This window comes from Dermacentor andersoni, chromosome 6 (genome assembly GCF_023375885.2).
Source record: "Dermacentor andersoni chromosome 6, qqDerAnde1_hic_scaffold, whole genome shotgun sequence".
NCBI lineage: Eukaryota > Metazoa > Arthropoda > Arachnida > Ixodida > Ixodidae > Dermacentor > Dermacentor andersoni.
The window spans coordinates 59,593,024-59,665,112 of NC_092819.1; the positions used below are offsets into that span (position 1 = coordinate 59,593,024).

A 72,089-nucleotide genomic window follows, 5' to 3' on the forward strand; every position below is an offset into this window, starting at 1 on the left:
AGTAAGGTGTCAGTCTTTCAGTGTGCCTATTTCGTGTTGACCTGGACGTTATCGGTTTAAGATACAATTCAGGAGCCATTGACAATTTCTTATGTTGTAGTAGAAAGAGGAATTCTAACCTTAGTATTCTGCGCTAAGCTTCTCAAGACTTTATGTTATGTTAGAGCATTAGAGTAAAGTCTGTGGAATGGTATTTGGAAAATATATGCCGAACAGCTTTGCACTGAACTCTTTCAGGCGCATTAAGATTAATTTTTGTGTGAGGATCTCATACAGTGCAAGCATACTGAAATTTTGGGCTAATCATGGTGTTATATGCCAACTGTTTAATGTTAGAAGGAGCTTGTTTTAACTTATGTCGAAGAAAACAGAGATTACGAAAATAAGAGCATGGGGTTTCAATATGTTTATTCCAGCTAAGGTTATTGATTAGTGTTACTCCAAGGTGCTTATATTCTTTGACGACTGAAAGATGACGAATGAAAAAGGAATGACTGTTTCCTTTGTTAGTGATCCGCACAAATACTGTCTCGTCAGCATTTAGTTTCATCCCCCCTTTAGCACACCATTCACTAATATTATGTAGGTTAGAATTGAGTAGAATCTGGTCACCTGGAACATTAATTTCACGATACAAAACCCAATCGTCGGCAAACAACGGAAATTGAACTGGATGAGTGATGACGTCTTTAATATCATTAATGTAGATAAGAAACTGCAGTGGTCCAAGGACACTGCCTTGCGGGGACACAGAAGGGATGGAAGTTTGCTAGAACACTGACCATCGATATTGACATACTGAAATCTATTAAATTGATAAGCAGGAACTCAGTTAACAATGAAGGGAGGAAGACCAATAGTTTCAAGTTTTTGCAGAAGTTTGCTGTGTGAAACTAAATCAAATGCTTTGTGAAGATCTAGAAATACGACATCCACTTGGCCGGAATTGTCAAGAACCTGAGCGAAAGTGTGACTTACTGATGTGGGCTGGGTCACCGTAGAAAAGCCTTTCCGAAATCCATGCTGGAAATCCGATAATTTGTTGTTGTCATCAAGGAATGTTTTAATGTAGTTGGCTATAATATGTTCAAGAAGTTTGCAGCATGATGAGGTCAACGATATGGGGCGGTAATTATAAAAGAAAAATGCGGCATCACCTTTCTTGTGCATGGGAACGACACGGGCCACCGTCCAGTCGGGTGGCAGAATTGAAGACAAAAGAGAAGCACGAGAAATGATGCCAACAAAGTGCGAAACCATTTCAGCATAACGATGTAAGAATGCATTAGGTATTTCGTCAGGCCCAGGAGTTGCTTTTGTTGGAAGATTCAATAGCGTCGCAAAAATACCAGCATGGGATACAAGGTCATCTACAGGCTGGGAACAAGAATCACGGGTTGTAAAATTATTTGTAGGTATGGAAAACATACTGTGAAAATACGAATTGAACTCATCAGCGACATCTTTTTTGTTGGTGAGCAACATGCCCTCATGCATCAATGCAGGCAGAGATTTTTTTGTTTGCTTAAGAAATTCCAAAATGTCTGAGGGGCGTTTCGAATGAAGCTCCGCAAAACATCTTGAAAGTAATCACGCTTAGCAGCCGCAACTGCTTTGTTCAAACAAGCCTGCTTCGTATTGATGATGCTGCGAGGGACACGTGCTCTTCTTAAGCGTTTAAGTTTTCTTTTGAGGTACAAGATTTCTCGCGTAATCAAGGGATTAGGTTTGCCAGTTCTTTTGGGTCTTGTAAGAATGATATGGCTGATACAATATACAATATTAAATTTAAACCAAAAAGCGGACGTGTCACTTTCGTAAAAACTGTTGAGGCACAGATGCAAGTCATCTAATACACTCTCATCCCTGGCACTCGAGAAATCTTTTACAAGCAGAGTTCTGGCCTGTGCGGCACGTTTATAAGCGACAAATTCACAAGTGAATTACACCAACTCATAATCAGATAGTCCTTGATGGATCGAAACAGAAAATATTTCCTGAAAAAGGCTCACAAAAACCAGGTCAAGAACGGAGTTAGATAAACCATGAATACGCGTAGCTTGTCCTACTACCTGTTTCAAATTGTGACAGAGCATTATGTCAAATAAATGTTCAGTGTTAGCGCAATGTCGCAAATTAGATGAAGCCGGATCCCAATTAGAGCCGGGTAAGTTAAAATCGCCGACAAGAAATATGTTATCGTTTTGGAATAATGACATGTGTTCAGACAAACTGTGAATAGGATGATGGAACGGTCCCTAAAACATAGCTTAAGAGAGATGCTTTCTTGGTTATCGATCTGAGGAATTAAAGTAGCTTGGATATTGTATTTAACCGAAACCGCCACTCCACCACCACTTAATAATCTGTCGCGTCGATAGAATTGATAACAGTGAGGAAAGATGTCTTTATTATCTATTTCATCGCGAACCCATGTCTCCGTTATGACGACGACATGTGGATTGTAGCCAAAAAGAATAGGCTCAAGCTGCCCGTTTTTATTCATTGTGCTCCTGGCATTTAAGTTTATTAGTCTGAATTCCTTGTAACCTGCTCATTACGTCAGTCATCCTTTCGTATGCGCTGCGATTGCAGTTTCACCCTTGTGCAAGTGGTATCATCTCATGAAAACATTTGGGCAGCAATGAGCAACTTATCATTCACTAACTTCACCTTCATTTTGCTGTCCCTTTCCGCTTTAGAACTCTCCCGTAAAAATTTTCGTTTCCTGAGGGTTTCTTTCAAGTAGTCGTGTAGAGTCGATATATGTTTTCCTTTCAGCTTGTGTGCGTTTTTAAGGACATTTCGTTTGTCATTGTAATCTAGGAAAATAGTATCACAGGCCTGTTTTGACCGTATATATATATATATACATATATATATATATATATATATATATATATATATATATATATATATATATATATATATATATATATATATATATATATATATATATGTATCAGCACAAGCACCAAAAAGTAAAGCAATAAGTTTTGCGCGCATTCCTAATCACTGCATTCTCGCGCAAGAAACTTCCACAAGAACATGCCAGTCTTCAACATTGTGTATCTATCCCGATGATGTTCCGAGTATAGACCTGGTTCTCTTTTTTTCCTGCCAGTCAAATTGAAGAGATGCTCTATGACATTGAGGAAGACAAACACTTTTTTTGGGATATTGCGAGGCCTTACAAAGCGAACATTGGTGTTGTCACTTTCAATCAGGACGATATCGATGCGGCAACTTTAAAGATGGTGCTGGAAAAGATGCAGGTGAGCAAACACATTCATGTATCTTTGTTATTAGCTTGCCCACATGCTTTTTTTTTTTTTTGCACTGAGGGAAATGTGGTTGTGAAGCAGATGTGGGTTGTTAACATTGATATTACTATGCTTGTTGTACTCATGATCTTGTGAGGTAAGCCCAGTCTGATTTACATGTTGTACCTATTTATTTATTTACTTGAAAATATTTTACACGGCTAAAGTGCACCGAGGAGGGGGGTTTAGTGCTGTGAAAGCACCGGCAAACTCGTGAGGAACAGGTTACAAAGCAAGTGAAAAAAAAAAATAAACGAAACACAATGAAGTAAATTGCAAAATCGAGAAGATGGTTCCAATGCAAGTTAATAAAACGGAACCCAACAAAATAGGTTCGCGAAATAAGCCCGAAAAGGGCGTTTGACTGCAAGTGAAGGCAACAACGCAAGACGTCGCAAAGGTAACAGAGCAAACACTTAAACGACGAAATCATGTTGCGCTACTTAAAAAAATGTACTTCGAGCTTCTAGCGAAACGTATTCAGGTTATTATCAGAGTCGATATCATCAGGAAGATAATTCCACATGCGGATGGTTTGTGGAAGTGCGGATGAGTTAAAAGTTTTCGTCTTACCAAGGATGCGCGTGAAGCTGAGGTGATAAGGTACCCTGCGTAACGTGTAAAGGGGTGTCGAGATGCACCAAGGATATCTTATTGCTGTAGACACACTTGTGAAACAGACATATGACAGACATGTGACGGCGACTGGCTGATGGTTGAAAGGAATGATGAAATTTAAGCTGTCAGACTTGAATGATTTTCATAGTTGCTTGAAATGTAACGGGTGGCTCTGTTCTGAACTTCAAGCGTCGCCGTACGTTTGAGGGCGACGGCGGCAACATCGGGCGACGTGTCCGGTAGTGCAGCAGGAATAACAGATGGGACGATTGTCAGGCGTCCTCCAAGGATTAGCTCTCGGTGCGGTCCAAGATGCAGCATGGGCTTCCGGTAGCACTGGTTGGGACTGGGTCGAGAAAGGCGACGGCGGAGGCCTGCGTATTGCCTGCGCATAAGTAAGAGGCGTGGCCACAGACAGGATTTTATGCGCATAGGGGAGAGGCGCGGAGACAGGCTGCACTACCAGCGCAGAGATGAGATTCGCGGCTGCAGGCGGTTGCTCAGAAGGAATAACTTGAGCGACCTCTTCGGAAATGAGGGTGCGGAGCGTGTTTGGAAGACGGGAGTTGGGCTCCTGAGTGACGGCCAGTTGGCGGGCAGATTCCTCACCGACAAAGTCCATGACCTTCTGAAAGAATGAGGATGGGTTGTACATGCTGTCAAGGCTCGCCAACAAGCCATCGCTTCGCGGAGGACGCCGAGTCGAAGCGCATTGCTTCCTTAACTCATCATAACTTTGGCATATATGACGACTTCTGTCGTCAAGTCTCTCAGGACAAACAAAAGCAACGCTACGACCTCCGTCACCGTGATGTCAATTTTGTGCCCGGCACCCTCGAGTTGTTTTGGTCACCATCGCGTAAAGTTGGCCTTTGTGAAAAACTGTTTTCCTGCTACACGGGCTCATATCGCGTGCTTCGCCAAGTGACCGATGTCAGCTACGAAATCGCTCTAGCCACGCCCACTACGTCCTCTGATGTGACAACCAGTGACATTTTCCACCGTCGCCCGACTCAAACCCTACAACTCTCCACGCCCCTTGGATATTTAACAGCACCGTGACGGTGCTTTTGCCGCCGGGGGGTAGTATTACGATATCATCGAGCGATGCTCAAGGGACGAGCCGCCGCGAGAACCACGACGAAGTGGGTCGGTGCCCTTGGCGCGAGAGAATGTCGGCCTGGTGCTCTGGCTCCAGTCCAGTGTAAATAGCCTGTAAATAGCCTCTTTCGTTTGTGTCTTTCTACACGTAACAATATAAATCAGTACCATTATACAATGTGTTAATTTATGGTATGGTGAACAATTAAACATTAACAACTGCTGCTCATGCTAGCAACAGTGTGTTCCCTTTTATTAGAAGTTCATATATGACGCATTATTGTACTTATCCCAAATTATCTCTATATTTATTGCTGAAACGTTACCCAGTTGGACTGTCTGTACACTTTTTTGGCTGGTAGTTAAATATTCCCGTACACAGGGATATGCTTAGCAGACGTGACTGGAGTATTCACAGGATCATGCGAAAGATTGTAATTTATATTACTTAACATACATTTAAATGTCTTTCTCATACACTTAAATGAATGGGTCATTGGCCATAACTTCAACAGAAGGCAGATGGATTGATTGTATTGATATGGTCACTTAGTTTCTTACAGGTAATGAGGCCTCTTGGGCATGCTAACAGATTTCCAAGTGAGGCATACCGCATGAGCACCCGAAATACCACGTGAGCACTTTGTGTAATGGGACGACAGACATGCACCTTCTAGGAAACAAAACTGATACTATAGTTCGAATGAATGCTATCACAGTAAGTTATTTAAGGTTCTCTCAAAGAGTAAAAAAAATTGTAGGGTTTCGAGGTTCAGGACTTTTAGTTAACACAAAAAAAACAAACAAATTGAGTAAGAAATGTCATGTCAGTATGCTTGACTATCATTCTTTTTTTTTCAATAAATGGGACCAATATATCCCAAATTTTTATGAGGTGAAACATGTTACAAATATATTTAAGAGAGATATTCTGGAAATTTTGTATGACATATAACAAGACAGCATACCTATGTGGTCATTTTAAAATTCCCCGATCTTTTGCTGTATTCATGAAAATTTTCTGGCAATCTATTACATCCGCATCTTAAGTGCAACAAAAATATATTGTGGTTTATTGCTTGCCGAGTACTGCCAGTCCATAATATTTAGATAAAACGAAGAACACTTCAGTCACTTGACATACAGTATTATATTCAACTGAATTGATAGGCACACGAGTACAGCACGGAAGACAAGGACACAGGCACACACGTAAAGCAAATGCAATAGTGTGAGGGAAATCTATTCAATGAGTTATATTTAGGGTTTACTAGTAGTGTTCTATATAATTTGCTCTCATCACTTATGCCTCTAGTCAACTTTGTTTACCTCTGACTATAGACTACATGGCAATATGAATCAGTGCCATTATGATGTTTCGTTATGTTACAGTATGATTAGCATTTAGACAACCGTAATGGTCGCCGGTGCCAGCAACGATACGTTTCGTTTCACGACAGGTTCATGTGACACATAGTGTACTTATAAAAATAAAAGAAATGCGAGAATCAGAATCCCAGACGATTCCTATAATAATAATTGCTGAAACAAAGATACCCGGCTGGACTGTGCACATTTTTCAGGTGTTAATGCAATATGCCCGTGCCGAAGGAACATGCTCTGCATAGTGGCTGCAGTTTTGAACAATCACGTTAAGAATTGCAATTTATTTCCGCTTTGAACAGTCTGCAATGTATCTTTTCTCATACTTCGAGATGAATACATTTGCCACACTTTCAGTAGAATACACATAAATGGCGGAGTATTGATAAGGTTACTTATCAACTAAAACATGTTACAATCTCTTGGTTGTGTTGATAAGGGTAGAACAAGTGTATTGCCCAATAAATTATTTGAATAATCTGCGCGTTATCTGCTAAGAAAAGGCCACCAAATGAATAATCTGGCTCTCTCTTTTTTTTTTTGTACAGCGCATATAATATACCGTCTGTCCAAGACGACAGCACTAAATGCAACAGTAATGAAAGCCGGAACACTTAGTACGCACGGCAAGGGCTTCATACCATGTACGATTGGCACAATGCGAATCTGCGCCAGCAGCTGCCTAGTGATTAAAAGCACGTAAACTGCATAACGCCGAAGCATCAAAGGGGCTTAATGCTTTTCAAATAGCCCGAAAGATAAGTTCTGCTGCTGAACTGTTTATAAAAGAGAGCAAAAAAAAATAAAAAAATCTTCCAACTACCGTCAAACGCAATGCCTTCAGTTTGAAACGTTAAAGGGGCTTCCCAGAGCGAGTAATTTATTGTTCTCTAATTTTTTTCGCGTAAGTTGCGAAACTGCGAGCGACTGAGCCTATCGCAAGTTTCATGCTCCAAAAGCGTTTGTGGTTGCACATATTTAGATCAAGTGAATCTAGGTATTTCTTGAAGTCCCGTGTTTTGCTTGCGGTAAATTCCCAAAATTATTTAGATTGGTTGGCAGGAATCTAAAAAATACTGCTATTTTTAAACTATACGAAAACGGCAGCGCACACACTGCTGAAGCATGCCCCGAAAACATGGCCTTTCATCCGAGTACGCTAGCAGTTATTGAACTACACGTCTCTGTTTGAAAATTGTTCACGCTAACACAATTTCGAGATATATACGGAAAGCGTGTTATGAGAATTTCACTGCACATGCGACGCAGTATTCATCGCGGCCGGATCGAGCGCCATGAAATGAGATCTACCACACTGGCTGCTCAACACACACAATCCGCTTAGTGGCAGCTCAGTATCAAGTTAAAACATGGTGTACTTCCTTTGTTAAGCACATCAATTATGATGCTAAAATCAACAAGCGTGAGCGATCGCTTGCGTAAAACATTCCGTATAGTAGAAGGGTGAACAAGAGCGCGTTATCAAATCATGAAAACGACAAACCGATGCTATGCCCGAGTCGCCTGCGCTACATGCAGCTGGTTCACGCTATGAAATGCGCTTACCTAATCATGAGCTATTGACGCAAAACATCTTTGCTAAAGCTTACCGTTCAGTGTAGTTGACGTGTGATGCCACAAAGAAGACACGCATACACAGAAACCAATGTTCAGGCAGACACTGCAAACCGCTACAAGCGTTTACGTGCCCGGCGCACTCGTTGAGAATTCAAATTGACGCGGACAGATGGCGCTCATTTCGCAGGCGCCGGGGCTCCGCGCGCTCCGAGAAGTCTGTGCGCCTTTTTCTTTTTTTTTTGTCTCTTTATTTCTTTCTCTGCGCGCCATGCGCTCCGGAACGTATTGCTTTTCTTTTCCATTTTGATCCTTTTTACATGAACGAAGAAAATGCAATGGCAGCTTGTATTACATATGCTGTGGACTATCGTATGAGACTGGAACGCACACATGGATGAATGCGATGTTTGTTAAAGCCGTAACAGGGCCCTTCAGGCGCTTGTATTATCGCCAGCGACGATGAGTAATACGGCGCATTTGTAGCATATCTTCCAGTATACCGCCAAATGTGATGCCCGCACGTATATTAGTGCAAATTTTCCGTTCCAATTATAGGTAAAAGCAATCCCGACAGCAATGAGGTACTCATATACGTGGCCGCGCAGGCGTACCGCCTGCGAAATACTGGGTGGGCTCACAGAATTTGGCAGATATCTTAAGTGAATGCGACACTTTGATGAGTTTATAGTGCAGGATATCAGTCAACGAAAAACCGCCCGATGTTAGTGATGCAGCCGAGATATAAAGACAATGTGAAAAGTGTCTGAGAATCGGACGACACGCAACGCGCACGCCATATGCGCGACATCGGTTCATCGCAAACTCACAAATTCCGCGTTGTCAGCTACAAACATTACGAGTCTCTGTGCTGTTAGCTTGAGGCCTGTTTGGAATCTACTTGCAGCTAAAGTTGGCGTTCATAACATCTATTATTGTAATTGGATCGGCGTTTTCGTTTCTTTATTCTACTGCCGCAAAAGTCATGCTGTGACAACTATGAAGACTGTCTTGGGATTGCCGAGAGCGACTACGTAGATCATATCATGTGGAAACAAATACACCATGTGTATACTAAAGTCTACAAATAGGCTCTACAGCAATCTCAGCAGTACGCAACTTCAGTGGCTTATATCAAACGCAGCTCCCTATTATCCACCGGTACCTGAGCTTGGTTACAGCGTACAGCACATATTAAAGATTTTTGTCTATTGCCAATCTATAGACGGCATGTAAACCTGAAGAAATAACAATTTTACAGTATGGGCTGTTTTCTACTTGATCTCACGCCTTACCACAATCGGTATACGGGCTGTTCGTACAAGTTAACATGACCTTCGGTGACGTCCCACCCTGTAGCCTTCACCGGCGGTGATACAGGAAACCGTGGAAAAAAATTCGAATTGCAAAGGAGTACACGGGGTGTTTAACTTAATTTGAGCCAGACTTTAACATATGCAAATGCTACGTAGCTGGAGAGAACCAAGGTAATGTTGTTTGTCGTCGCTTGAAGATGCTCAGATTATTTTTTTCCATTCCCCTGATTAGATAAATAGTGTTCATTTTTTCTCAATTATTTTAATTAGATGAAACTTCTCCATGATAAAATTGTAGAGCAAAAGTAGAAACTCCCGATACAGTTTTCTGTTACTCAACACGTGCTCCATAGAGCTGTTTTTCGGAGCGTGAAGAAGCCCGCGATTACACGCAATGTGACTCGAGCTGCCGGTCGCGCAGCACTGTATATGTATATATATAAACAAGAAGGAAGGGGGTTAACTGAGGGGTTCGATTTTTATTAGTCATATTATAAGAAGCCAACAAACAGACACCAAGTACAACAAAGGGGAAATTACTTGTGTTTAATAAATGAAATAAAGAAACGATAAATTAATGGAAATTAAAGTGGATGAAAAAACAACCTGCCGCAGGCGGGAAGCGAACCCACAACCTTCGCACAACCCACAACCTTCGAGCGAAGGTTGTGGGTTCGGTTCCCGCCTGCGGCAGGTTGTTTTTTCATCCACTTTAATTTCCATTAATCTATCGATTTACCCTATGTTGTCCTTGGTGTCCGTTGGCTTCTTGTAATATGACTATATATATATATATATATATATATATATATATATATATATATATATATATATATATGTTTCCGTGCGTGTGTGTGAACGTGAATGTGTGCATGTGCGTGTTTGTGAAGAACTACGTGGCGTGGGAATAGGCATGACGAAATATAGACAAATATACACCTTATCGACTCTCGTCTATAGACAGTCTAAAGACGAAGACTGAACAACAATAAATAGCGACTGTATCGACTTTCGTCTATAGACTGCAGATAGACAAAAATAAATAGAAATCTTATCGACTTTCGTCTATCAGAAGTCTATAGACAAACACTAGACAAAAATAAATAGAGACTGTATCGACTTTCGTCTATAGGTGTCTGTTGTGGGGAAGTAGACCAAAATGAAACAAACACCATATCGACTTTTTCTATAGACCGTCTATAAACTGTTAATTCACAAAAAGAAATAGAAGTCTTATCGACCTTCTTCTATAGAAAGCCTACAGACAAATATAAATAGAGGCTCTATCGACTTTTGTCTATAGGTAGTCTATAGAGGGGAAGTAGACAAAAAAGAAACAAACGCCATATCGACATTTTTCTATAGACCGTCTATAGACTGCAAATAGACAAAAAAGAATACCCGCCGTGGTTGCTCAGTGGCTATGGTGTTAGGCTGCTGAGCACGAGGTCGCGGGATCGAATCCCGGCCACGGCGGCCGCATTTCGATGGGGGCGAAATGCGAAAACACCCGTGTGCTTAGGTTTAGGTGCACGTTAAAGAACCCCAGGTGGTCGAAATTTCCGGAGTCTCCCACTACGGCGTGCCTCATAATCAGAAAGTGGTTTTGGCACGTAAAACCCCATAATTTAATTTTTTTAGACAAAAAAAGAAATGAAAATCTTATCGACTTTCGTCTACAGAAAGTCTATAGACAAATAATAGACAAAAATAGAGTCTGTATCAACTTTCGTCTGTAGGTGTCTGTTGTGGGGAAGTAGACAAAAAGAAACGCACACCTTATCGACTTTTTTCTGTGGACCTTCTATAAACGGCGAATAGGCAAAAACAAATAGAAACTTTATCGAATTTCATCTACAGACCCTCTATAGACTTTGTATCAACAAAAGTCCAAATCTATAGAAAGGCAATGTCTAAAGACAGTCTAAAGACATTTTTGCAAGGGAGTCGAGGGCTGTTCGAGCTGCTCCTGCGCGGAACACGAAATGCGAATGATATCACGTGACGCAAATGAACGATATATTTTTGTTTCGGTTATTTCCGTCGTTTCGGTTCAGCATTGGCGGTTCGAAGCGAAATCTACGCATTGGAAGGTAAAAAATCTGGTCACGTGATAAACGTTCGCCTTTGAACGTGCTCTCGGACAGCGTAGAACGTTTTAATGGAGGAGCAAGCAGTCGTACTCTCTCTGCGTCACGGCTCTCGTGCTCTCTATTATTTGCCTCCGCTTCTGCTCCGTCGAAGAAATGTGACATTATTTTCGGCTGCTGGTAGCGTCTCAGCATATTGATTTGGAGTCAGGGTATTGGAAATGATCACTGAAATGTAGCCGCAGAGCACCTCGTCAACCATTCGAGCATAATCGGCCCTTTGGCAGCACTTTACAGCGCTCGAAAACAATTATTTGAAGATGCTATATATATGTAAAACTCGCCATTTGTATCTCAAGCAATGTCTGTCTCTTCTGCTAATCTATCTGAACCTGCTGAATTGCATTGTCACAGCTGATTTGATCAGTCTGAAAAAAGTGAGAGAAACTTGGTGATTTATAATGCCACCTCCATGTGAGGAAATGTGCTTCAGATAATTCCACGTTTAGAAAAAATATAACGCTGCTAACGTGAGATGAAAAGTCGATATCTGCCCTGTGTACGTTATAAATGCCATATGCCAACTAGCCGCATCGCAACCTGTACAACTTAATACATTTTCTCACGTTTTTATTTCCAGCAGCTGAAGGACACGATAGACGCGTACGTGGACGATATGATGGGCATTACAGCCATTGCGCTTGCCGGAAACGCTAACAAACTTTGTCCTTTTGCACGGGATCTTCTCAGGTGAGATTATCTTATTACGATAAGAATTAAATGGACACTACAGGCGCATTTCGTCGTCGCCGTCACCGTGAGGTTCCGTATTAGGTCAAAGGGCGATCAACCCGTTGCCACGCGCCATGTGCTGTACGTGCGAGTGAAAGTGTGCGAGTGTAAGCTGGCGATCGGGGCTCAATCTCGCGCATGCGAGCGAGGTATGCGAGGGTGAAGCGCGCCGTCTTTCATCGCGCGCAGGGATTCAGGGGTAGGGGAGGGGCGCGTTGTACTCCGGGCGGACCGGGCGAGCGCGCGCGTCGGCCCGGGTCGCTGTATCATGAAAGACATCTGCGATGGGGACACAGTACGCGGGCGCTGTGCTGTCTCGGCTTAGTTCACGATGATGCGAGACGCAGCACGAAGGTCACTTCGCTCGCTGCGGCTGCCGCGCTTCCTTACTCCAGCGCTTTAGCGCTTTGAGTTTCCGCGGTCGTCGAGTGAGATGGGCTCATGTTTGCTTGTGCTCGCGTGATACCGTGCTTATTAATTTATTCAGTAGGTGGAAGTTTACAACTTCATACGGCCGATAAAACTACTATCCTTGGTTCGTATGGCTATCTGTTCACTAGTTTGCTATCACAACCGATGCTACGCCTTTTGGGCAAAACATTTATTTTCTTTTTTTAGAAAACACACTTTAAAAGCAGGACAAGAGAGTTTGCAAATGTTAGATTGCGGTTGGAACACGAGCAAGGGCAGGTTGTCAGTGGTGAGTGCATTCATTGTTGGAGTGCTGAACCAAACTTTTTTATGTTCGCGTTCAGCGTATATGGTTCTTTGCCTTTGAATAGTGCATCTAACGCGGACAAAATTCATGTCACACATGAACTTAAAAAAATTAAGCAATATGGAAATAAAGCTTTTCCAAAACAGTTGTACACAACGTAGAAAATTCACGTAAGATATAAATGGACATACCGTATTTGTCCGCTTTGAATGATTTAATCGATGTCGTTTACAGAACCGCGATATCTGTTCTTGATGCAGAATTATTTATTAACTTCGTGCGTCTTCTTTTTTTCGAGCATGCGGATCCTTTCAAATTATTTTAACAACATGCAGACCGTAAATCGAAATTTCGCTTTGAACCGTCACCATAATTTAAATGTATCTCTCAAATGCAACAAATTTCATTAAAATCGGTCCAGGAGTTATCTCAGAAAAGCGTTGTTGTGTTTTACATGTATTCGAATAGGCCGCATTGGATTTGGGCCCGAGCTAAAGCAATGTCTTAAGCGCCCCTAAACCAACCTGAACTCGAATAGAAACTTTTTAAAAGGCTCAGTGGCGCAAAATATGGGAACACTACTCTATTGTCGAACACCATCGGTTTTTGGCATGTTTGTACTGTCGGCCCTCGACGACCGACCAATCGACAGGTTTTACGCTTGGCAACGTCACTTGTATCATCCTGTTGAGCCCCCTGGAGTCACCTCTAACGCCAGTGGAAGAGCTCGAGAATTTTTGAATTTCTGACACTTCCGTGGCGTTTAGTAATGCCGCATTCTCCATAGATCATGACCATGGTATTACTTCTGTACGCGATGCGTACGCTTGTTTGAAATGCGTAAAAAAAATGTCATATGTTTTTTATGGGCTCTTTCAGATTAGAATAGTGCCAAAAGCCAATGACGTGAGAAATAGGTGCCATATTGCGCCGTTTCATTCTTCAGCCTTGATTCGTCTAAACGCGCCCAGCTGTCGCTATTGCAGCTTGCTTCGTTTTGTCCCAACAGGAGTATATTCGTACCTGATATACTAGCTACATATGCATATCAACCACATTTGGATGACAAATCTTCCAGCTGCAGAGTAGTAGTTCCGCACTTTCCAATGGACCCATGGAAACTATTTCCAAATCTTCCTTTCGGCAACTCAGTAGTAAGTAATATTTTTGGTTACACAGAGTCGCTAAACACATATCGAAACTTTCTCTTCATAATTCGCATTTCGCGCTGCGTCTCTGTAAAGGGTTAAATTCTTGCACAAATATCTTGTGACGAGCGCACACCATACTTCTAGAACACATAGCCAGCCAGCCAGCTACAATGTGAGGAGAGCTACTGCATCAAGCACTTCAAAATTGAGCCACCAGCACTGAAGTAACTTAAAAGGAGGCTTTAGCTTTGGCCTCTTTGCCTCATGCGGCCCGTGTCCATCACGGCATAAAGCTATGCGCTTGCTGTGATAACCTCTACCGAAGCTTAAAGATACTTTGAGAACTCATTGCGAACTCAATGCAACAAGTGATGCCGTTGTGGCAGCACGAAGGCTATAATTGATAGACTGATAAATATCTATAGCTTGGTTGATTAGCTCACTCAGGCTAGGTGATTATTTGTCACTGTCCCATTCAATAAATTCATCATCAGCAGCAGCAGACACAATCGGAGCTAAGTTTAGCCTCGTGTGCTTCGTTCAGAAAAGAGTTCTCGGCCGTACGTTTGACCACCCGAGCAGGAATGATCGAGTTTGAGAGAGCGCATAATGCTCGAGCTAGGCCACTAAATTGGTGCCTGAGGAAGCCAATCTGCAGGAGGCAGACAGCAAGTTACTGCATATGTGGGAAGCCCTGGCCAGCCTGCAACGCAGATACAAACACAACAAGCTCAACCGAACGCTCAGGAAACAGATTAGTACTCTCACCCTTCACATCGAAGACTATGCACAACAACTTACTCGTCAAAATTGGCACAGCACATGCGACAGCATGGAGCGGAAACCAAACCTGCCCAAAACGTGGAATATCTTCCGTTGCCTCCTCGACCCGGCCAACAGCAAGAACACACGGCAGCACAACTTGAAAAAAATTTTTCACACCCATCCGGGCACGGACGCACAAGTTCTTCAAGAGCTGATAGACCGATACATAGGACCTCAACCTACTACACCCGCTCCAGCATAAATAGGCGCCGCTAACGACCACCTGGACGCGCCCCGTGAAGCCATCCTCGCACTCCGCCCTAACTCGGCCCCGGGACCTGATGGCATTACTAATAAAATGCTTCGCAACCTAGATGAGGATTCTATACTAGCCCTCAATGCTTATTTTAACGCATACTGGGAAACTGGAAACCCCCCTCACAATGGAAAGAAGCCAAAATTATTATGATTCCCAAACCCGGAAACCGCCTCCTACTTGAAAACCTCCGCCCTATCTCCCTCACTTCATGTGTCGGAAAGGTCCTCGAACACGTCATCCTCACACGCTTACACAGACATATCAACGACAACGACCTCTTCCCCAATACCATGGTTGGCTTCCGCCCGAAATTTCCTGCTCAAGATATCATGATTCAGCTCAAGCACCAAATTATCGATGGCGACAAAAGCTCCAGGCTGGACACCAGAGCCATCTTGGACCTAGACCTAACCAAGGCCTTCGATAACGTCACGCATGAGGCCATACTGAACCAATTGGCACAACTCCAGGTTGGACATCGAACATATAACTACGTGAAGAATTTTCTTACAGGTCGCACGGCCACCATTACCATCGGAGGGTTGCAGTCGCCAATTATTCACTTCGGCAGCAAAGGCACGCCGCAAAGATCGGTTCCATCCCCTTTTCTGTTTAACGTGGCCTTGTTCGGACTACCGCCTACATTAGCTAGCATCCCCAACCTCAAGCATAGCCTCTACGCAGACGATATCACCCTGTGGGTAACCGGGGGCAGCGACGGGGACATCCAAGACACGCTGCAGCATGCCATCAACGAGGTCGTTACATACGTAGAACCGCGCGGCCTGGCGTGCTCCCCACAGAAATCGGAGCTCCTTCTGTACAAGCCTAATTGGGGAGGTCGACGTCCAGACCCTCACCTGCCCGAGAAAGAACTCCACGTGCACCAGCAACGCATACCTACTGTACCTAGCATTCGTATCCTTTGCTTACGCATCCAACAAAACGGCAGAAACACGGAGATACTCAAGCAATTAGATAATCATGTACACCAAACCACTCGCTTCATTGCACACATCGGAAATCGACATCACGGCATGAAAGAAAGCAACCTTATACGCCTGGTAACCGCCTATGCCCTGAGCAGAATCACCTATGTCGCCCCGTACCTCATCCTCAATGCAACTGACAAGCTCAAACTCAATACCATGATCAAGAGGGCCTATAAACAAGCGCTACATCATCCCATCACCACCTCTAACGAGAAACTGGACGCCCTCAGCATTCATAAAACCATAGACGAGCTTATTGAAGCGCAGTGTATTAGCCCATACGAACGACTCGCCAATTCCACCACGGGAAGGCACATTCTAGGCACCCTAGGCATAACCTACACCACCCAATTCGGACCAAAAGTACCCATCTCTCCAAACATTCGTGCTCAGCTAGTTATCCCGCCCATACCTCGCAATATGCACCCTGAACAAAATCCGGAGCGACGTGCAGAAAGAGCTAAACAAGTACAAAAGCGCTACGACGAGACCGCTTACTTAACCTACGTGGACGCAGCATAATACCCCAACCAAACTGCCAAGGCGGTCATCGCAGTCGCCCGTTCGCAGTACCGCCTCACCGCGGCCGCAATATTCACCACGCAACCCGAAGTAGGAGAAGAAACGGCCATCGCTTTGGCCTACGCGGCTACTAATGCACACTGCATCATCAGCGATTCAAAAACGGCCATTCGTAACTACACAAGAGGACTGATAGCACCGGAAGCGCAGACGATTCTCTCTGGCACTCCTCCCTCAAGGCAACGCCGCGTGCAGGTCATCTGGGCCCCTGGTCACTTGGGTCTGGCTGGAAACGAAGCCGCCCACGATGCCGCCCGAGCTCTCGCACACCGGGCGCATCATCCTTCTGCGTCTTCCGATCCCGACCAGTCCTCTGTTCTGCATCGCGGTCACGCGCGGGACCGAATGATCACGTTCAGAGAAATTCTCCTGCACTACCGCAGAGAGCTGTTAAGCTACCCCCCAACGCACAAAACACTGAATAAGTCTCAATCCACGACTTGGCGACTCCTTCAGACACGAACTTTTTCGAACCCCGTGCTTTACAACCGCATGTACCCCGATGCATACTCCCCACGATGCAAAGCGTGCGAGGCCCGCGCTGACCTCGATCTTATCTGGCAATGCCCCAAAGCCTCACCCACCAACACCTCCCGCACTAACACGCGCATCATAACTACGGACGAGCATTGGGAGACATTGCTGCTCAGCTTGGACCCAGAGGAGCAGCTCTGGGCCGTCCGGATGGCCGAAGACGTCGCCAGAAAGGAAGGACTGGCCGCCGTCTGCGGAAGGGGGGGAGCGGGAGTTAGTCTCCCGACCCCCGCCACCCCTGAACCCCATCAAGGACATAAAGTTTTATCTCTCTCTCTCGAAGTCGAAATGGTGCAAATCAAGAGGTGTAAAGGCATACAAGTGGGGAGAATCCTTTGCAAAAATGTTATGCTTACTCGGCTATGCCACCCAGCGTTCGAGACGTACTGTCCAGAAGTGGCATGAAGAGACTGGGGCAGGCCTTTGACCACAGCAGAACTTGACAGGACGTGTCAGCCCCAACCAGTCACAAGGGCGGCGGGCTGGAGCGCCGCAGGGCCATTACGGGGCCAGCGGGTAGGGAGGCCATTTCTACATAGTGCTCAAACACCCTCTTCAAAGCAAACGGAGCCGCTACGAATAGGGAGCGATCACGATTGCAACATCATTCCGTAACAGCTCCATGAATTACCTGTATTGTAAGTTAGACTTGTAAGCTTTCTAATCCGTGAAACATACATCTTCAGCATTTGGTGAAGTCATGTTTGTACCTTAGTGCCCATATGCCATCTGCAGGACGCACAAGTCTTTCCATGTACTTCAGTGCGGCGGCGTCTTTGATATTGTTTACTCAATCCTTTTTTACCATCCCGACAATCCACCGGATTGCATGCCACATCGCTATTCTTAGTGGTGCCTGCTTATGTCCACTAAGCTACATGGTACAGTGATCTGCTCCGCATGTTACTTATATTACGCCAGCACTGTGCAATAGAAAAGTGCCGCGTTGATTCATCATTGTTACGTGTCTTTTTGGCGGGTTCCAATTTGTGCCTTGGCGGCACACACGAAATGAATGGAATAAAAAAATATTTTGCTGTGACTGACTTTTGCTGAACTTGCCGCGGACCAGCCCATTGCACCACAAGCCTAAAATTATGAGTACGCTGTTATTCCGAAGCGATGCAATATAGCGTAACAGTGTAGCAGTGAGTTGTATTACTTGGGCTAACAATAAATGCAATATTTGTATTTGTTTCAGGAATGATTTATGTGGAATTATTTTTTTTTCAGCCAGAGGCAGGGGAACTTCTCAAATGTGCTTCTGACGGAATACCACCCACGAAACTATCCGTGCTAATAAATTTTGCGGGAAGACGTTATGTCTTGAACAATGACACGAAATACCAGGTGTTCGAGGAGTGCAATCAAGTGGAGTTTAGTGACATTCTGCATATGGCGCCTGACGCGGTAGGTTGCTTTTCTTCTAAACACCATGGGTTCAAAATGCAGCGATAGTTCCGTGCGCCATCTTACCTCTACTGCCTGGTGAATATTTCTTGCTACCTCTCTCATTCAATCTTTCATAAGTTGCTTCTGCCTAAAACTGAACTTGAAGGAATTTTAGTTTTCTGGAATCTCAAGCCCGACTCAGGTGTTCCTTTAGTGGAAGCAGCCGCGACATACCTCTGCGGCTTCCATTGTGGCGGCTTGGCACGTGAACAACACCTGCCGCCGACCTTATTTCCGGCAGATTAATCTTAATGATGTCCAATAATCTCGCATTTCAAAAGGAAGTTTCTTTACAAGCAGCTAGAAATTAGTCGCCTTTTTATACAGGGTGTTTCAGCGAACACTTTCAAAATTTTTTTAAAGCTTGTCTGTGGCGGATAGCTCAATTCTAGTTTATTAGCCGGTCTACTCGAAGCGGTGGACTCTACTTGCAAAAAAAATTGAAATATAATATTGTCTAATTAACACGAGTTCACTAATTAACATTTTAGCTATATATCTTATTACCCATATTGTAAATTACAATTTCTAGCAGCGGACTTCACAAGGCGGATCCACATAGAACGAATTCTCAGGATGACACCGGTTTCGAGATATAAATTCCTGCACTTTGCGAAGAAACGCATTGTCGTTTAAGTTACTTGTGTGCTTCAGTGCATTGAACGACGTTTCGTTAACAAACTGGAAAGCCTATGCATTTCACCGCAAAGTTGGGGAATTTATATCTCGAAACTGGTGTCATATTGAAAATTCGTTCAAATTGGATCCGCCTTGCGAACTCCACGGCTATAATTTGTAAATTCCAATATGGGTCATAACGTAGTTATCTAGATCATTAATTAGTGAATTTGTAATAATTAGTCGATTTGCATCTACTTTTTTAGTGCAAGTATTGTCCGCCGATTCGAGTAGACCAGCTCATGAACTAGAATTGTAATATCTGCGACAGGCAACTTTTAAAGATTTTTGAAAGTGTTCGCTGAAACACCTTATATAAAGCGGGGAAGTATTCATGCCAGCACGCTGTCGAGCGTAAGGATTATGGTAAATTATTTCAGCTTAGTGATAAAGCCTAGATATGTGTGAAATTCAACATTGTTATATACCCGCCGTGGTTGCTCAGTGGCTATGGTGCTGGGCTGCTGAGCACGAGGTCGCGGGACCGAATCCCGGCCACGGAGGCCGCATTTGGATGGGGGCGAAATGCGAAAACACCCGTGTACTTAGATTTAGGTGCACGTTAAAGATCCCCAGGTGGTCGAAATTTCCGGAGTCCTCCACTACGGCGTGCCTCATAATCAGAAAGTGGTTTTGGCACGTTAAACCCCATAATTTAGTTTTTTTTAACATTGTTATAAAAATAATTGTTCATTTATTTAATTGCCCTAACTGTGTTACACGTCGAAAAGATTGCCTCAGTGGTAGCAGCGTTTAATGCGTTCGAGGCATGACAATCAGCACATAATTAAATATACTTTGGATACGCTTGGGCAGCCCTCTTAAGGTGTGATGCGGGGCTAAAATAAAAATTTCGGTGCAAAAACGTGTTTTTTTTATTTTGAGTTGTTTTGAATTGCTTTGTTTAATAAAGAATCTTCTCACCGAGTTTGGTAGTTATCTGAGCAGTAGAAAGGAAGAAAATGAATTCTTTTCACAAGTTGGTGGCGCGCATTTCTTTCATTGTACTAATGTTCCCTCCCCCCTTACACAATCCCTTCTCGAAGGCCTGTAAGGTACATGTAAATAAATAAATAAATAAGTAAATAAATAAACTGAAAATATAGCTCTAATGGCAGGCGACCAAAACAAATTTCTCGTTTTTGAAAGCAAAAATACGACACTTCTGTTTTTCACTAATATGGCGGCAGATTATTTTTAATCCGATGGAGGTGTTTGCTCGTTACAAAGATGGTGCTAAACCCTATAAACCGTAGCTGAACCACCATGTCTTTAATGTATGGCCTTCTATGGAGCCTTTGCTATTTTGGTACGTTGTTGAAAATGATGACTTCGCAAAGTCCAGAAGCCGTAGGAAGCCAGAAGAACCAGGTTTAGGCAAATCAATTTATCAACCATTATTGTCATGCTGGCTGAACCACCTTCCTTGCAGCTTGTGTAGATGCTTGTGCCACAGTTCCCACAGTAATTATTGTATCAAATTCTATGCTTGAAACCATCGTCGCTCTGTTGGTTGTGTCAACTATGTAGCGGCAAGGCAAAACGTGGAAAACCCGTGTATTGGCCGTGTTCAGCGTGTTTTACAGCAGTCTGATGGTAGCACGAATGCATACGTCGCTGTTCTCTGTTTTTAATATTTCGCCCGCTTTCTACTTGAAGCGAAAGAAAAACACGATGGCATATACGTTTTCATATAAACAATGCGTGATCTCACCCGCCTTGGTAGCCTTTAGTGGGTGTGGCGTTCGGCTTCTGAGCTCTACAACGCGCGTTCAATCCCGGTGGCGGTGGCCACATCTGAATGCGGGCCGAGTGTAAAAAAAGCGTGCATGTCGTGCACCGCGTAGCAATGTGTGTCATTGCGCACTTCATTGTGCGCCATAGTTAATCGTGAGTCCCCCTCGAGGGCGCGCATCATATTGTTACGTAGGAAGACGCAGACGAAAAGCTATGTACAAATATATTTACAAGGAAAATACGCTGCGCTTGGCCAAGAGGCAACAGCCCGCGCTAGCTTCTAATCGTCGTCGTCGTCTTCACACTGCTGGCCTTTCGTGATCGCGCATATTGTGCCGTAGCACTACCCCCGGCTGCAAAAGCGCCGTCCCGGAGCGACTAAAGATCGGACTCGGAAGCAGTGTAGTAGGCCTTGAGCCTACTGACGTGTACGACATCACTAGATGCCACAGGAGAGGACGAGGTTGAGGCCACAGGAGCAATTTCGTAAGTCACAGGCGTCACCTGGCGCAGCACGCGGTAGGGCCCTGTGTATCGCGAAAGGAGCTTCTCTGAAAGTCCGACGTGACGAGAGGGCGACCACAGGAGCACGAGCGCACCAGGTGAAAACTGTACGTCACGATGGCGGGCGTTGTACTGACACTGCTGAGTGGTCTGTGAGGCCGTCAGTCGAGCACGGGCAAGCTGGCGTGCATGGTCAGCGAGGGCGATGGCGTCGCGCGCATACTCGCTTGTTGAGACCGCAGCAGGAGGAAGTGCCGTGTCTAGGGGCAAGGTAGGTTCGCGACCGTACAGTAGATAAAAGGGAGAAAATCCGGCGGTGTCGTGCCGGGAAGAATTGTACGCAAATGTTACGTAAGGAAGGGCAATGTCCCAGTCGTGGTGGTCCTTGGAAACGTACTTGGCCAGCATATCGGTAAGAGTACGGTTTAACCGCTCTGTCAGGCCATTGGTTTGAGGATGGTATGAAGTAGTCAGTTTGTGTTGAATGGAGCAGGAACGCACAATGTCAGCGATAACTTTCGAGAGGAAGTTTCGACCACGGTCAGTAAGCAGCTGTCGCGGGGCGCCATGAAGCAAGATAATGTCACGCAAGAGAAAGTCCGCGACGTCAGTGGCGCAGCTGGTAGGGAGAGCCCGAGTGATAGCGTATCGGGTGGCGTAATCAGTCGCGACGGCTACCCATTTGTTCCCAGAAGATGACGTGGGAAAGGGACCGAGCAGGTCTAATCCAACACGAAAGAACGGTTCCACAGGGACGGTGATCGGCTGGAGATGACCGGCAGGTAGCACCTGAGGTGTCTTCCGACGCTGGCAGGGATCACAGGCAGCAACATAGCGTCGAACGGAGCGAGCGAGACCAGGCCAATAAAAGCGGCGGCGGACGCGGTCGTACGTGCGGGTTACCCCAAGATGTCCTGAAGTGGGTGCGTCATGCATCTCAAAGAGCACAGTCTGTCGTAGCTGTTTTGGCACGACAAGAAGAAGGTCAGAGCCGTCAGGGAGGAAGTTCCTTCGATACAGAATGCCACCCTGGAGGACATATCGGCGAACGGATGCGTCGGTAGGTGTAGAGCGCAGACGCTCGATAAGTGCTCGCAGCGATAGGTCTCGGTACTGCTCATCGGCGATGTTACCGAAGGCAGAGACAGAGAAAATGCCGTTGGCGCTACTACTGTCGGCGTCGTCAGGCTCGTCGACCGGGTAGCGAGACAGGCAGTCAGCGTCCTTGTGTAGTCGGCCAGATTTATAGGTGACAGTATACGAATATTCTTGGAGGCGTAAGGCCCAGCGACCAAGTCTTCCTGTAGGATCTTTCAGTGAGCATAACCAGCAAAGCGCGTGATGGTCTGTGACAACGGAAAAGGATCGGCCATATAAGTATGGGCGGAATTTCGCAACCGCCCAAACTAGGGCCAGACACTCACGCTCAGTGATGGAATAGTTGCGCTCCGCGGGTGAGAGGAGCCTGCTGGCGTAAGCGATAACACGGTCGTGGCCACGCTGGCGTTGTGCCAGTACTGCTCCAATTCCGTGACCGCTGGCATCAGTACGGACTTCGGTAGGCGCAGAAGGATCGAAATGGGCCAAAACGGGAGGCGTTGTGAGAATGTCGATTAGATGAGAGAATGCAGAGGCCTCGTTATCGCCCCACTGGAAAGGAGCGTCTTTTTTCAAAAGGTCGGTTAGTGGTCGTGCTATGGCGGCGAAATTTCTCACGAAACGGCGGAAGTACGAACAAAGGCCGATGAAGCTGCGCACATCCTTGACACACTTCGGAACAGGGAAGTGCGTAACAGCATGGATCTTGCCTGGGTCCGGTTGCACTCCGTTCGCGTCAACGAGATGTCCAAGGACGGTAATCTGGCGGCGGCCGAATTGGCACTTCGATGCGTTGAGTTGCAGACCGGCTCGCCGAAAAACGTCCAGGACTGCTGAGAGGCGCTCGAGGTGCGTAGCGAACGTTGGGGAGAATACGATAACGTCGTCCAAGTAGCACAGGCACGTGGACCATTTGAAACCGTGAAGAAGGGAGTCCATCATGCGTTCAAAAGTGGCAGGGGCGTTACATAGACCGAACGGCATCACTTTGAATTGATAAAGACCGTCGGGTGTGACAAAAGCAGTCTTCTCGCTGTCGAGATCGTCCACGGCAATCTGCCAGTAGCCGGAGCGAAGGTCAATAGAAGAGAAATAGCGAGCACCGTGGAGGCAGTAAAGGGCGTCATCAATCCGAGGTAGGGGATACACGTCCTTTTTGGTAACCCTGTTAAGGTGCCGATAATCCACGCAAAAGCGCCATGAGCCATCCTTCTTTTTGACCAGTACTACAGGTGACGCCCATGGACTATATGATGGTTCAATAATGTTCTTGGCAAGCATTTTGCGAACTTCTGCGTGAATAACTTGACGCTCAGCTGGTGACACTCGATACGGGCGGCGATGAATAGGAGGGGCATCGCCGGTATTAATGCGATGTTTGACAGCTGTAGTTTGGGCTAAAGGACGATCGTTAAAGTCAAAAATATCGTGGTAGGAAAACAGAACGCGGTAGAGTTCACGAGCGTGCTCGGAGGGCAAGTCGGGGGCAATCATTTTCCGTAAGTCAGCGATGGTACAATTTGCCGACTGCGATGGTAGAGGAGTATCGGATGAAGTGTCGTCTACTGCAATGGATGCTACTGAGTGATCCTCGAATGAACAAAGCTGGGCCAAAGACATCCCACGTGGCAGCACTTGTGTCGTCAAGCCAAAGTTGACCACTGGCAGGCAGACGCAATTCGCCGTAATAGATAAAACTGTATGGGGTACTGTGATCCCATGTGTAAGGAGGACGTCTTGCATAGGAGCCGCGATGTAGTGACCGTCGGGGACTGGTGGGGATGACACTAGGTCAACGTAGGTCAGTGCCGAAGGTGGCAAGCGAACGAAGTCGGCGGAACTGAGGCGACTGGGGTGTGGTTCAGCAGGATCCAGAACAGGCAGGTCAAGGCGGAGAGTACTGGCGGAACAATCGATGAGAGCAGAATGTGCGGAAAGGAAGTCTAAGCCGAGGATGATGTCGTGGGGACAGTGGGCGATGACTGTGAATAGCACGATTGTTGAGCGATCGGCGAAGGAGACGCGGGCGGTACACATACCAATTACGGGGGCTGTTCCGCCATCGGCGACACGGACAACAGGCGTCGTGGCGGGCGTGATAATTTTCTTGAGCCGGTTACGAAGGTCAGCGCTCATTACGGACAAATGCGCCCCAGTGTCTATGAGAGCAGACACAGAAACACCGTCGACTTGCACGTCAAGAAGGTTCAGATGAGTGGGCAAAGTCTGTAGAGGATTTGGCGGCGTAGGGAGCAATGCAGCGTCACCTCGAGGCGCTGCATCGTCTAGTTTTCCGGCTGGGAGCGGCGTCCGAAGGGAGTCGGCGAATAGGAGCGACGGGGCTGGGGAGAGCGAGATTGTCGTCGTTGGGGCGAAGGCGAACGAGAATAGGGGCGGTTCGTTGCAGGAGAATCAGTGGCGGCATTATCGGAGCGTGCGGCATAGGGACGAGAAGGGCCACCTGAGGGGCGAGAGTAGGCAGTATAAGTAGGCCGGCTCGGGGAACTCCAGCGACTACGACAGTGCCGAGAAATGTGCCCGATTCGATGGCAGTGGAAACAAATAGGCTTGTCGTCAGCAGTGCGCCATTCAGATGGGTTGCGGAAACGTGGTGGGTAAGAAGATGCGGGACGGGGCGAAATCGAAGAAGCCGGGCGGGTATTAGGGCGATGGGCCGAGCAGATGGTGTGAAGACCCATGTTTTCAAACTCCTGGCGGACAACTGCCTGGATCAGTGAGACCGTGACTGCAGATGTGTTGGTGGGACTGGAGTCGAAGGCAGCCGGATAGGCGGCCTCGATCTCACGCCGGACGATCCTGGTAACATCGGCAGTGTTGTTGGGACGAGGAGCGTCGGCACAGGAAGATGTCGCTGGGGTGTTGGGCAGACGGGCAAACTGCTGGTCAATACGTCGGCTTTTGGCGAGTTCCAGGCGGCGGCACTCTCTTATAACAGCATCCACCGTCGCTACGTTGTTGTAAACGAGCAAGTTGAAGGCGTCATCGGCAATGGCTTTGAGGATGTGGGAAACCTTGTCTGACTCAGTCATGTGGGTGTCAACTTTGCGGCACAGAGCCAAGACGTCCTGAATGTACGTGACATAGGGCTCTGTTGACGTCTGCACACGGCCGGAAAGCGCCTTCTGCGCGGCAAGTTGTTGACCGTAGGGGTTGCCGAACAAGTCTCGAAGCTGTGTCTTAAGTGAATCCCAACTGGTGAGCTCATCTTCGTGCGTGCGATACCAAACTCGAGGTGTGCCACCGAGGTAAAAGACTACGTTGGCGAGCATAATAGTAGGGTCCCACCGGTTATTGCGGCTGACATGTTCATACAGGCTGATCCAGTCATCGACGTCTTCCCCATCTTGGCCCGAGAATACGCCAGGATCACGGGGAGCGGGGAGAGTGATGTAGGTCGTCGAAGTGGCAGCAGGTGTCGGAGCCGGCGGAGTCGGGTTGTCGTCGCCGGGAGCCATGAAGGAAGGCTCGACGTACCGTCCACTGCGAAGCTCCGTGACGAGGTACAGGGAACGTCCACCTCCACCAGATATGTTACGTAGGAAGACGCAGACGAAAAGCTATGTACAAATATATTTACAAGGAAAATACGCTGCGCTTGGCCAAGAGGCAACAGCCCGCGCTAGCTTCTAATCGTCGTCGTCGTCTTCACACTGCTGGCCTTTCGTGATCGCGCATATTGTGCCGTAGCAATATTGCAAGTAGTCTTGGCACGTCAAACTATCCTTCTAATGGTCGAATCTGACCACTTGCTGTTATGCTCTACTTTCTCAATTCAAGATTTTTACAACATTTAGGATTGACGGAGCTGATTATTTAATCTTGGCCAACTATATATATATATATATATATATATATATTATGACGAAGAAGATCGGCAGGCTCAACAGCCCCGTTGCCATGGCGTGGCTCGTACCCAGTTCGTTCGCTGGCTGCGCCCTACCTGCTAGTGCTGAATTTGTCGCTGCTGCTCTACGAGGCGAATAAACCCCCCTTTACAATTGGTGGAGGTGCTGGGTACAACCAGAATTCTCGAACTTCGTAATCGGACACTGCACCCCGTCTTCATAATGCCGGAAGAAGGACCACCCCAACCACAACCCGCTGCCCCGGTGACTACCGTGGTCTGCCCCGGCCCGTTGCGTCAACGCGGCCCACCCATCTTCAGTGGTACCGAAGACTATGACGTAGAAGACTGGCTCGCTGACTACGGCCGGGTGAGCATCCACAACCACTGGGATGCCACCAAAAAAATTCATTACGTGTCGTTTTATTTGAGCGGTGTCACCAGCGTGTGGCACCGCAACCATGAACGTTATCTGACGACGCGGACGGCCTTCAAGACTAACGTGACAGAGGTATTTGGGCGCCCCGCGGTTCGCAAGCTTCGCGCCGAGCAACGTTTGCGTGGCCGTTTACATTTACCAGCTATATAGAAGATGTTGTCGACCTCTGCAGCCGCGTTGACGTCGCAATGGCTGATGCCGAGAAGATCCGCCATATCTTAAAAGACATTGAAGACGACGCCTTCCAGATGCTGTTGGCGAAAAATCCCTGGACAGGCTCTGAACTCGTCAGTCTGTGTCAAAGCTTCGACGAACTGCGCAAACGCGTAGCCACCCGCCAATCTACACCTCAGGCCACTTCAATGTCGAGCTTGACTGCTGCCCCGGATAACACTTCGCTGCTGCTACAGAACAAGGAGTTCGTCCGGGAAGAGGTGGCTCGTCAGCTTTCCTTGATTCCACTTGCACACGGCCAGCCGAGTACTCCGTTGGCGCCCGCTCTCCAATCTGTCATCAAGTAGCAGGTAGCCGACCTCATTTCGCCTTCTCTTCAGCAGGCTCCGACGGCCGCTCCCCTGACGTACGCCGAAGTCGCGATGAGGCCTGCGCCACAGACCTACGGCCCCCTTCGCCCACCCTTGCGCCCACCCGTATCCCCTCGAGTCCGTCCACTGGTGCACTATGCACGACCTCAAGACCATTGGCGCAAAGACAACCGTCTGATTTGTTTTTATTGTGGTCGTGCTGGACACGTGCCACGTCACTGTCGCCTGCTTACACCGAACGTCGCGAACAATGTGCGTCCGTATGCGCCACGTTTCCAGCAACGCCGCAACTATTCGGACGCCTTTGAATCTCCTTCTGCCGTCGACACCCCATTCTCCGCCGCTCGCCGTTCACCTTCTCCTCGCGACCGCTCGCTTTCCCCCTCGCACCGGCGTCGGAACATATGCTCGTCGTCTCTTTTCTGCGTGTGTATATATATATATATATATATATATATATATATATATATGCGCAGCAAAGAGACGACGAACCTTTGGAAGACTTCTTTACTTAACGTTTTCGGCTGGTGGACCAGCCTTCGTCAGAGCACAGTAACGCATGTACGACACATACGCAGCTTTAAAGGCACCGTATGACGAGCAGAGGGCGCGCTATCTGCGCTGACTAGACCATACACTGCGCATCATAAATCATTATCATTGCGCATTATAAATGATTATCAATGTCACGCATTTTGGAATAGAAAAATACAAAAAATGAAATGAAATACAAAACACTTCAAATTTAATCATTCTCATTATGTACAAATCAGTGGAACATCGATGGGAACGTAAATAGGCCCTAACTATGCAAACGTCATGGGAGTGCTCGAAGACGCGTTCCTTATAGTGTAAGACTAAAACCCATCTACTTTAAACGCTACATCGACGATATATCTTTTATTTGGACGCATAGCGGAACAGAACTCTTAAACTTCATTGCGGCATTCAACCAGGCACGCCCCGCTATCAAATTCACATATCATTACTCACCGTCGTCGGTAGACTTCCTTGACGTCACGATTACTATTGCCGATGGACGCCTAATCACAAAACTCCACAAAAAGCCAACTGATAATCACGAATTTCTTCATTTTGAAAGCAGCCACGTGCGTCACTGGAAGACTGCGATCCCATATAGCCAGGCATAGCACTTTAAGCGCATATGTTCCGAAAAAGACGATTTTAATTCTTGTTGCCAGGAACTCAAAAAGAAACTTCTCAACCGTAAATATCCAGAAAAGATGATCGATGAGGCGATACACCGAGCGGCAGGATATGACCGGATGCACTTTCTTAAAGGCAGAAACAAGCCCAGTGGCTCCCAGTCGGCTAATTTGATACTCACACATTCCGCATCTAACGCTAAGGTCTCAGGCATACTCCAAACACTATAACATTCTCAACCAAAGCGACAGGCTAAAAGCCATTTTTCCTGAGCCACCTCATGTCGTGTATAGACGTTCGAAAAACATAGGTGACATACTAATGTCTTCAAAAATCGCCACTTCTAACCCTACCGGTTGCAGCCGCTGCAATAAACCACGTCGCAAAGCCTGCGCTCATATAAAGCCTACATTGACTGCAACCAGCACAGCCAACCAATTCATGTCCATTATTAAAGGCAGTTTCAACTGTGATTGATATAACGTAGTGTACTTGCTCGAGTGCGGCACTTGCCACATGCAATACATAGGCCAGACTGAAACACCTTTCAGGATCCGTTTTAACAACCGCAGGTCGCATGCCAAATCCCAACCAAATCTACCACTCTCGAAACATGTTAAAATGCCGGGCCACTCATTTAACTATCTCAAAGTAACAATACTCGAATATGGATTCCGCACCAATCATGACCGCGAGCTTCGCGAATTTTACCTGATTCACAAATTTAACACTGTCTCGTCCGGAATAAATGGGAACAAAGGAAAACTAACCTGTCTAACTTTAGATTGAGCACAAGTATACACTTCCCACACAGTGTACATATATGATTTCAACACTTTTTTCTCTTTTATTTCTCTCTTTCTTTTTTACATGTGGCTTTTTTGACCTATGTCGCTGTGGCTCGAAGTTGTACGCTTAACACGTCAATATAAATAATTCGAGGTTGCACTTACAGATGGCATGTGCTAAACATCACGCTTTTGTATCTGCATGTGTACGTCATTTTGTTTTCACTACACATAATCATGGTAACCGCTGGCACTTACCTGAGAGTCATGTTTGTATATATTGTATCCGGAACACATCTGAATTTCATTTTTTGTATATTGTATTCCGAGATGCGTGTCATTGATAGTCATTTATAATGCGCAATGATAATGATTTATGATGCGCAATGTATGGTGTAGTCAGTGCAGATAGCGCGCCCTTTGCTCGTGATACGGTGCCTTTAAAGCTGTGTATGTGCTGTACATGCGTTATGTACTCTGACGAAGGCTGGTCCACCAGCCGAAATCGTTAAGTAAAGAAGTCTTCCAAAAAGCTTGTCGTCTCTTTCCTGCGTGTATATATGTATATATATATATATATAGATAGATAGATAGATAGATAGATATATATATATATATCGTGAGAGAGAGAGAGAGTGTTTCGTAAACCTAAACCCTTAAGGGTTCAGGGTTATGAAATGACGACCATGAATTTCATATAGCATGGAGCAGGATGCATATTGCTTGCTTCTATTACTCATAAAATTATCAAATGCTTTGGAATAATTAGTGTTATAAGTAGATACACTCGGCGCACTCCTTATATTGTAAACTATCACGACTTGTTCCCACTGCAGATGTTTTTCACCTTCTACTGCATGGTAGATATTGCAAAATATGTGACGTCAAACATACATATGTAGATCACACGATTGCCATTGACACATGTTTGGAAGCAGTTGGGTTTTATAAACTGCATCATAACTCGCCTTTTTTTTTCCTTTCTTGGGCAGATTTGTGCAACCAAAGCATACGTAAATGAAACCTACGATGCCCGCTTCGATACATACTCTCTTAGGGCTCCCGCTCACCATGACATGTTTCTCTACGACGGCTCTGACACAATTCAGCGAAAGGTAAGGAAATACTGCTACAACAGGCATGAATGCCATCGTGATATGGTTTACTTACATTCCAGCTAGTAATCATTCGGCGCATATTAAGTGGCAATAATATTTCAAGTTTTTTTAAGCGCGGTAAGCTTTCTGCCTTTCACTTTATGTGAGCGATACACCTGGGCTTTATTTTTTCCGACTTTCCTTCAACCTAAATTGCTACCCGTCTGTTCCATTTCGTTTCAGATGAGTATTTTGGCATCGTTTTTCTTGTTTTGATGTTGCTGTGTGAAGTGTCAATGCGCCGTAGCGTTCTCAGCTGGACTATGGATGTAATGCTACTCCGTCATGCATAAACACTGCAGTTATTTTTCATTTAATGTCAGTATTCGATTCTAGCGAGCACATGAGATTTGAAAGAGCGACATCCATTTATTGACACCCGGCTACTCTTTAGTTTACTGAATAATCACCAATGGGAAGTGTAAAGGCGAGAATACATGGAGCGAACTTTCACGACGAAGTTCGGGTGGCAGAAAATTTGCCGCGGCGCGACGCCGTATGTTCGTCGGGCTGCGCTACATGGAGCGAAGACACGGCGGCCGCCGCCGGCGAGTCGCTGCGTTGTTATCAGTGTGGCTAGACGAGGCAAATGCGCTGTAGTGAAACACATGACACACACAAAAAAAAAAAACATTAACGACAACTATTATTGCTTTTGAATTGCGGAACACTCTAAATACACGTAAAATTTTATTTAGAAATGATTTCTAGTGTTCTTTTATGTGTTTGAGACATTCATGTGCCGATGTAGTTTAAAGAAAGCAGCGAAGCTATGCGTTGTGGCAACACTGGGCGGGTAAACAACTTTCGGCTCCTGCAAGTCCGCGGCTCTGTTCTGTGGCTCAACGCGCGCGCGGCCGAAGGAAGCACACAATCGCCGCGCCAGCCGCGCCGCTTTGGATGCCATGAATACGAAAAGCGGGAGACCGGCGTGAAGGATAGAGCGGGATCGGGATACACGGACAAGCGAAGAAGCCTAGTCGAAAGTCGGGGTGGATAGTGAGACCTGACTGGCTCGCTTTGGGGCGCCGTTCGTTTGCCGCTTGGTATCGTCGACGCCCGACGAACGTTTCTGCGCCAGCCAGATCGGCGGCAAACGACGTTTTCTCCGCCGCCGCGCGTCGCGCGTACGCCGCCAGGCGTCGAACGCCGACTATTCGTCGCATATTCGCTCCATGTATTCTGGCCTTAACACCTTTGTACGTTTCTTTCTGCTCCACCTGTAAGCAATGAAAGCCTTGAGTGTCTAGCATGAGGCAGATATCTGCGCAGAAGTATTTTTAGCCAACAGTCTTCAGTTTCATTTAGCAAACGTTGCAAAAGGACTACAACAGTGATGCCCACCAGAAATGACGTGGAATGACGTGAACATGAAGTAGCGGAGGGCTTCCCAAGATGTAATACGGATGCTGAACTTCGTACCATTGCAAACATACCCTACCGGAAGCTCTAAAGACCACTCAGAAGAGCGCAATAGGCCAAATTTCTTCTGACGTTTCATTTTGAAGCAACTTGCACTCAATACATTTTCCCGTAGCACCGTAACCTATATAAGCTATGCTCTATCAGTGAAGTTGTAAATGCAATTGGGGCCACTCGAAAAACATTTTTATGCGTTTTGACGGTGTCTTGAGAAAAGCAACTCATTCATGTAGCTGTTATGTAGAGGCAATGTGGCCCGTGCTAGAGGTGATGAAAGTAATATTTTTATATGTTGTTAACGCTTTCGCCAGTTGTTACGAGCTGGTACCAGTTGTCATAGGGACGGGGTTCCGGCGAACTTCAACCGCATCTGCGTGGAGCTCGAACCCGAATAACCATCGGAGAGGGTTTGGCATACAAGACGAGGTTATCTAAAAAAATACCAGAAGTTTAATAGATCGTTACGGGTGAGCACTGTGTTCCAAGACGAAAAGTACAAAAACGTTCAGCGTGCGGGCTTCTGCACGCATGGGTTGAGATGTTCACGTGGCGTCCCACTGGCCTTCTTATACCCTATGTCATACGGGCAATGTCATTCTCTCTTGATCTCTAGTAGAGGGCCTTGACAGCACACTGGCCAGCCCACACAGAGGAATACGGAGAAAAACCACTCACTGGTACAGAAGCGGGGAGCGTTGATCACGTTGGGTCAACTGGTTAACCCAAATAAAGCATTTCAGAGAGAAACCACTCACTGACGCAGAGGAGTTCAACGTAGGACAAAGAGAGTATGATTTGTGCTGGGTCACAATTCCGTCCCACACACCTGACGAACAAGTCTTTTCGCATAGAGGAGTCTTTTCATATTGGCGAGCATGACGATTAGGCACGTCGTGTCTCAGGTGTTTGGCATCTATTCCATTCATGACCGCACAAAGTGAGTTGTAACGGACTGCCCTGCCGCCGGAAGAGATCCCGATGGGCAAGGCACGACATCCGCTGGCCAGAGGGATGATGGAGGTCGCTGCTTGTAGTCGTCGTCGGTTGTCGCACAACTCTCTGGAGCACAAAACACTGCGGCCGTTTTCCTACGTCATTCAAGGTTTCGGACCGAGTCTAGATGCCTCAGAATGGTCTGCAACAATTTCTCGTTCGTAGCACACGTTGGCAGAACTACACCGGGACTCAACCGCTCAGTCAACAAGCGCGAGACAAATTCTTGCTGAGCTCCGCTAGGTTTACTTCCAACTTAAAAATGACAGTTTTACAGGAAATACAGCAGCACTAAAACAATAATGAACTGGTTGTGTGCTTCTGAAGACATGACATAACAAATGCGTAAAACAAAATAAGACCTTTCCAATTCTACTTCAACGAAAAAAAAAAAACACGAGTTTTAGAAAAGGTTAGAGGCCGATTCTCAATCTAGGGGATTCAACTCAAGCCACCAGCACTGCCATTGAGAGTCCCCTTTTTATAGCATATCTCGAAAGAATATTGCTGTGAAGCATGCCTCCAGCGCAGCAGACAGGCATTTTTGGAAGACGCTGTCTGCAACTATTTGTGTGGAAAATGATCCGTTTCGATGACGAACCTCGAACCCGCAAGATAGCGAGACAATTTCTGAACAGCCCATACAAGACATGTGCACTCTTTCTCAGTGGCGCTGTACGCATGTTCTCGACTAGTGAGTTTCCGACTTGCATAAAGGACACGGTGTTTGTCGTCACTCTCTCCCATTTGGCATAGTATGACGCCCATGACTCACTCCTTCGCATCGCAATGAACCACAATATCCTTTGTGTAGTCCGGTGATCTTAACACTGGCTGACTCGTCAGCTTCTTCAGGGCTTTGAAAGCGATCCCTTCTTTCCGTCCCCGTGGACACTCTGTGGCTTCGTTTTTGGAAGAGCATCAGTTAGAGCAATCGCTAGTCCAAAGTACCTAGGGATGTACCAATGTAGTACCCGGCGACCCGTAAGAAAGATCGGATGTTGGTGTTTGTAGCGGCTGCGGGAAATCTTGTATCGCAGCCACCTTCAGCTCGGAGGGACGGCAACAGCCCTGTTCTATTACATCACCGAGGCAGATCACTTCCGCTTGCACCATACGGAATTTTCTTGCGTTGAAGGTTAAGCATAATTCACGCAAGCAGGCAAAAAACTGCCATCAGATGTTGCATATGCTCTGACCAGGACACATAATATATCGCGACATCATCTAAGTAAGGCAAGGCGAACTTTTCCTTTCCTCGTAAGGCTTTGTCCATAAGGTTCAAAAAACAGTATGGTGCATTTTTCAAACTGAAGCTTAGGACCTTAGGGTGGAACGTTCCCAACAGAGATATGAAGGTGGAATATCTGCTAGCCTGCTTTGTGAGCGGAACCTCCCAGTAGCCTAGTACTAGATCCAGGGTAGAAATAAATTGGGGTGCTACTAACTTTCTGGATGCACTCTTCAGTGTTTGATATAGGATAAATCTGATCTTTAATGATCGCGCTTAGTTTGCGGTAATCGATGCAAGAACGCGGATCCATGCCCACCACCTCAACTAAGATCAAAGGGAAATGTAATCACTCTCGCAACGCTCGATCACACCTAGAGTCAACATTTTTTCTACCTTTGCATTCATAAGCTGACGTTGGCGTGGTGAAAGTCGATAAATCTGTGAATGTACTGGCTCCGAAGAAGCGAGCTCCATGTCCTGTATCAGAACCGACGTCCTTCCTGGCCTATCAACAAATAGGTCCTGAAATCATTGCAGGGTTTTCTGCAACACGCCATTTGTTCAGGCTGCCGCTGCGCTGCTGAAACTAGCTCTCTAATTAGTTGTTCCCTAACCTCTCCGTTGGTGATTGACACGAGCCACAGAAGCCATGCCGGAATCTCTTCGGGGACGTTTATCTGTACAACACCTTCGTTTAAGTTGCTTCGTATGTTCTGCAGGCTGGGGTCCTTGCTTTGCTTGGACTTCAAGACTGAATTATCCAACAGCCACTGTAGGCCTTCCGACGTAGGCGCTACAAACAAATCTGGCGATTGATCTTCCAGTACCTCGGCTGATGCCACTACGAGGATCTCTGCCTGTGCGGAACCGAATTCCTGCGGTTCCAGTATGCCGGAATTCATGGTCTCGCGTTATGAGGTTCCGAGTAGCCAGCCGCCCCTGTTAGAGTGCCGTTTCCACGACTTCTTTTGCAGTTGGCTCACGAGCTTTCGACCTCGTTCGAGCCATCACGCTAATCTCCAGAACATTAGCCGTTTCTCATGCAGAGTCTGCTCCGACCTATTTCAAAACAAGTAAGGCTGCTGCGGAGGAAGCGTAAGAGATACGGTAGCTTCCGTCTCAAGAATGCCGAAATGAACTTTAATAGATACCTTTGTTACCGGAGGGCATCTGCAGTGAGCTTCGACAGCTTGCTTAATCCGAGCGCATTCACCCGTGAACATCTGAGGTTCTACGTAAGAGATGTGAACCACGTCCATTGTAGCCGCGGAGTCGCATAGTACGCGGTATAGTTTCCCATTTACCTCAAGGTCGCGCACGAACGGTTCGAGCAGCTTCACGTTCTCATTACTGCAGCCGACCGATAAAAACTCTTACCTTTTCTGTGTTACATTGCGCAGCAATGTACCCGGGTTTGTGACAGTTGTAGCACAGAAAGGGCTTCCTCGCTTTCAGTTTCGTTTGCTGCTCCGCCTTAACTTCAGAAGCCACTTCCGACCCGGAAGTATTACATTTTGAGATACCCTCAACCATAGGCTCGTGCTTTCTTTCTTTCCGCGTGCGCTTCGGTCTGCCAAGCCTGAAATTGGGATAGCCTTTTCCACCATCGCTGACTTTGCCAGCCCGACGCATCACAAATTCCACGGCTAGTTTAGCAGCTCTGGCTATTGTGCGAACTTCTGGCCTATCTTGAACCCAGTACCTCCCATTCTCAGGTCACCGTTGATAAAGTTGTTAAAGTGCAAAGCACTGTAGAACATTTGCTTGATCACCATAGGCTTTGTGTTCCTTCATCCATTCCTACATATTTGGCATAAGCTTATATGCAAACTGTGTATAGGACACATTCCTAGGCTTTTTCATTTCCCGGAACTTCTACCAGAACGGTTATGCTGAGGGCCTATAGTTCATCAGCAAACTGAAGTGTACCTTATCATATTCCAAAGCTTCCTCTCTGGTTAAACGAACGATTACGCCCGTTGCCTCGCTCGGCAAGAGTGTGAGCAGACGCTGTGACCACGATTCGTGCGAGAACACTTGCTACTCGCACGTCCGCTCGAACGTAACCAAGAACAAATCAATGTCCTATCCGAACTTAAAGGCCCCATTAGCTCTGTCATCCTTAATGATACGTGCTCTCCTGCACTATTTCCTTCGCTCCTATGCCCTGCTGCTCGAGCGCGTTCCATTTCGAGTCGCTGTAACTGAGTGGTCATTTCTTTTTGACGACAAGACATGTCAAGTCTTATGCGTTTGGCACCTGATCCACTTATGGCCGCACAACGTGAACCTTAACAATGTGTTGTTTACATAGGCGAAATAAAAAAAGCTATAAGTACGCTTTTCGCCTATTTAAAGGCATTTTATGAAACGATTACGAAACTTTGCCGATGACTTGGTAATGTGGAAGGCTCTAGGAATTGTGCATTTTCAGAAAATGGTGGACAAGCTATGAGTGGCATCAACCACTAGTTCAATTTGTGTACGTGAATTACAAGTTTTGCATAAAATGGCTTATTCAAGATATCCCTACTTTTACAACTATATATCAGAAACCACAAAGGTTTGCCCATTATTCTGAAAGAACTCATCGGCAGAAAAAGGTGTGTGTCAATTATGGATTCTTCACTAATTTTCTATATACATTTGAAAACGTTATGCGGGTTTTCTGCGAATAGAGAAAAGAATTTGCCCGATCGGTAAGAGAACTGAATCTGGCACCGACTAAGCGCCTTCTAAGCGCCGCTATGACGACGCAACGAGCGTTCTTCGGCAGCAGCGACTGCGTCAGCCGGACTAGGAGTGGCGCGTCGATAGGAAAAGCAGTGCGTCACCAGAACGCAATGCTCCTCGCCGCTCCCCAGCGATGAGACAGAAATCGTAAAGACTGTTTTATCAGCACCACGCGAGAACTCAACGGCTTGTTGAGATGGGCATCAGACTGTTTGTCTGGTGACAATGACAAAATTAAAAATGACTACCTTTGAAAAGCGTATGTTTGCGGCGACGCTAAACATCAGAGGGCTGGCCTCGAGGAAGAGGCAAGATCAGCTTTACAGGTTAATTACGGAAAAAGACTTGCAATTGAAAAAGCAATTCAAGAAACTAAAAGAGAGAGTCAAGAACAGAGGGATAGATGGTGCGCCTCTTTACCAATAGGTACGATGTATGTGTCTGTCACGCAGTGGGCAAGTCGGCAAGGTGCGTTTATGTCACGCAGTGGGCAAGGTGTGCGTTCATGATACGCAGGACATTAGGTGCAGTTCTAGAGAAAGTGACATGTAATTACGGCCATCTCATTGCTTGTGATGGTACGATATTTAAATGCTATTGGCGCATAATATGCGTTTATGCATATTGAAGTGCAGAACAGCGAAAAAACATGTTTGAAACTATCAGTAAGTACTGCGCTACGGATAACTTTGTATTTCTGATTGGTGACTTCAATTGTATATGCATAGCAAACGATAAAAACCAGCTCGACCCCTTACAGGGATGCCAGTGTTCTTTCCTTAAATAATCTCATCAGTCAACATTGTTTGAAAGAGGTCGGTAAATGATCTGCGTTTGGGACTGATATTAGCTTTACTCATATTGGAAGTCATAGTCACGTGCGGTTGGTTCACGTTTATTTACCTGCAGATTTAATATCGTTGATCGGAGAGTATCGGGTTCAACCAGCATAATTTAGCGATCTTTGTCTTGCAATATTTCGTGTCGGGAAAAGAAAAGATAAAAAGTGTAGGTTTCCTTGGGAAAATTGGAAACTAAATGATAACCTTAAAGAAAGGACGTTTTTACAAGCTATATGTCATCGACGCGATCGTAAAATTTCTTAAATTTATTATAATAGGATTGGGGAAAATTGGGTGATGTTTAAGCAAGAAGTGAAGCTAAAAGCCACTGAAAGGTAAGGCGCCATAATGCACAAGAAAAAAAAAATCGTAGTTAATGTTATCCGAGCTAACCTAGGCGCTTTCGTTTCATAAGGGTGCAGACAGCCTGGAACATTTAAAGGAGACATATATATAGGCGGCCTCTATCTCACGCCGGACGATCCGGGTAACATCGCGAGTGTTAGTGGGACGAAGAGCGTCGGCACAGGACATAAGTGCCATAAAGCAGCAATTAGAAATTATAGATAAAGAGTAATACGAAGGCGCAGTAGTCGGAGCTCAGTCCCAGCGCTTGATGGGTAGAGAGTTACCTACCAAGCGCGCACTAGGATAGGAAAAAAAAAAAAAAAAACGTGCGCACCTGGACGAAGTAGCAAAAGTAGAGTGGAAAAACGCTGTTCTCACAGAAAAGGAAGGCATCCTTTTGCGCTTTATGAATACTACAGTTCCTTATATTTGTTTAATGAAGTCGACGTAGACGCCTTCAAAAATAATTTTCTCTCTCTTACACCACGAGTGAGCGATGAAACAAAAGAAAATTTGGAAATGCCGATCTAATAGAAAGCTATTGGTGTCCTCAATTCTGGGAAGTCTTCGGGCCCTGATTGGCTGACAGCTTCATTCTAAGGTTGTAAAGGATATTAGTTTTACTCTTTAACGAGGCTTTCGATATGTTGGTCCTTCCGCCATCATTTTTTACGTCACACACTGTTCTTATACCTAAGGCTAAAGGTAACAATATGCTTACCCAAGTTAACTCGCATAGGCCGATATCACTCACAAACATAGAAAGAATTTTCATGACTATTTTGTAGGGGCTGCAAACTGTAATTGAAGAATTAGTCGGTGAACATCAAACTTGTGGCATAAAAGGTCGGTCAGTAGTTGCAAATATACATAAAGCTTGATCCGTTCTGGAGTGTTGTGATGCTAATTCTGATAGCATTCAAATGCTACTGCTAGATCTCGAAAAAGTGTTTGATAGAGTACCTCACGACATACTGTTGGCTATATTATAACACGTGAACGTAGGATCCGTTCTAAGAGAGGGTGCAGCCATGACAAACAGAGGCTGCTTGACGCGTTTGATAGTAAATAAGGTTGTAGACGTGCGCATCAAAGCGGAACGCTCGGTACGCCATGGTTATCCTCTGTCGCCATTGCTTTGTTCCATGTGCATTGAATCCTTTTGTTTGAGCACAATCAATAGCACCACCATACGAGTTATTCATATCCATGCACCAGAAGTATATCTGCTTGAACACGCAGACGACATAGCACTTTTTTGTGCTGATCATGAAAGCATCATTATTGCTGTAAAAATTGTGAAAACTTTCTGTGAGATTAGTGGCAGTGCAATCAACCGGGGAAAGTGTTTGGGATTGTTTCATGGGTGCCGGCGATCGTCCCCAAATATTTTGTGTAATTTAAGGTGGGATACCACTCCGGCAAGCTATTTGGGAGTGCCGTTCAAAAATTATAAAGATAGCGAACGTTGTGGTAGCGCAAAATAGCTTAAATGCGTGCGAAAACCGACAACCTCAAGTGCTTTTATTGCTAAATTTTTGCGACAGCAACGACGTGTAATTTGTTTTAATAGGAAACTTGTGGTATATAATGCAAGTAATTAACTGTTCACGTGTGAATGAGCAAAAGATGCATAGAGTTTCTACGGTTTTCATTTTGGCACCTGCGTGGGAGCGCACGCGGCGAACCAACCTATTTCGTCGTGTGTGCTGTGAAGGATTGAGTTTGTCGTACCTCTACATACGACAGCTAGTGAACACATTCATGTTTTTTCGAGATGTATCAGACCCGTTTCTACGGACTGTTAGATTGACTGGGAAGAGCATTGCCTAATTTAGTAGTCGCGTCGGAACATATGCCAGGAGGCCTCAGCGGATACCATAAGAGGTCTACCTGTCGTGTACTTTCCTGCAGACTCGTTTTTCATTGGACTACATGTGGACTGTGTCGCGGAAAAAATTATATAATGATCTAAGTGATATGGTCTTTCCCGTTCCTCAGTATAGATCACACTCTAGTGCCGGACCATGGGCAAATGTTCTTAAACGAGTTAAAAGTATGAATGTACCTGGAGGGGTTATAACATTTGTGTTCAAATTGCACACACACACGTTAGATGTTAAGACGTATCTGGATGAAAAGGGAATTTTTGTACTTTTGGGGATTCACTCTTTCATTTGTCGGAAGCAAGAAACGATCGAGCATGTATTTCTGGATTGTTGGGAATCATTATTCTTCTGGGATATCTTACAACATACCCTCAAAAAAGATCTATCTGTGCACGCTTTCGCCATAGGATTGTTGACAGTGAAAAATGAGAATGGTATTTCATTCCAGCTCATTATGCTCTTAAGCCTCCATAGCATTTGGCGATCTAAGATGGCAATAAGGGACGCTGACATAGACACGAAACCGATACGGCTGTATTTCAAAGAAAGCATCAGCAGAATTTTAGCTGTGTACCACTTTCAAACCTCAGAGCCCGAATGGCTCCCTAGGGTTGAAGCATCGGTAAACATGCGTGAATATTAACAGGCTCGTACAATAAGGCCAGTTCTTAGGGACTGGCTCCCCGAATGTTTTTATACGGTGTTTGTCCTGTTCAATGTGGCATTAAAGAAAAAAAGCTGGTTTAGTTCAGTGTGTATCGGCATCTGAGCCTGAGCATCTGAGCGTGTATCGGCATCTGAGCATCTGATTTTCTAAAGGTATCGAAAAATTTATTTTTAGTCGCTTATCCTGTTCTTTCTTGCACCAAATATGTCCTGACAAAATCACAATATGGCTTCCAAAAACATAAGTTTACAGAACTCGCCCTACTGGATCAAGAAGAATACATCCTACAGAAGATTGAACAAAAAAAATAATGTAGTCAGAATTTTTGTTGATTTCACACAAGCATTTGACTACATTCACCACAGCATTTTATTTGAAAAATTGTACCATTATGGCATTCGTGGGCTCCCACTCGCGTTACTTAAAAGCTATCTGGCACATAGATGTCAATTTGTTTCTATAAATGACTTCGTATCAGATAAGAAGAAGATAATTTCACGTGTACCATAGGGGAGCATTCTTGGTCCTTTATTCTCCACTTTATATATTAATGACATAGTCCATATCTCCCCATACATTAAGTTTATTATCTATACAGATGCCACGAGTATATTTGTCACCTCAGCATCAGATCTTATTCTTTCTAGTAAAGCTAATGACGTCTTACAGAAGTTAGACAAAAACAATAAGTTAAAAATAAATGCAACTAAAACAAAAGCCATAGCATTTCAATTCGAAAGGTCATCAAGTGACTTTCCACAATATTTAGAGGTTCAGATATAGAAATAGTGAAGTCAGCGAAAGTACTTGGTGTACATTTCTCCAGTTCTTTGCAATGGGATGACCACGTCAATAATATTCAAATAAAGCTAATTCGAATAACTGGAATATTAAGCCGCATCCGGTACCGTATCCCCAACTCGGTCAGGTTATTGATATACAAATCGTTGTTTAGTTTTTATCTTAACTACTGCTATTTGGTTTTGGGAACAACTACAAAAACAAACTTAACAAAATTACTGAGAATACAGAAGAAAATACTGAGGCTGATAGACAAAGCTATAGTTCTGGCACCTAGCGACCCACTATTTAAAAAATATAGGATAATGAAAGTGAAAATGACCTATATCAATACAGACTACTATAAGAGTACAGTCTTAGCTGCAAACGACGTTAAGAACGGCCCGCTGAGGTGCAAGTATTGCCAGCCAGGTGCGAGAGCGGCGTCGACTTTTCCGGGAAAGCCACCGGAACCCTCTAGCGTCACTAAGTCTACTGTGGGCGAAGGACAATGCGCCGCGTCCGCCACTCTGCATCGCGGGATTGCCGAGATGAGTTCGACGAAGCAGGCTTTGTGACTGAACACGCGACCGCCGACCCGGTCTGTCGTGACCAAGGGAGGTCCCGAGGGAACGTCTTCGGAGGCCCCTTCCCATGCACCGCTCCTGACGGAAGCCCCGAGTTCTGCGAAGTCCGTCTGCCCTCGGTGGAGTCAGTGAAACCGGTGCGGAAGCCCTCCCGCTTAAAGGCGGCTCGTCTACGTCTACTGATCGAACGTTTCCCTCACCTAGGGATCGAGGGAGGACCGAGTGTTTATTAACCGCTGTTGCGCGGCTGCTCAGTGTACTTTCTCTCGCAGTCATGCTAGACTGATGAACTGCAACGTCCTTATGTAGATACTGTAAATAAACCCATATTCCTCGTTCTCCATGAGAAGCAGTCCTTCCCTTCAACAACGTCCTCAGCGTGGATAAGTTGGACGACGGCGTGGGCCAGCTACCATCTAATTCATTCCCGACTCCAATCTTGACAACTGGTTACGAATGGTGGGATTGACCTCCCAGTCCTCAGAACGCTCAAACTTTTCGTTCATGGAGATGGCGAATCTTTGCTTTAAGGAAAAGGCCTATCAAACAAGAAATAGAGAAATATGGAACGTTCCTCACTTTCATACTAATTATGGCTTTCAGATGCTTTGATGTACTCTTCCGCGAATTCTAAATAATTACACTATCAAAGGTATAGATGTGTCTCATTTAAGTGTCGCAGAATTAGCGGATCTTTTTGTTGTATAAACTATGTAGCAATTTATTAAAGTGCAGATGATTGCAGCAGTTTTCTTCGTTGTATAAGCTACGTATAAACTTTGTTTTCAGTTTTACTTTATGCCTTGATCTTCACGTAAAATAATGTCTCACTTAAAAGAAAAAGTGCTGTGATAATGTGACGTCCTTCAGCTGCTGCCATTGTTCACAAAGGGGGCGGAGGATCTCTCAAGCCGTCATTTGAACGGCTTTCCTCGCCACCTCCTGTTACACTGTACTGTGACGAAGCAAATAAATCAGTCAATGAATGAATCAGATAGTACCTTCGAAACTCGCCAACGTCCTTCCTTTCGAACTTATTTTGCTTTGTGCATCAATTTCTTTGTAGCGCTTCGTCTTACGCGATGGCCCGGTTTTTTTGCTGGGTAGGCAAAAAAAAAAATGATTATGCACTTAAAACGTGCCGAACGTTTCAAAGCGCTCGCTTGCCCGCGAGGAGTTTGTAACTGGAAGTTGCGCTCACGGCATTCAATTGGACCTTCATGCTTTTTTACTACGAAGCTGTTTAGCTGTAACCTTCGCGTGAATCCCCCGCATTCCTTCCCAGGGGCAGTACCCTGGGCGGCTTGCATCCGCATCGGGGACACGGCACGTGGACAAGAATGGAAACGGGTAAGGGTACGAGAAAGGAGTGTCGCGACGGCGCTGCAGCAATAGGGACGGCTAGGGGAGAGGGAGAAAGAGCGAAGGGGAAGACTGTCGCGATAGCGCCTGTGCACCTGGCCTACGCCTCTGTGGCCATAATGTCACGAACGCTGGAGGTGCCGGCGCGGCTTCAGCAGGGGTTGCGGCGATGGATGGTATAGGTGAGGTGACCGTGGCGGCGCTGGTGTCGGCTTACTGCGGTGGAGTATGAAACAAATCTGTGATCTCATAATTTATGCAGCCTAAGCAGCTCGGCTGGTAAGGGGTCCCCATTTGAATGCTGGAGCCTAACAAGCTTTTATTATTTGAATGCGAAAGCGCTATATGCCCCATGAAGCGGAGAATCCGGCGAGTGTCCGGCGTTAACATTCGATGGCACGAAAACCCACGTGATCTGACTTCGCGTTGCCCGCGTTGGATCTGCTGCGGCTCACACTGCGAGATCTCACGTTGAACATCCACGGCATCGGACGGACGCTGGGCCCACACCCAAACAATTGACTTTGCCCAGTTCGAAAATTCATTTGACCCACGCTCGAAGCCTCCCTGGCCCGCTCCAAGTATTTACTTAGCGCACCCCCAAAATTGGGTAGCCCACCACCAAATTGCACTTTACCCAATTTGAAAATTGAATGGACCCACATTCAAAGCAGACCTGGCCCAATTCCAAAACTGACATGGTCCACCCTTCAAATAGACCAAACGAAAACTATCGCGTGGAAGTCAGAATGCTTTCGCATTCAATGGACGTAAGGGCACAAGTGCATTTGTGATTTCCAAGTGAAGCAGTTTACCTTACGGATCTGTATGAATGAGCCGTATACGTGGCCTCGTAAGGGAGTATCTATGATGGCTAACGTCCGTTAAGGGAACAAAAAAAAAAAAAGAAAAAAAGAAACAGCGGCGCGAGCGCCGAGTAGGGGAGAGCGAATAATAGTACGGCAGAGAAGAAAGGAAGGGTACGGGAGTTCACCACGCGCCACACTTGCGTCGAGTGCACCCGTGCTGGCCGCCGTTGCTGCCGGCTGCGTCTGCTGTTGTCTTCAGCCCTCAATGCAACGGCGCGGAAGTTGTGGCGGGAGAACACTGAAGTGTGCACCGCGGTATCCGCAGTGGCGTGCTAGAAACTTATTGTGCATTGCAGAGGTAAACCTTTGCAACAGTTGCAAGTCAATGAAAAATCGGAAAAGTGGGAAGACCGGGCATTGTTGCCGCGGCCGAAGAACAAGCAGAGTACGAGGAGAGGCGTCGACAGCAGAGATGCGACGATAAGCGACGATGTGTCCATGCGAAAGCGGGGAATGTGGTCAGTTACTATGCCTCCGAAGAACGTCAGCGAGAGCAGATGCCAGAGTTTAATCGTGGGCGCAGAGCGCAAGCTACCTATGAAGATCGCCCCCCTGTAGGCTGCTCGTAAGCGTCAGGCTAGGTCCCCTGAGCGTTCGTCCAAGCGGCAGAAGCGTGAGTCGCCACCTCCGAGTTTCTCCAGGCCGAATGCCGAATTCAAGAAGATATTTCAGGACGCGTAGTTTGGCCATAGTTGCTGGGTCTGCGATCGACAGCTTCTGTGGCTAATCCACGACCATATGAATGGTTCAGTTTCTTCGTACACTCAGTTCAGACACTCATGACGTGCGCGGCGCCACCTGCTCCCTATTGGCTGCGCCCTCACGTGTCGAATTCAGTCAACCAGAACCGTGGAGCCGCCGTGGCGTCGGGGAAGTGTGCTCTTCTCGCACCCCGGAAGCTAGGGCTGGATTCCCCAGTCAGACCTAATATATGCAAAATTATCTTTTCTAAGCTATTAATTTACTTCGTTTACAAGACCTCCCTGAGAAATTTGACTTCAATCCGAAGAATTTTCGACGTGTTTTCACTCTGTGCACCGCCGGCCATCTTTGGTACCATGGTTCGGTCATGCCGCCGACTATGATGAATTTTCGCGTAATGGGCATATAATGCTTTCACATTAATACCTACCGGTGCGTGGTTACCCAGCGAAACATAGCGTCCCCGACATCGCGCCAACATACCCCCAGGTTTTGTCAGTACACCAGTCTATAAGCTCTAGTGAAAGGCTAATCGCAGTGATGCCGAAACACTGTGCCGATGCGTACGCGTCGCAGGATGGAACTGAACGCCAGAGGCGCTGAGACGAGGCGCTGAGGGAACAGGAGGCCAAAGCTAAGCGACAACGTCGGCACAAACCTGCAGTTATAAAGCGCGAAGTGACCGCACACATCGTGCCGGAGTACGGAAACGCGAGGTCATTGCAAAGTGACCACTCGGACAAAACCCTGTAGTTCTAAGCGAAGCTGCTGGCGGTCATCGAGTTATCTCTGTTCCTATGTCCACACGCAACATCACGCGTGTTGTCAACTAATATTAACTGCAATGCAAGCTGTCGTTCCAGCTACGAGCCTGTCTTCGTAAAACAATCTTAAATGTTGCTATCGCATTCATTATTTCCCCCTTGTGGCAAAACTGCAATATTTGTGTTGTTCTATTTTAGTTTCTTTCGCGCAGTAAGTGGGTACTGTGACATGGTTCATATGCCGGCAATGTATTAGGGTGCGTGATATAATAATGACTGGCTTTTATAGAATAAACAGCTGGGCCAGCAACTGGGTTGTCAGTCTGAAACAGAGGAACAAAGTCTACCGTTTCAGGTTCCAGTTTTCAAATATGTGCATGATATATTAAAGTGCTGCCTTTGAAAGTTTGCATTGTGTTCACCTCGTCCACACCAGACCTTTCCGTTGTTTCTTTCCCTTGAATGAGGTCCGTCTTATATGAATATGAACATATATCCCCCTATCTCGAAAACAAGTACTATTTCGTGAGCACGGAAAATATTTTGTCCTTGTGCATTTTGTGTATATATGTATATATATATATATATATATATATATATATATATATATATATATATATATATATATATATATTGTGTTTGCAGCTATAATTTATCATAATTGTTTTAGTTCCTTCTGTAAAAAACTAATATCTGTATAGGCATGTATATATCACGTTGCTTTTGAATAAAGCTAGTGGGAAATAGCACATGGGATTGTCGATTTCTCACATCTTATCCTTTAATCCGCATTGAAAAGACGTGTGTAGTACGCCTGTCTTGTCTACTCCTATATGACTGACAGAAGAGACGAGCTTGGAGCAAGGAATTTAATACGACTTTTATTGTTTTGTTGGCTGTCTGTTGTCCATTGGTGCTCTTTAAAAGTTTTGGCGGATTGTTTCATACAACAAGGAAAATCAATTTTAAATAACTTTTCTTTGACGTAAGAGGATGGGGGGGTGGGCTATTTAGCGAATATTTGCCGCGTTGGTCGACTTAGTGACCAGAACGCATCAGGAAATGATTTGGTTCATAGTTTTAAGAGATGATATTTAGAATTGCGTTATGAAATATTGCCATGGAATGATGGTCACGCAAGAATGAAAGATGCGGGAGGGAAAGCAAATTGTTTGATACAAACTTTCACAGTTCACATTTTATCACCGTTTAAAAGACAAAATGATGTGCAATCTGCCATTGGGAATTAGTATATCTTGGTTAAGTGCCTTTCTCTCTCCCTTACAGATATGTAACCTCAAGAAGGCCTACCTCGATTTAAAGTTCCACATTGGCGTGACCGGAATCGAAGTGTTATACGACAAGCTCCGCTGCATGACAACCCTCAAGGGATCATACGGTTCACTTATGGACGTTCAATATCTCGAAACTTATATTAATGATCATTTTAAGGTGCCCGCTGATTACGATAACTGCCTGCGGTACAAGAAACTGATACTAGTTTAGATAATAAATTTCAAATGTTTCAGATTAGTTTATTTATTTATTTATTTACTTATTTATTTGTTTACCTACTTACTCACCTATATGGACACACGGTATTTACAAAAGAAAGAAACGCAACCTTATACAGTAGTTAACGCAACAAAAAACACATTTATAAAAAAAATAAAACAGAACAAACAAGCAAAGGTGCCGCAAGTAGTAGTTATCAGGAACAAAAAGAAAATTAAAACAGGGCGCAACGTTATGCAACACTTAAGGAGACAAAAATAAAGAGAAGAAATAGGGAACGATCGCCGCAATCTGTTATTAAAAAATTGACGCTAATTGATCTCTTCTCATGTTCCCAAATACAAACAGCGAGATGGGGTAAAAGGTCCCATATTTCAACAGTGTGTGGCAAATCAGACGAATTTAAAGTGCAGAGTGCCGCCGAAAAAGGCGTGTGAAGCGGTAATGATTATGGAAACGACATAACGTGCGAGATGATCTGGAACTGAGGAGGGTCGCCGCTTGTTCCCTGGAAGATCAAGCAACAACGTTCGGTCTTCTGATGAAGGATGACCCGCGCCATAATTGCATAAAGACTGCAACAGTACTCCCTCTGCTATTCTCGCATACATGAATATATAGTTTCTCAGAATCTTTATGAAATGACATTGCTTGGATTCTTGATAATCTAATGTTCTATTGGCTTCTGACGAAAACACGGGGAAGGCGGGAGATGGAAATTCAAGACGATGAGCAAAACTAGAACCAGGTAAAAGCGGGAGCCAACGTTTTGACAAGTGGGTTCGTCTTTATCAAGGCGACATAGGCTTTCCTCGGCACAATACGTATATGTAGGCTTCTGCTAAAGGGGAGAGGGCGGAAGGCGGAAGGGCCAGACTACGACCGCGGGTGTGTTTGCGGTGAGACTGTAGAACTGAATAGAAAGGTGTTGAATAGAAATAGAAATTAAATAGAGAGAATTGAATGGAAACGTCTGTGGAGGAATGCGAGGTAACGCCGTGTGTCAGCCGGACTTGTGTTTTCTCGTGGAAGGGGTCTGGACGATAGGGGAGGGGGGGGGACGGGGGGGGATTATCTGCGCTATCAGTGATCCATCCTCTGTCTGAAAGAGTGAATAAAAAAATCGCACTTCCGCCAGACAGGTAAAGCACCGATTGCGACAGAAAATTAGTATATAGCTGTACGAAGTAAGGATAGTAGCTTTATCGACCGTATAAATTTGTAAGCTTTCGCTTACTAACTAAATTGACAATGATAGAATGTGTAAGCGTGACTCAATGAGGGCGTAGAAAGAATCACAGAGACAGTGCTGTCGTTGTGTGTCTGCTTCTTTCTACGTCCTTGTTCAGTCGCGATTACACGTTCTATTATGGATTCAAACCAACTAGCCCGTCAACGTGTTTTAACTACATTAACCAGCACTGTGCCACGCGAGAACAGGTAAACATGAACAAACATCGTTAGATGACAGCGGAAACTGTCTGTGAAAACGTTGGTGTTAGGAATCGCGGCAACAGCCGTGAGCCAATTGACCTCCGTGCATATGTAGCTTCAACGCGTACTAATACGCGAAGGCGCAGCGCATACGAAGCTGCCGGCACTACGGGAACTCTGCAAACATCACAGATCGCTTTGAAGGTGACGCCCACGCGGGCGCACTCTTAAGCCACGTCACAGACCGCTTCCAAGACACACGAGCGCCGGCAAAGCATCCCTACCGCGTCCTCAAAAAGGCTGTTTCACATGCTGCGACTGGAACGACGAAAATCGGTGCAGTCGCACGCGTCGCAATGCGATTTTCAGAGGGCCCGTTCCACATGATTACGATTTCAACGATGCGACTGAAGCGACGCCCAGGGTTGCTTACTTCCACCATTCATGGCACGCGCTGCATAATTTTTTCAATGTAAAGTACAAAATGTTTTCATTATAATATTGTTGGCTTTTCTTTATTAGGAACAAATAATATGCGCGTTTTGTAATATAAAAACATGTTCAAGGTAAGATTTGCTTTGGAGTGCGCAACGGCGGTTTTTCATATTCAGTGCGATGAGACACGGTGCACGCAAATACAGCTGGTTGCTCAGCGCTGTGTGTTGTCTCATCTGCCTTCTGTGACCGTTTCATTCAGCCTGCGCCACAACGACCTACAAGATCACCTATGAACAAGTTCACATAGCTACCCTCACCGCACGTGCAATATTCGGACTTCGGCTGCCACAAAGTCGTCGTGTCAGGCCAACGAGGCCCTCGCGCTACACGTGCTCAGCGTCAGCGTCTGGAGCAATGATATGTGTGTATATTGCTCGTGATTGCGAAAATCCGATGCCTGCTCCTAGCCATATTCTTGCACCAAAGGCAACAACAAACACCAACCCGAAAGCGCGCGTCTGCCCCTGAACGAAGCCGCAAATGATCTTTGTGATTAGTGAACGTGGAATGGAAATTGTTGCGACATTAAACCTTAGCGGTAGTCTGGTTTGTCCATCGCGGTGCGTTTGCTCTTTCTCTCTCTCTCCCTCTCTCTCCCTCCCTCCTCTCTCTCTCTCTCTCTCCCTCTCTCTCTCTCTCTCTCTCTCTCTATATATATATATATATATATACGCACGTTAATAAGAAACAAAAACTGCAGATTCAGTGCACGTGTTGGAATCGATGCGAAGCGAAGTTTTTGTCAAGCGGCCAATTAAATTCTGTTAAACTAACAGCGATATATACAATTGGTCTTATTTTCAACCATCCAAAATGTCATCTTTTGCAACGTTTGTTTGTGCACCGCATAGTTCACAATCTTAATATCCTGTAATGTTTATGCGCTACACTGTTCACCCACTACACCAAAACTAAAACAGCAGTTCATGTAGATGCACAACGCGAGACATCAGCACCGTGATGTTTGTTGAGGGAGAGGTGGCGCGAGGTGCATGCAGATGAATGAACGGCATGTGCTTATGTATTTATTTATCATTATACCTCGCAGGCTGCAAGGTTGGAGTAATAAGTGAGGAGGGAATAAAAAGTAGTTATGACAGGAAGAAGGGCACAACGTTATACAATACTGAACAGGCAATAACAGAAAAAATTACCGCCCATGCACCCCGCACACATGGTAAACCGGCGAAGCTGGAATGTGCGGCTCCACTGTTTATCACTTAGATAATTGCGATGGTTTATTGAAGTGTTTCTCACTTGTTGGTTACGTCTGTTTTTAATGCAGTTATCCCCACGTTTGGCTTGAGTTTATCACATTGTTTATTTGAAATGCCACGCATCGCGCTTCGTATAACCACCATCATGAAGGGTACAATGAATGGTTCATTTTATTTAGCCGGCGGGTTCATCAAAGTCTTTCTGAATCCTGGTGCGCTTTTGTGTTTTAATGCGTTAATCAAAGTATTTATGTATCGTTTATGCACTGTAGTTACCTAGTGACACACCACGCGGCACATTTCATTTATTTAATTACAGGGACGCATTTTTGAACCTATTGCGAAGTCGTAGGGAGACTGCTGCACATGCGCTCTGCTGCGGTAGAGAAATGACGTCACTATGGGTGTAGCCAATGGCCCGCCACACGTTTGCTGCAAGATAATTATGTCATCATGGATCTTGTCTTAACCCCGTCCCCCTGTGTGTCCGTTCTCGGCAATAATACATGGATAAATATATATATGTTTTAAGTTCGTAAGCAGTTCTATGTCTACCCAACGAGAAATTTGTCCATCCGTCACGTAAGACGACTGCAATGGCTCATACCCCCGCAGTAGGGTTTCTGTGGTCGGACGACGAGTGTTACGCCTAGCATATGCAGTTTCGCTTTTAAAAGAATGAACATCCTTCTGCTAGACACTAAGGCGATCATAAGGAGCACTGACAAAGGAAGGTTTGTTGAACATGCCGGGTAAATGCTGGTTGACAAACAATAAATCGAAGTTACGCAAGAAGGAGAAGCAAGAACTCATGCCTGTCCATACAGATCCAAACAGGAAACGCATCCATCTCTGAAAGTGCAACAGAGGCCACGCTCACGCAAGATTCTTCCAGTGTCTTTATATCTACAGCTTCCATAATTTCTCTAGGCAGCCGATCTGCACAGAATGCTAGTTTCTTCCTCTACAATGCATCCTCGGCAACTGAGCGTGCATTGTAAAGGAAGAAGCTAGCATTCTGACGTAGTAAATCTGCGGGAACCCGCAAGGTAGAGAGAAGTAATAAAGGCAAAATGAGACATCCACCCAAACGTAGCTAAGTGCTACAAAGGAAACCCAAACAAGTTCTTTGAAAGGAAAGGTTCGCAGTCGAAGAAAAATTTGTCCCGGTCCTGGACTCGAACCCGAGAACACCGCTCTTCCGAGGCAGCCGCACTACCATCTGAGCTAACCAAGCAGCTAGCAGATGGCAAGGCCAAGTCGAATTTATCAACAATTCAGAAGCAAAGGCAAGAGTGTGACGTAATAATTCTACGGAAACTCGCAAGGTGGAGAGAAGTAATCTATAAAGGAAAAATGTCCAAACGTAGCTACGTGGTACTAAAAAAAAAAAACGCGTACGGGTTCCTCGAAAGAAACGCTTCGCAGTTGAAGGAAAATTTGTCCTGCGAAGCTTTTCTTTCGAGGAACCCGTATGTGTTTCCTTTGTAGCACTTAGATACGTTTCATTGAATGTCTCATTTTCGCTTTATTAAGGTAGCAATCTGTGCAGATAGGCTGCCTAGAAAAACTGTGGAAGCTGTAGATCTAAAAACTCTGGGAGAATCTTGTCAGTATGGCCTCCGTTAGAAATGGATTCATTTCGTGTCAGGAAACACACATTACATTTTGCTCCTCCTTTTGCTTGCTTGTCCGACAACATTTACTCGGTGTGTATATTAAACTTTCCGTTGTTGGATCAACTTGGTTTTCTTGTTTGTCCTATGAGGTCTCTGGTGCTGTTTGCAACCAAGCTATTCTTTATTTTTTTAGACTGAAACACATCATTTTAATGGCCCTTATGATGTTTCTGTGTACCTTACGTAATAATTTATTTGGGCAATGTTGCAAGAGCGTACAGTGTGGAGTAGTAAGAACAGGACACGCTAACTTCCAATAAAAAGGTTTATTGTGAGAATGCCGTAATTTATAAAGGTTACCAGAAAGTAGTACAGCAGGAAAGCCTGATAAAAACCAGTGCCTGATGAAACCAAACAATCCAAATGAGGAAAGAGGAACAATACAAATACACACACACATATATATATATATATATATATATATATATATACAAGTCCAGGAAAAGAAAGCCTTGTGATCAACTGTGCATGGGACTACCTTCCAAGAACAATTTTTTTTTCCAACGGTATGGAACTCGAAGATTGTGCTTGCATAAGCAAACTGTCAGCCTGTCCATCCGAAAAAAAACAGCGTTTCTTGAAAGGTACTGGTATGCATGATTGGTGATTGTAGTGATTTATTTTTTTCTACACTTGGCATTTCTATCTGCGTTTTCTTTCTGTAACGTTTTTATTTGTTTGGTTGCATCAAACACCAATTTTTGCCTAGCCTTCTTGCTGTCTTTTTTTCTGGTAAACTATACACATTGCCTCATTTTCACAACAAATCGTAGTTCGGGTATAACACTCTTCCCTCTCTAGAGTCATCCTGTTGATACTGCTTCATGCTATGTGCCCTTGCAACATTTATGTTTTTGTGTATGTGTGTGAGTGCTGTAGATTTGGATGCGAAATCAGTGCCTTGGGCGGGGGCATTGTTTTTCTTCTGTGCAGCCTCATGGATTCAATAATTACAGCGCAACAGAAAGAGAATAGACAAGAGCGAAGTGAATGTACAGAGTGCTTTGATCTTCTCCGTTGTCTATTTTTTTCGCTGTAATTAATACTGAATCTATGCCAACCCATCCAGTTTTCATTTCTCATCTTGAGCTCATGAGCCCACTTGTGTCCAGGAATACCTGCATGGCTATATATCGTGTAATTTAATTTCTTGGTCATGTGCTTGCAAGTCACATGTCCATCTCCCCATTTTCCTGACAACCTTGTGTGATGTGTAGGCCCCATCAGTTTTTGGTGAATGCATGCAGGCCATCTTGTAGTCTGTAATTTGCACTGCATGTGCTGCTTTGATTGCTCTCAGTTCAGCTTTTCTTGTTGTATGGTATTTGATTTTATGTAGGATCATACTGATGTTACTCTGTTATTGCCCCATCAGTGTACTATATGTGCATGATGCTTGTTTGTGCCATGATTAACAAGCTCTTTTGTGTGTTTGGCAATTGCATATATTCTCCTGTCCTAATTGTTTACCGCCACACTGCACGGTATGGGCCTGTTATATTTCAAGTGCAGGTGCTACTGATGTTGTGTTTCCAAAGGGAGCGGTAGTCATCTTTGTGTCACATGCTAGCTGGCATAGTATCTTGAAACCAGGTTCCGAGGTTCTGAGGCAAGGAATTTGGGCCGCAGACTGCAATTTTACTCTGTCTAGGTACTTGTTCGTTAGCTCTTTCTCGTAGAGATCTTTAACCATGGAAAGACCTGTCAGTACCAGTGTCAGTTGGAAAGACCTGTCAGTACATGACGCCTATATTCAATGAGTTGCCTTTTCGTGCGCTGCTGATAATTTATAACCTACAATGCCTAAGACACAAGTACAGCATCTGTGATTCTCCATAGTATCTGCTCGTTGTCCCTCTCCCATGATTTTGAGATTATTCTTTTCACTGTGTGTAGAATTAGTGTCCAGGCATGCCGTAATTGTTTCGCCCACGTGCTGGCTGTGCATTCTTGGTCTTACACTAGCCACGGATTTGGGGATGTTGACTTGCGGATATATTTGTCCAGCTATGTGAAGCACAATGTACAATCTGGAGTACTTCTTGAATCTGGTCTTATTACTGATGTCGATGTAAGCTGACTGATCAGAAAATGAGAGGCCAGACTGGCTAAGAAAGTGTCCCATATTGTTGAGAGCTAGTTGCATCATTCTTGATATCTGTGTAAGACAGCTTTTCCATAGACTGTAGTACTCGGTAGACTGTAGTACTTCATGTAGTGTGACTGTAGTACTTCATGCCTGTGTTGTTGGTGTGGGTGGACGAACTTTACCTCCAACCCTCACCTGAAATTTTCTGTCTTTCAAAAAGTTACTGTTTAACTTACGTGCTGTGGCTCTAATTTTTCTTGCTCATCGTTCCTCCTATTATAGTAGCATGAGGTACTGTATTAAAAGCCTCTTCACTCTCTTCATTCTTTCATAAATGATATTGCAGAATGTCCTCTAATAAAGTAAGTGCTGCTTATGGCCCACTCATATCTAATATGAGCATTCATCTCTATCGACATTTATACATCTGTAGAACCAGCTACCTGACAGATGCTCACTATACCTGACCATGCTTATATGTGCAGTGCCGTTGAACTATAGATATTGATGCAATGAATGTTTACACATTCGAAACATCAGGACAGATGCTTGTTATACAATTATACCCTTTGCTTTCGATTGGTGTTAGTATTGCTTGTTAGATTTTGCATATGCATGCCCCTTATGCAATAGTCTTGCAAAGTTTAAGGATTCAATAAATGATGATGAGCTAAATCAAAGTGAACGACCTTATTTTTACCTATGACTGCCATAGAAATACGACTGTCATGGCTGGCAATTCAACCCCTCGCCTTGTGTTAGCAGCAGAATGCTATAGCCACACTGGCACGCGAATAAACTGAACAATTTCTTTGTCTACAGATGTTTTTTTTCTTGCCTGTATGTAGGTAAAACTTGCAACAAGTGTGTCACTGCAAACAAATTTGTGGTCCTTTATTGAATAAACTGCTATTGCATATAGTTGAAATGTAGAAATTTCTATTAAAATTTCAGGATTATATGTCCTTGTAAGAAGCATAATACTTCATTTCTTATAAAAGTAATAATCACAGAGGAGAGGATATCGTTATATGGGTTTACACGCTAATAAATATGATCACAAGCTTGTTAGCAACTGTTATTAGAAACCTGTAAATCATGGAAGTTCCTGCACACTTGATTCGCTGTGGACGTGCTAGAATCGTTCATACTTCAAAGATTCTGAGAAAGGTATGCAACTGCGTGATATCACTGCAAAGTTTTGATTTACTTTAACGTGTTGTCTTCTACCGTTTCCTCTGCACAAGAGCAAGCTGTTTGCCTGCTTTTCGCATTATTGCACGAATTTTGCATGATGGTGCAGGAGGCTGCGTTGTCACTGTGCCACTATAGGAAGCCAATAATTTACTAACTGTAGCGTTCACTACCGTTCAAAGCAAATGTTAGTACAGGTGCAGTAAGGATACAAAGTCCGCAATATATTCAAGGTTTATTGGTTTCTGTGCAGGAATAAAAATTCTCCAGAGAAGAGATGCAACTTAACGTGAATGAAATATTCAAAAACAAATTGACTAAGCTGTTTATTCAAGCCAGGGAGTTAAAGCAATCGCAGAACATTTATTACAATAGCCTGCACGTTTGCCATGTCAAATTTAATAAGTTTGCTAAAATAACCTTTCAAGATACATCGGGAAAGTCACGCTTGGAAACCTACAAGAAAATTCGACTGAACCGCGTTCAGCACAACGTTGAAACTTCGGGTACTTTGCTGTCTTGTCATTTGCCTTGCTCTTGCCGAGGTTGAAATTATTTAAGGTGCACCATACGCGCGATCTTTGTATGGTACTCAAAAACAAATTGTGATGACCCCAAAAAGCCATGTCTTCTCGTGGGGATCGAAGAACACCCAACTCGCAAAGGCATACAAAGAGAACGTGGAGATGCACTTCATTTGCTGCGTAGCGTGTCAACGCACGCTTAGAAATAGGAAAATGGAATCTGCGGTACAATTTCTTATTCTCCCTTGGCGTACGTACCGAATTCGGCAACCCAGGTCTCCGCACATTGCACTTGTTGAGCGAGATGCCATTTTCCAAAACAAACCGGTGAAATAGCTCTGCGTGCAATTTCGACTGAAAATTGCAGCGATCGCTGCGACGGTGCGACTGTGCGACCAACCGGTTGGTCGCAGCCGAAAATCAGGGCGTCGGCACTGCGACTTCCATTTTCGTCGCAAAAGACGGAGATCGCACATCCGGTGCGACGGAAATCGCATCATGTGAAACAGGTTAAAGGCGTCTACTACGGTGTCGCATCCGCGATTCGAGTGGCCAACGCCGTAGTAAACATCGCGCTTGTACCACCTCTGTGCGGAGCGGCGGGTGAGTTGGACAACGAGGCACCACATCAGCCGCTGGCGAAAAACGCCCCTCCTCCCTCGCCTCACCCCCTGGCTCGCGCCCCACAGGAGAGGGCGCGCATCCTGGCTGCGTTCCTCGCTCGACCACACGAGATTGAACCGCATTCACCGGCTCGCCGTCACAAGCTTTAACTGATACGGAACCTCATGGCGACAGCGACGCCGACGGCAGAAATGCGCCTGGAGTGACCGTATCATTGCTATCGCAGCAAAAAGCGGCCGAATATGCTGCTCGCGGAGATAAAACTAAAATAAAACAAACATACAAATAAAAGAAGACGAAAACAAGGAAGAGAGGAAAGAAAGAAACAAAACACTAAGCAACCCAATGAAAAAGAACTAAGTGTTTTTGCTTATAGCTTCAAACTTAGCCTACCGAATAGATTCTAAAGTACTATTCGAAAGGTTGATGAATCAGGCATTTTCTGTCTCGAGCAGAACGAAAATTTCACTGTAGGATGTGGAGTTTAAGCTCATCAAACTTATGCCCTAGTTGGTTGAATTGCTCGGCGACACCTTCGGGAAGCTCTTTAGCTGTGTCTGCGTCATGTCCGTTTTATCTGACATTCATTGATAGCCCCGTTTCTACGGTATGTTCGTTCGTACAGAAAGAAAATTCAAGCATATTAATCACATCGGAACTAGTGCAGGAAGAAGCTAGATTCCACTGAATCTGTAACTATTTGCGGTGCTTTTAATTTCGATGTCACGTTGAAGGTGCCTGCATGTGTTGCACCTGGGCCGACAGCAAGCTTATACTACGGGGGAATGATGTTGGCTGAATTTTACGTGCACTAACATGTCTTTAAAGTTTCTGATGTGGTGATAGGTCATGCACCCTTGGTACCAACAGGAACGCTTTTTTCCGACCCTCAGTACTTGATAATGCATAGTTCATAATATAGTCTGACAGGGTGTGCGCTCACAAGCTAACATGCCTTCCCTTTTGTGGTAATTCACATACCCAGTTCTGCAGAAGCAAAGACGTTCCCACTGCCCTGGTCGACACCGTACGCCGAGAACTGCGGCTGTCCAAGCTGCGCATGTGCCAACGCTCCAGTGACCATCCTCTGTCCGGTAGGGACTGCTATCAAGGACAGGAAAGGATACAAAAGCGGCTACAGGCAGACATCCTTCTCCAGTATGACGAGCTGTGGGCTCGCAAGCCAACGTACCGTAAGTTTTATAGAAATTCACATACCCGTTTATACAGCGCCAAAGAAAACGTTAATGATAACCGGATTGACACTCTGTGCCAACAAGTGTGCCTGCCCAACTACGTATGCGCCAACATTCGAATGGCGATCGACTGTCCCGCAGGGATGCGAGGTACAGCTATCAGGGATCGGATTGGACAAAATTGTGACTGCAGGCATCCATGCTTCCGCAGTATGACGAGCTGTGGGCTCGCAAGCCAACGCATCTTCTGTTTTATAGAAATCCACATACCCGTTTGTTCAGCGGCAAAGAAAATGTTCCTGCTTCCTTGGGCGACACCGTACGCCAACCAGTGTGGCTGTCGAAGCTGCGCATGCGCCAACGTTCCAGTGGCCATCGACTGCCCGGCAGCGATGTCAGGGACAGCTATCAGGGACCGGACTGGATACAAAAACGGCTGCAGGTAGCCATCCTGTCGAATTAAGATGCTGTATGGGCTCGCAAGATAACATGCTTCTGTTTTCTAGCAATCCAAATGCCACTTTGTTCAGCGACAAAGAAAACGTTCCTGCTACCCTAGTGGACACCACACGCCAACAAGTGTGGCAGTCCAAGCTGCGCATGCGCCTACGGTCCAGTGGCCATCGACTGTCCGGCAGCGCTGCAAGGGACAGATACCAGGGACCGGGCTGGATACAATAACGGTTGCAGGCAGCCATCCTGTCGGAGTATGAAGGTGTGTGGGCTCACAAGCTGACATATCTTCTGTTTTGTAGCAATCCCACATACCATTTTGTTTAGCGGCAAAGAAAACGTTCCTGCTGCCGTGGTTCACACCGTAGGCCAACAAGTGTGGCAGCCAAGCTGCGCATGCACCAACATTCCAGTCGCAATCAACTGTCTGGCAGCGATGTGAGGAACAGCTATCAGGGACCGGACTGGATAAAAATGCAGCTGCAGGCAGCCATACCGTCGAAGGATAACGGGGTGTGGGCTCGCAAGATAACATGCCTTTTGCTTGTAGCAATCCACATATGACTGTTCAGCGAAAAATAAAACGTTCCTGCTACCCTAATCGACACCGTTCGCCAACAAGTGTGGCTGTGCAAGCTGCGTATGCGTCAACGTTCCAGTGGACATGGACTATCTGGCAGCGATGTAAGGCACAGCTACCAGGGGCCGAACAGCATACAATAACGGCTACAGGCAGCCATCCTGTCGCATTATGACGGTGTGTGGGCGCGCAAGCTGACATAACTTCTGTTTTGCAGCAATCCCACATACCCTTTCTGTTGTAGCGGGTGACAGAGTGACGGAGACGATCCAAGAGCGCGTACCACACTTCTTTATTTCAGTGACAGCAAATTCTATATATATATATATATATATATATAGGCTGCTTGCCTATGACCTAACATAAACTGTCGAATCATGTTTGACACGTGTGGCACAGCACTTCATATCACTTCTCCCTTTCTTTTAAAAGTGCAGTCGTTGCACGGGTCATCGTAAGGCCGGTGGACTTGGGGGAGAGAGAGCCTGTTCGGCTGGGAGGGACGTTAGAGGTGTTGTCGAAGGAACAGGCGCGGCGCCAGTTGGTTCTGGAGTGGCCAGGCTGCACCGGCCTTCTGGCGTTGACGTGGGCCGATTCTTGTTGTCCGGGCTGGGTTGAAGCGAGTAGGGAGCCTCCGCTTTTGGTGTCACGGGTGACACAGGTACGTGACGGAAAATTTGGTCGAAGTAACGCTTGGCTAGGCCATCTGGAGTGTCGACCGTTACCAGCCGTGAACCCTCTGTACTCTTGACGATGCCTGGACGCCAACGCTTCCCATGGCCAAAGTTGCGAACCCACACCTGGTCGCCGGACTGGAATCTGGGAGGCTGCGAGTAACTTCGAGGTAGAGAAGGGACGCAAGTATCGAAGCGCGAACGAATTTGGTAGTTCAGCAGCATGTCTGAAGAAGACTTGCCGCACTGTAGTGGGGTACGTCGATAGCCTAGTAGCAACCGCGCTAGTTTTATTTCGAGACCATTCACCATCGAGTGCTTAAGAAGGCCATCCTTTATTGGGCGGACCGCGCGCTCTGCCAGACCATTAGCTTGTGGGTGGTACGGCGCACTACGTGGATGAGTTACGTTGTTGACAGTCATGAACTGGGAAAACTGCTGACTTGCAAACTGATGCCCGTTATCTGATACAACTCTTCGCGACAAGTCAAAACGAGCAAACGATGCTCGAAGCCGCCCGATTGTGACTTCTGTGGTCGTCGACCTGACGGGAAGTGCCTCGATCCATTTAGTGTGCGAGTCGACGACTATCAACAGCATGCGTCCCTCTATTGGTCCGGCGTAATCAATGTGAAGCCTTGACCATTTGGTTCCCGTTTCTGGCCAACAGATAAGAACCTGTCGATGAGGCATTGGCTGAGCTTGTACATATGAGATGCACGAATGTGCAAGGCTTTCAATCCCACCATTCAACCCAGGCCACCAGAACAGCGTCCGAGCCAGTCTTTTCATCGCAGATGCACCCTGGTGTGACCGATGTAGCTCAGCGAGCATGAAGACTCGCGCTTTGCGGGTTACGACGATGCGATGACCCCAGTAGAGCAGGCCTTCTACGCTTGACAGCTCCAGTCTTCTGCAAAAATAAGGTTGAAGGTGATTGTGACACGGTGACAAGCGTTTAGGCCATCTATTCAGTACAAAGTGCTGCACAACGCTAAGGTTTTCATCTTCGTTCGTCAGTGCCCGTATGGCATCCGCTGGCACGAACGAGCTGTCAAGGATCTCTGAAGACAGCACGTATTCTGGTAAGGTGGCCGATCGACAAACATCTGTTATCGGCACGGGCAAGCGGCTGACTGCGTCCGCGATGGCGTTTTCCTTGCCGGTCTTGTACTCTATGCGGTAGCTATATTGGTTTAGAAACAGAGCCCATCTCCGAATACGTGCCGACGCCATTGCGAGCACAGGTCTATCTTCTAGTAGAAGTCCCACCAGTGGTTGGTGGTCCGTGACCAATACAAACGCGCGGCCCAGCAGGTAGTCTCCAAACTTTGTTACTCAAAACTTTGTTACTGCTCCTTTTTGTGCGTACAGTCGCTTGCTTCGTGATCGTAGTTTCCGCAGCGTGCGCGCTCAGTATGGCTTTGCTTATTTTTGATGAAGGTCTGATATCGGCGCGATTTACTCGCTACAGTGCACACCGGTGCCTCATTATCAGGTCTAGTCATGGCGCTCACTTGCAGTGCGGCTGTCTCTGACACTATGGCAATCGTTTCAGCTTGGGCAAGTGCGAGCTCAGTTTTTTCAAGCAACGTCTGCTGCACCGCCGGATTTCGGATGCCACAAGCAATGTGGTCCCGTAACATACGGTCCAAACTGGTGCCGAAGTGGCAATTGTCCGCAAGCTTGCGTAACTCAACAACATAATCCCGGACAGATTCGTTTGCATGCTGGTCCCTTGTAGAGAACTTGTACATCGCGGCAACCTCATTAGTCTTCGGCGCATAGTGGTCATTTAAGATGGTAAGTGCGTCCTCGTAACTCAGGCCATTTACTTTCTGGGGGGCGCAGTCTCCAGCAAGAACACCTACCGCCTTCGTTGACAGTGTCGAAACCAAGAGCATACTTTTCTTATCATGTCTTAATACCATTTGCTTCGAAAAATGCCTCCACTCGAGTCAAGTAAATATCCCACTTATCTTGATTTTCGTCGAAACTTGGGGTACCGAGGTTCGTAGCCAGGGCCATGACCGCCGATGCTACGTAGAATCGATTACTTCCAGTACCCAGCAGGACTCCCAGCGCTACCGAGACGCCACTGTTTGTGGCGGGGGCTCCGCGGGGTGGCCACCCTCGTCGCCACTGTTGTAGCGGGTGACAGAGTGACGGAGACGATCCAAGAGCCCGTACCACACTGCTTTATTTCAGTGACAGCAAACTATATACATAGGCTGCTTGCCTATGACTTAACGTAAACGAACGAATCATGTTTGACACGTGTGGCACAGCACTTCATATCACTTTCATACCCTTTTGTTCAGCTGCAAAGAAAACGTTCCTGCTACCCTGGTCGACACCGTACGCCAACAAGTGTGGCTGTCCAATCTTCACATGCGCCAACGGTCCAGTGGCCATCGACTTTGTGGCAGCGATGCCAGTTACAGCTATCAGGGAGCGGATTGGATAAGAAACAGTTGCAGGCAGCCATCCAGCGCAATTTGAGGGTGAGTGGGCTCGCAAGCTAACACGCCTTCTGTTTTGTCACAGTCCGCATGCCCCTTTGTACACGCAAAGATATCGTTCCTGCTTCCCTGGTCGACACCGTACGCCAGCAGCAAGTATACCTATCCAAGCTGCGCATGCGCCAACGTTCCAGTGGCCATCGACATTGCGGCAGCGATGCGACGGACAGCTTTCAGGGACCAGACTGGATACAAAAGTGCCTGCAGGCAGCCATCCTGTCGCAGTATGACAGTGTGTGGCCTCGCAAGATAACATGCCTTTTGTTTGTAGCAATCCACTTACCCCTTTGTTCAACGACAAATAAAACGTTCCTGCTACCCTAATCGACACCGTACGCCAACAAGTGTGCGTGTGCTAGCTGCGCATGCGCCAACGTTCCAGTGGCCATGGACTGTGTGGCAGCGATGTGAGGCACAGCTACCAGGAACTTGACTGGATACAAAAACGGCTGCAGGCAGCCATCCTATTGCAGTATGACCCTGTGTGGGCTCGCAAGCTGACATAACTTCTGTTTTGCAGCAATCCCAAATACCCTTTCATACCCCTTTGTTCAGCGTCAAAAAAACCTTTCCTGCTATTCTGGTCGACACCGTACGCCAACAAGAGTGGCTGTCCAAGCTTCGCATGCGCCAACGTTCCAGTGGCCATCGACTTTGTGGCAGCGATGCGAGGTACAGCTATCAGGGACAGGATTGGATAAAAAACGGTTGCAGGCAGCCATCCTGCAGGCAGCCATCTTGTGCAGGGGTGGCGTAGAGGTAGAGCATCCGCCTCACGTGCAAGAGGACCGTGGTTTGAATCCCGGTAGCGCGCGATTTTCGACCGGATCAAAAAAATATATCCGCGTGTTGATAAAATTGCATAAACAAGGCCTGGAGTGCGGCCTAATCCCGGTGACCAGAACCGGTAACGCACTCCCTCACCAGAGCAGGATTGGCCACCCTGACGCAGTACTTGGCCACAACCTCCTATATGAACACAACAATCAAACCCCGGCCCTCAGTCCCCAGCAGCTGCAAAGCAACTGACCTCGGTGGCGGTCAGACCTGTGACGCAGCAGAGGGTGCTAAGAATCCATGGATCCGTACAGGCCGACATTGGAATCTGAGCTTTGCAGCATTTAACGCTAGAAAGTTATATAGTGACGCGAATCTAGCAGTGCTATTAGAGGAATTAGAGGGAAGTAAACGGGATATAATAGGCCTCAGTGAAGTTAGGAAGACAAAAGAAGCATATACAGTGCTGAAAAGCGGGCACGTCCTGTGCTACCGGGGCTTAGCGGAGAGACGAGAACTAGGAGTCGGATTCCTGATTAATCAGAATATAGCTGGTAACATACACGAATTCTATAGCATTACCGAATGGGTAGCAGGTTTTCCTGTGAATCTTAACAAGAGGTACAAATTGAAGGTCGTACAGGGCTACGTCCCAACATCAAGTCATGATTACCAGGAAGTCGAAAGCATCAATGAAGACGTGGAATCGGCGATGGGTAAAGTCAAAACGAAATACAATATACAGATGGGCAACTTCAATGCCAAGGTAGGCAAGAAGCAGGCTGGAGACTAGTCAGTGGCGAATATGGCATAGGCACTATGAATACCAGGGGAGAGCTATTAGTTGACTTTTCAGAACAGAATAATATGCATCATCATCATCATCAGCCTGATTACGCCCACTGCAGGGCAAAGGCCTCTCCCATACTTCTCCAACTACCCCGGTCATGTACTAATTGTGGCCATGTTGACCCTCCAAACTTCCTAATCTCATCTGCCCACCTAACTTTCTGTCGCCCCCTGCTACGCTTCCCTTCCCTCGGAATCCAGTCCGTAACCCTTAATGACCATCGGTTATCTTCCCTCCTCATTACATGTCCTGCCCATGCCCATTTCTTTTTCTTGATTTCAACTAAGATGTCATTAACGCGCGTTTGTTCCCTCACCCAATCTGCTCTTTTCTTATCCCTTAACGTTACACCTATCATTTTTCTTTCCATAGCTCGTTGCGTCGTCCTCAATTTAAGTAGAACCCTTTTCGTAAGCCTCCAGGTTTCTGCCCCGTACGTGAGTACTGGTAAGACACAGCTGTTATACACTTTTCTCTTGAGGGATAATGGCAACCTGCTGTTCATGATCTGCGAATGCCTGCCAAACGCACCCCAGCCCATTCTTATTCTTCTGATTATTTCACTCTCATGATCTGGATCAGCAGTCACTACCTGTCCTAAGTAGATGTATTCTCTTACCACTTCCAGTGCCTCGCTACCTATCGTAAACTGCTGTTCCCTTCCGAGACTGTTAAACATTACTTTAGTTTTCTGCAGATTCATTTTTAGTCCCACCCTTCTGCTCTGCCTCTCCAGATCAGTGAGCATGCATTGCAGTTGGTCCCCTGAGTTACTAAGCACGGCAATATCATCAGCGAAGCGCAAGTTACTAAGGTATTCTCCATTTACTCTTATCCCCAATTCTTCCCAATCCAGGTCTCTGAATACCTCCTGTAAACACGCTGTGAATAGCATTGGAGAGATCGTATCTCCCTGCCTGACGCCTTTCTTTATTGGGATTTTGTTGCTTTCTTTATGGAGGAGTACAGTGGCTGTGGAGCCGCTATAGATATCTTTCAGTATTTTTACATACGGCTCGTCTACACCCTGATTCCGCAATGCCTCCATGACTGCTGAGGTTTCGACTGAATCAAACGCTTTCTCGTAATCAATGAAAGCTATATATAATGGTTGGTTATATTCCGCACATTTCTCTATCACCTGATTGATAGTGTGAATATGATCTATTGTTGAGTAGCCTTTACGGAATCCTGCCTGGTCCTTTGGTTGACGGAAGTCTAAGGTGTTCCGGATTCTATTTGCAATTACCTTAGTAAATACTTTGTAGGCAACGGACAGTAAGCTGATCGGTCTATAATTTTTCAAGTCTTTGGCGTCGCCTTTCTTATGGATTAGGATTATGTTAGCGTTCTTCCAAGATTCCGGTACGCTCGAGGTCTTGAGGCATTGCGTATAGAGGCTGGCCAGTTTTTCTAGAACAATCTGCCCACCATCCTTCAGCAAATCTGCTGTTACCTGATCCTCCCCAGCTGCCTTCCCCCTTTGCATAGCTCCCAAGGCTTTCTTTACTTCTTCCGGCGTTACTTCTGGGATATCGAATTCCTCTAGATTATTCTCTCTTCCATTATCATCGTGGGTGCCACTCGTACTGTATAAATCTCTATAGAACTCCTCAGCCACTTGAACTATCTCATCCATATTAGTAATGATATTGCCGGCTTTGTCTCTTAGCGCATACATCTGATTCTTGCCAATTCCTAGTTTCTTCTTCACTGCTTTTAGGCTTCCTCCGTTCCTGAGAGCTTGTTCAATTCTATCCATGTTATGCTTCCTTATGTCAGCTGTCTTACGCTTGTTGATTAACTTCGAAAGTTCTGCCAGTTCTATTCTAGCTGTAGGGTTAGAGGCTTTCATACATTGGCGTTTCTTGATCAGATCTTTCGTCTCCTGCGATAGCTTACTGGTATCCTGTCTAACGGAGTTACCACCGACTTCTATTGCACACTCCTTAATGATGCCCACAAGATTGTCGTTCATTGCTTCAACACTAAGATCCTCTTCGTGGCTTAAAGCCGAATACCTGTTCTGTAGCTTGATCTGGAATTCCTCTATTTTCCCTCTTAGCGCTAACTCATTGATCGGCTTCTTATGTACCAGTTTCCTCCGTTCCCTCCTCAGGTCTAGGCTAATTCGAGTTCTTACCATCCTGTGGTCACTGCAGCGCACCTTACCGAGCACGTCCACATCTTGTATGATGCCAGGGTTAGCGCAGAGTATGAAATCTATTTCATTTCTAGTCTCGCCGTTCGGGCTCCTCCATGTCCACTTTCGGTTATTCCGCTTGCGGAAGAAGGTATTCATTATCCTCATATTATTCTGTTCTGCAAACTCTACTAATACCTCCCCCCTGCTATTCCTAGTGCCTATGCCATATTCCCCCACTGCCTTGTCTCCAGCATGCTTCTTGCCTGCCCTGGCATTGAAGTCGCCCATCAGTATAGTGTATTTTGTTTTGACTCTACCCATCGCCGATTCCACGTCTTCGTAGAAGCTTTCGACTTCCTGGTCATCATGACTGGATGTAGGGGCGTAGACCTGTACAACCTTCATTTTGTACCTCTTATTAAGTTTCACAACAAGACATGCCACTCTCTCGTTAATGCTATAGAATTCCTGTATGTTACCAGCTATATTCTTATTAATCAGGAATCCGACTCCTAGTTCTCGTCTCTCCGCTAAGCCCCGGTAGCACAGGACGTGCCCGCTTCTTAACACGGTATATGCTTCTTTTGGCCTCCTAACTTCACTGAGCCCTATTATATCCCATTTACTGCCCTCTAATTCTTCCAATAGCACTGCTAGACTCGCTTCACTAGATAATGTTCTTGCGTTAAACGTTGCCAGGTTCATATTCCAATGGCGGCCTGTCCGGAGCCAGGGATTCTTAGCACCCTCTGCAGCGTCGCAGGTCTGACCGCCGCCGTGGTCAGTTGCTTCGCAGCTGCTGGGGACTGAGGGCCGGGGTTTGATTGTTGTGTTCATATAGGAGGTTGTGGCCAAGTACAGCACCAGGGTGGCCGATCCTGCTCTGGTGAGGGAGTGTGTTACCGGTTCTGGTCACCGGCATCAGGCCACATTCCAGGCCTGTTTGCGGATAATAATATGCGGATAATGAATAATTTCTTCCACAAGCGGGATCGCCGAAAGTGGACGTGGAGGAGCCCGAATGGCGAGACTAGAAATGAAATAGACCTTATACTCTTCGCTCACCCTGGCATCATAGAAGATGTCGACATGCTTGGCAAGGTGCGCTGCAGTGACCATAGGATGGCAAGAAGTCGAATTAGCCTAGATCTCAGGAGGGAACGGAAGAAACTGGTGCATAAGAAGCCGATCAATTAGTTAGCGGTAAGAGGGAAAATAGAGCAATTTCAGATGAAGCTGCAGAACAGGTATTCGGCTTTAACTCAGGAAGAGGACTTTAGTGCTGAAGTAATGAAGGACATTCTTATGGGCATCATTAAGGAGTGTGCAATATAAGTCGGTGGTAACTCCGTTAGACAGGATACAAGTAAGCTATCGCAGGAGACGAAAGATCTGACCGAGAACCGCCAACGTATGAAAGCCTCTAACCCTACAGCTAGAATAGAACTGGCAGAACTTTCGAAGTTATTCAACAAGCGTAAGGCAGCTGACATAAGGAAGTATTGTATGGATAGAATTGAACATGCTCTCAGGAGCGGAGGAAGCCTAAAAACCGTGAAGAAGAAACTAGGAATTGCCAAAAATCGGATGTATGCGTTAAGAGACAAAGCCGGCAATATTATTACTAATATGGATGAGATAGTTCAAGTAGCGCAGGAGTTCTGTAGAGATTTATACTGTACCAGTCGCACCCATGACGATAATGGAAGAGAGAATAGTCTAGAGGAATTTGAAATCCCACAAGTAACGCCGGAAGATGCAAATAAAGCCTTGGGAGCTATGGAAAGGGGGAAGGCCGCTGGGGAGGATCAAGTAACAGCAGATTTGTTGGAGGATGGTGGGGAGATTGTTCTAGAAAACCTAGCCACCCTGTATACGCAATGCCTCATGAACTCGAGCGTACCGGAATCGTGGAAGAACGCTAACACAATCATAATCCATAAGAAAGGGGACGCCAAAGACTTGAAAAATTATAGACCGATCAGCTTACTGTCCGTTGCCTACAAACTATTTACTAAGGTAATTGCAAATAGAATCAGGAACACCTTACACTTCTGTCAAGCAAATGATCAGGCAGGATTCCGTAAAGGCTACTCAACAATACACCATATCCACACTATCAATCAGGTCATAGAGAAATGTGCGGGATATAACCAACCCTTATATACAGCTTTAATTAATTACGAGAAAGCGTTTGATTCTGTCGAAACCTCAGCAGTCATGGAGGCATTACGGAATCAGGGTGTAGACGAGCCGTATGTAAAAATACTGAAAGATATCTATAACGGCTCCACAGCCACCGTAGCCCTCCATAAAGAAAGAAACAATATCCCAATAAGGAAAGGCGTAAGGCAGGGAGATACGATATCTCTGATGCTATTCACGGCGTGTTTACAGGAGGTATTCAGAGACCTGGATTGGGAAGAATTGGGGATAAGAGTTAATGGAGAATACCTTAGTAAGTTGCGATTCGCTGATGATATTGCCCTGCTTAGTAACACAGGGGACCAATTGCAATGCATGCTCACTGACCTGGAGAGGCAAAGCCGAAGGGTGGATCTGAAAATTAATCTGCAGAAAACTAAAGTAATGTTTATAAGTCTCGGAAGAGAACAGCAATTCACGATAGGCAGCGAGGCACTAGAAGTGGTAAGGAAAAACTTCAAGTTAGGGCTGGTAGTGACCGCGGATCCGGATAATGAGACGGAAATAATCAGGAGAATAAGAATGGGCTGGGGTGCGTTTGGCAGGCATTCTTAGGTCATGCACAGCAGGTTGCCATTGTCCTTCAAAAGGAAAGTGTATAACGGCTGTGTCTTACCATTACTCACCTACGGGACAGAAACCTGAAGGCTTACGAAAAGGGTTCTACTTAAATTGAGGACGACGCAACGAGCTATGGAAAGAAGAATAATGGGTGTAACGTTAAATGATAAGAAAAGAGCAGATTAGGTGAGGGAACAACCGCGAGTTAGTGACATCTTAGTTGAAATCAAGAAAAAGAAATGGGCATGGGCAGGACATGTAATGAGGAGGGATGATAACCGATGGTCATTAAGGCTTACGGACAGGATTCCAAGGGAAGGGAAGCGTAGCAGGGGGTGGCAGAAAATTAGGTGGGCGGATGAGATTAAGTGTGCTGGCACGACATGGCCAAAATTAGTACATGACCGGGGTAGTTGGAGAAGTATGGGAGAGGCCTTTGCCCTGCAGTGGGCGTAAGCAGGTTAATGATGATGATGATGGCGATCCTGCGCAATATGACGGTGAGTGGGCTCGCAAGTTAATACCCAGGCTCAAAAAAAGGAGCACCATCGCTACGCTGCGAATTCGCCTGGTGTAGACTGCGAATGTACCTATACAATAAATATATACGATTTTGTAATAATTAGTTGGATTACGTACAGCCCCATTATTCAGTTAAATTTGAACACCTGCCATGATGCGATGTGCCTGAGCCGATGACGATGCTCAACTCTAAAGGCCGCCCCTTTTTCAGCGTTTCCCCGGCGTTTTGTGGCGTTCCGTCACCCGGCGTCGCTCGCATTTGGCAGCCGCTGCGGGAAGCGGCTCCATGAGCGCCGACCAATCAGTCCCCGTGCAGCTCGTGTGGCTGGACGCTCTCCGGTGGCGTTCATGTCGCGACATCGAGAGACGCAACGGCAGAAAAGGCCGCTAAAAGCGCTGGATGTGGGGCAGCCTTAAGAGATTTAGAACGACGCCGCAAGCAAACAGGTCTTCCTGTGTGTTCTGAGGACTACGCAGACAAGCAGCAAGGGTGCACGTAAGGTAATGTCTTACATCAACTTGCCACTCTCGTACTGGAGTAAACGCGGAAGAAATTACAGATTCGCCGCCAATATCACCGATAACTTATATTCAATCAAAGCGAACCGCGTAAGAAAACTTCGCTTACATCTATTCCCACAGTGCGTGGGATCCGCACATTTATTCTAGCCCAAGCATTCCGTTCGCAGTTAAAAGACGAAGATGATGTGGGCGCGATGCGACGCCTCATGGCTTCCCGCGTTGTGCTTGCTCGCTAACTGGCCCCAAGGTGCGAGGTTCCACCATTTCGTTCTAGGTTACCGACGAGTCAGCTGCTTCCCCGGAAATGCTCAGCGAGCCACCCGCACCGAAGGGTAAGTCGGATGTTCAGCAATTTCTTTCGCAGTTACCGCGTGGATTTCACGGACAGCGGCTTGCAGATGTCAGGAATAGACGCAACCTGGCGTTTATTCGAAAAGAGGGCGCCTCTGGGCCTTTCGCTTCGCAGACGCGTATAGAGGCGAGCAGAGTTCTCGGCTCTGGGCAGCAGCAAAAGCAGAACAGCATTAAATACGCGTTCGTGATGCGGGCGCTCACAAGCTGTTAGTAATTTCGTAGCAATCTATGAAAGTCTAATGCAATTTTATTTGTGTTGCGATGACGGAAGATGACGGATGATGGTGCGCGTGCTGTGCTGCGACGCGGTCGCTCGCGCTGACTTGGAGAACGCGATCGAGCTTTTCTGTTCTGCGCTTCAAACGAGAGCACGCGATGCTGCGTTCGCCGGCTATTCGACGGCGCTGGACTCGGAATCGAAATTTTCACTTCACTTTCGGGCATGGCTATCACGGAAAGTCTTGTATATGTCCCAGGCGTCAGCCTGCACTCCAGCTTTATACGAAATGAGAGGGTATCAAGTTGGTAGTCGGGGTTAACTGTCGCCCGCACTTCTGTCTAGAGCACTAGAGCTCTGCGCTGTAGGGCAAAGCACTTGTAATTGCATAGCAGGTGCTAGGTTCAAGGCACTAGTTGAATACAGCGTTGGCCAGGCGTTCTTGTGGCGTTGGCTATATACTCACACGCAGCATATGAAAAAAAAAAAAAACAATGCCAGCAACGACCGGAAATTCACTTCTTTATCTTTCAGCGCGCCGATTCGGCGTTATCTACGGAAAGTGCGGACGACTCCAAGTAGGCCTGTTACACATTCAACTGTGTGGGTCAAGAGGATGGCCATATCTATTGTAGCGCATTAAAACAATTGTATCGATCATGTTTCGAACAGCACTGTTGTCCTCAAACCCGTAGCAGCTGCGATCCCTTATGCCAGTTGTCGAGGAGTAGCGTTAAGCACAAGTTTGTGACGCGGGCGCTGACGAAGCCTGAATAATTTCGTAGCATTATATGGAAGCCTAGCCTAATTGTAATCGCGTGGCGATAATACAATATTTGTCGAGTTATATTTACCATTATGAGAATAAACTTGTGCGCAAAACTTTTTGGACCACCCCCACTTCACCTGTCTGTCACGCAACGTCACGAAAACCGTGATAGTTCCCCATCTGAAATGACGTGTACACACTGATTACGCAGAATTTGACCGAGCAAAAGAAAAATAGTTGTTTCTGATTCGACGCCTTTTTGCCATTAGCCCTCAGCTATTGACCAAAGTTTTCGGCCTGATCCCAGTTCACCTGATTCTCACGCGACGTCACAAAACCGCAAAAACTTACCGCATCAAAGTGACGCGCACACGTTAAAGATGCATTAATATGCCGAACAAAACTGAATTTGCTTTTGAATTGCCGCAGGCTGCCCCGTTCCGAAAGGAATCAAAGATGGTTGCTGCCAATCGCTCCGGCACTCACTTGTCCTTCCGGCGTAACTTAGCAGTTCAGGGTACTGATGCGGCGAAGTACTCGGTGAGGGCCGAAATAACGGCGCAAAAGCTTTTCGGACAGGCTGCGCGTCCGCACGGGAGTCCATACCCATACTCTGTCGCTTGGTGCATACTCGACTTCCTTTCGCCGCAGGTTGTATCGGTCCGCGTCGATGCGCTGCCTTTGTTGAATGCGATGTCACGCCAGCTGACGTGCTTCTTCGGCTCTCTGTGTAAAGTCGCTGATATCGGGGTTCTGTTCTGTATTGTCGCTGACAGGCAGAATTGCATCCAAGGGTGTGGTAACTGTTCGACCAAAAACAAGTTGGAATGGCATTACTTGAGTGGTCTCCTGCAATGCGGTATCGTAGGCGAATGTTGCATTGGGTAGTATCTTGTCCCGTGTACGGTGCTCTAAGTCTACGTCAATTGTCAACATATCAGTCAGCGTCTTGTTCAATCACTCGTTTAGCCCATTTGTTTGAGGGTTGCCTCAAACGTTGCCTCAGTGGCAGCCGTAGCCACCACTGAGGCAACGCTACGCTTCGCTGCTTCGACATTCGCTTTTAAGCTTCTTGCCGTTCGTTGT

The 72,089-nt window shown here is 46.0% G+C and overlaps 1 long non-coding RNA gene across 1 annotated transcript; it reads left to right on the forward strand.

The window, feature by feature from the left end:
- Positions 1-18,500: 18,500 nt before the first annotated feature.
- LOC140218745 (uncharacterized) lies at positions 18,501-47,979 on the forward strand. Its single transcript, XR_011894919.1, has 3 exons — positions 18,501-18,669; positions 30,525-30,647; positions 47,169-47,979. It is a non-coding gene; the product is annotated as an uncharacterized lncRNA (long non-coding RNA).
- Positions 47,980-72,089: the final 24,110 nt, after the last annotated feature.